At 40.2% G+C, this 69,988-nt stretch overlaps 5 protein-coding genes, 1 long non-coding RNA gene and 1 other non-coding gene across 12 annotated transcripts; 4 read left to right on the top strand and 3 right to left on the bottom strand.

Moving 5' to 3' along the window:
• The first annotated feature begins 11,068 nt into the window (after positions 1 to 11,068).
• On the top strand, positions 11,069 to 12,901 carry LOC115680740 (membrane metalloprotease ARASP, chloroplastic). The gene has a single exon (XM_030604574.2). The coding sequence runs from the start codon at positions 11,228 to 11,230 to the stop codon at positions 12,590 to 12,592; it is 1,365 nt and encodes a 454-aa protein (XP_030460434.1). The 5' UTR covers positions 11,069 to 11,227; the 3' UTR covers positions 12,593 to 12,901.
• A 4,369-nt stretch (positions 12,902 to 17,270) lies between these two features.
• On the top strand, positions 17,271 to 20,256 carry LOC115680621 (transcription factor MYB101). The gene is made up of 3 exons (XM_030604440.2): positions 17,271 to 17,714; positions 18,207 to 19,008; positions 19,773 to 20,256. Exons 1-3 carry the CDS (start codon positions 17,346 to 17,348, stop codon positions 20,033 to 20,035), a joined length of 1,434 nt encoding a protein of 477 aa, XP_030460300.1. The 5' UTR covers positions 17,271 to 17,345; the 3' UTR covers positions 20,036 to 20,256.
• Positions 20,257 to 21,989: 1,733 nt separating this feature from the next.
• TRNAN-GUU (transfer RNA asparagine (anticodon GUU)) lies at positions 21,990 to 22,063 on the bottom strand. The gene has a single exon. It is a non-coding gene; the product is annotated as a tRNA-Asn (tRNA).
• A 6,825-nt stretch (positions 22,064 to 28,888) lies between these two features.
• Positions 28,889 to 30,550, top strand: LOC130134726 (uncharacterized). The gene is made up of 2 exons (XR_008814258.1): positions 28,889 to 29,550; positions 30,226 to 30,550. It is a non-coding gene; the product is annotated as an uncharacterized LOC130134726 (long non-coding RNA).
• Positions 30,551 to 31,273: 723 nt separating this feature from the next.
• Positions 31,274 to 35,993, bottom strand: LOC115680738 (probable beta-1,3-galactosyltransferase 2). 4 transcript variants are annotated; one of them, XR_008814297.1, is made up of 12 exons: positions 35,836 to 35,993; positions 34,595 to 34,688; positions 34,362 to 34,435; positions 34,040 to 34,251; positions 33,878 to 33,941; positions 33,082 to 33,154; positions 32,853 to 32,973; positions 32,543 to 32,630; positions 32,319 to 32,444; positions 32,073 to 32,182; positions 31,579 to 31,789; positions 31,274 to 31,501 (listed from the first exon to the last, which is right to left on the bottom strand). XR_008814297.1 is itself a non-coding variant. In XM_030604572.2 (11 exons), the coding sequence occupies exons 1-11, from the start codon at positions 35,943 to 35,945 to the stop codon at positions 31,638 to 31,640; spliced, it is 1,224 nt and encodes a 407-aa protein (XP_030460432.1). In that variant the 5' UTR covers positions 35,946 to 35,993; the 3' UTR covers positions 31,274 to 31,637. The 4 variants fall into 4 exon arrangements, 2 of the variants coding, with proteins under 2 accessions (XP_030460432.1, XP_056158469.1); XR_008814298.1 differs by having other exon boundaries at positions 31,274 to 31,418; XM_030604572.2 differs by having other exon boundaries at positions 31,274 to 31,789.
• Positions 35,994 to 49,147: 13,154 nt separating this feature from the next.
• LOC115680707 (protein RRP6-like 3) lies at positions 49,148 to 57,409 on the top strand. Of its 2 annotated transcripts, none has more exons than XM_030604533.2 (12): positions 49,148 to 49,460; positions 50,090 to 50,334; positions 50,442 to 50,540; positions 50,872 to 50,955; positions 51,140 to 51,226; positions 51,639 to 51,759; positions 52,074 to 52,252; positions 52,330 to 52,374; positions 54,254 to 54,759; positions 54,841 to 55,339; positions 55,784 to 56,370; positions 56,876 to 57,409. In XM_030604533.2, the coding sequence occupies exons 1-12, from the start codon at positions 49,223 to 49,225 to the stop codon at positions 56,946 to 56,948; spliced, it is 2,763 nt and encodes a 920-aa protein (XP_030460393.1). In that variant the 5' UTR covers positions 49,148 to 49,222; the 3' UTR covers positions 56,949 to 57,409. The 2 variants fall into 2 exon arrangements, with proteins under 2 accessions (XP_030460393.1, XP_056158277.1); XM_056302302.1 differs by having other exon boundaries at positions 52,330 to 52,404.
• A 2,637-nt stretch (positions 57,410 to 60,046) lies between these two features.
• LOC115680708 (NEDD8-activating enzyme E1 regulatory subunit AXR1-like) lies at positions 60,047 to 68,528 on the bottom strand. 2 transcript variants are annotated; one of them, XM_030604536.2, is made up of 16 exons: positions 68,375 to 68,528; positions 68,055 to 68,235; positions 67,318 to 67,490; positions 67,060 to 67,223; positions 66,783 to 66,893; positions 66,511 to 66,590; positions 66,145 to 66,295; positions 65,963 to 66,056; positions 64,804 to 64,892; positions 62,348 to 62,421; positions 62,090 to 62,252; positions 61,652 to 61,737; positions 60,876 to 60,959; positions 60,603 to 60,783; positions 60,353 to 60,455; positions 60,047 to 60,248 (listed from the first exon to the last, which is right to left on the bottom strand). In XM_030604536.2, the coding sequence occupies exons 2-15, from the start codon at positions 68,090 to 68,092 to the stop codon at positions 60,372 to 60,374; spliced, it is 1,572 nt and encodes a 523-aa protein (XP_030460396.1). In that variant the 5' UTR covers positions 68,093 to 68,235; positions 68,375 to 68,528; the 3' UTR covers positions 60,047 to 60,248; positions 60,353 to 60,371. The 2 variants fall into 2 exon arrangements, with proteins under 2 accessions (XP_030460396.1, XP_056158295.1); XM_056302320.1 differs by having other exon boundaries at positions 60,047 to 60,281; positions 60,362 to 60,455.
• Between the last annotated feature and the right edge of the window lie 1,460 nt (positions 68,529 to 69,988).

Here is a 69,988-nt window from a genome sequence, read left to right as displayed (position 1 = left end):
AAAAGTGTCATTATGTGACTAGCAAGTTTTTGTTGGGTGGCCATTAATTTATTTTATCAACATTTTTTTATACTTATCAATTTTTTCAGAAATATACCAATACAGAAAAAAAAAACACTTCTTTTAGAACGGAATTGTAGAATCATCCCACGATTGAAATCGAGAAATGTTAATTAGATGGTATCCTCAGGGCGTCGCATTTGTTAGGACTCATTACCATGCACTTATGTTGCAATCTTATAATTTTTAGTTAGCTTAACGAACGTCTTCATAATATATTTATAAGTTACCCATTGTAGTAACACTTTTGTAATACTAGTACTAGGAATGGATGCTCTGGTGAAGAGACACAGCTTTATAAAGGGTTTCGTTGAAAGAGATAGATAACACTTAAACAAATGTTGAAGTAAGAAAAAATGACATAAATGGTCCTTGAATTTTGGTCTAATGTGCGATGTGATCCTTAGACTTTTAATTTGTTCAATATGATCAATCAAGTATTGGTAAATATTTAATGCAGTCTTTCCGTTTACTTAAACGACAAATTAGACGTTATTTGATGACATGGATTATAATATCATGATTTTATATGAATATTTTATATGGATAATCTATGTGTAACTCTTTTTTTGTCCACCTTTCAAATTTAACAGATTAGAAGTCACATCCACGGATTCCATTAACTTAAATTAATGGAAGGACGATAATAAATATTTTCAAATATTTTAATATAATTTATGGACTATATTGAATATTTACCTATAGTTCAGAGACCGCATTGACAAATTAAAAGTTCAGAAACGACATCGCATATTAAATCTTAATTTAAGGATCATTAAACCACGGAAAGGATTTGTGAATGTTTGGAGATTAATGAAGAGACTTTGATACTATACTAGGGTTTAAGACATACAAATGATTTAGGTGGCCAATATATCTACTCACGGAGAAAAAGTCTTTTGAGTCTTTGATTGTTCCATTTATATCCTACTTGGCGCTGAGGTGAGAGTAGCGTCATCCCTTCGTCACCCGATGGTCCATCTCAACGAAATCATCTTCTCTTTAAGCAGGTTTCGATGTGAATAGATTTCCATGTACTTTTGTCATTTTGCCTTGATTAAATTCCACTCGTTGCCCCCCAGTTCTTGTCTTGATACCCAAGATCGTGATAAGGTCAAGATCAGGAGGCCCACCCTACTGATATGCTCGGATTTGGAAAATCTTGGCTTCCTTCGTTGTTTCTTCTACTGACTCTGTTTACTTCCCCGATGTTGAGATCTTTTCAACAGCACCCGAGCACGACGATACACTTACCATCGAGGTCGTTGGCCTGATTAATTAGGGTTTAGGGCACGAAACGCCTTCTCTGTCTTCGGTGTTCATGAGTTAGAATCTGCCTGAGATGGTACTCATCATGAAACCATATGCCTTTGCAAGACAGTTCTATCCCGTTGGTAATTTGTTGGCGCTTGGACGACGAACTCTTCCTTAGCTGAGGTATGATCGAATTGAATGTATCATAATGAGTATAGAGTTCACATTATTAACACTCAACAATGTGGTCGACACTAATCATCCAATTCCCCCATCCTTTGTTAAGAAAAAGACAAGGGCACATTTGTTTCCAGGACAAAAACTATTGTTCAAGCCGCAACTTTTTCCTAGAATAACCTGAGGGTTGGCGCAATTGATTAGGACGATACGAGATTTCCAGGGATAAGGACACTAGGAGTGTCTTAACTTTCGTACGGCACTCACTTGAGTGCTATAACTTTTTTTTGGCTCACTTAAGTGCCATTTCCGGTAAAAACAAATCACTTAAGTGCCATCTGCCATTTGGCAGCCGGAAAATCCAACGTGGATTTGCCAGAGCTGACGTGGCTTCGCCGGAGCTGACGTAGACAATTTTTTTAATATTTTTTGAATTTTTTAATATATTTTTTTTGCAATTTTATTTTTCAATGCCAGCGAGGGTTATCGGTTTCCCTTGTCGGTTGGGAAGGCCTCGCCAGATCTGGCAAGGCCGCGTCGCCCGCGGCCGTGAAAGCCCGTGGCGAGGCCATCGCCGCCTTGCCTACGGCCGCGAAAGCCCTTGGCGAGGCCATTGCGGCCTCGCCGGCCACGGGTAAGGTGGCGAAGTCTCTCACTAGATCTGGCGAGGCCACCTTGCCCATGGCCGCGAAAGCCCTAGGCGAGACCATCGCGGCCTCGCTAGATCCGGCGAGGCCGCCTCGCCCTTGTCGGTTGGGAAGGCCTCGCCAGATCTGGCAAGGCCGCGTCGCCCGCGGCTGTGAAAGCCCGTGGCGAGGCCATCGCCGCCTTGCCTATGGCCGCGAAAGCCCTTGGCGAGGCCATTGCGGCCTCGCCGGCCACGGGTAAGGTGGCGAAGTCTCTCACTAGATCTGGCGAGGCCACCTCGCCCATGGCCGCGAAAGCCCTAGGCGAGACCATCGCGACCTCGCTGGCGACGGGCGAGGTCGTGAAGGCCGTCGCTAGATCTGGCGAGAGCCTTCGTCGCCTCGCTTGCGGCCGGCGAGGCAGCTATGGCCTCGCCAAGGGTCTTCGCGGCCATACCGGCGGATGGCGAGGCGGCCCTCGCCCAGTTTGGCCAAGGGCGAGGCCTCCGGCGAGGGTCACCGGTGACCCTCGCCGGGCTTGAAAAGAAAAGCGAAATATAGGAAAGAAAAAGAAAAAGAAAAATACAATAAAATCAATAAAATCAAAAATATAAAATAAAATAACATTAAAAAAAATCCACATCGGATGGGAAATTAATTAAAAAAGCCACGTAGGATGATTAGCCGGAAGTGGCACTCAAGTGATCTTTTTTTGCTGGAAGTGGCACTCAAGTGATTTTTTTTGCCGGAATTGGCACTTAAGTGATCGAAAAAAAAGTTATGGCACTCAAGCGAGCGCCGTATGAAAGTTACGGCACTTCCAGTGTCCTTATACTGAGATTGCCAGCTTAAGAATTAGAGATCACATGTTCGAACCATACTAACTGCGTGCAAGTTACTCTGAATCAGGGTCATGTGCCTAAACTTAATCAATTCATGAGATTTGCAGGGTGTTTCATAACACTCTAGATAACCAGATCTCCACACTATTCTCTTAGATTACTCAAAAAATTCTTTTTCTTATGATGGGTCTATTTGGTTCGGCTTTTGGGAAAAACCTTTAGGAAAATGCAAAGGCCTTTAGAGGAAAGGGGTCCGGTGAAATGTAAATACTGTTTGGTAAATTATAATTGAAAAGTACTTTGGAATGCAACTTTGGGGGAAATGTTGTTGGTAAACATTGTATATTTGGAAAGTCCTTTGCTATGCCAATTTAAGTTTTTTTTAACTTTAATTAGTTTAAAATTTAAAAATTAATGACCGTAACTTTTACATTTTCGCGTTGAGATTAATGTAAAAGAGATATATTAACAAATTTATAAATAAAAAAATCACATGAAAGTGGATCTTTCTCGATTAAAAAGAGAGTAATTTCATTATAATAAACATGATCACATATTTCCTGATGAAAGAAATAAGTTATCCATAAAAATTACAAAGCTCCTCAACTATTACATAAACTTAAGGCTATTTCATCACGTAAATATGCCATGTCAAAAGATGTATTATCATTTGAAGTACTCGCCTCCTCATTTATAGCGTTATGATCAACTGAATATCCATACTCGGGATCCAAAGTTACTATTTCAAAATCCTTATCAGTCACGGCATTTCTTCGTATATAATTGTGCAAAACCATTGTCGCTATAACAATTTGCATTTGCTTTTCATATGGATAACTTGGCATGGCAGTTAGAATCTTCCACTTCATTTTTAATACGCCAAATGCTCACTCAATTTCTGAGTGTAGCGAGAAATGGGCACGGTTGAATACTTCTCGTTAACCTGTAGGTGCAGGACCTTGCCGAAACTCTGGCAAATGATATCTAACTTCTCTATATGGCCCCAAATAATCCGTGAGATTTGGATATTCAGCATCTACTAAATAATATTTACCTACACAAATATAATGTAAATTTAATTATTGCCACATAGATACATATAGATGTACATAAACCATTAATTAACGAACCTGTAGGAGGATGAGGGAATTGTGCATCACGTCTTCCAATGGCATCATAAAAGATATAGGTATCATGAGCTTGTCCCTCCCAACCGGCATAAACATAGACAAATTCCATGTTAAAATTACATACGGCCAACATATTTTGAGTCGCCTTTACTTTTCGACCAATAAAACAAATTTGATCGTACATAGGTATCACCGCTAGGATATGTGTACCATTCATAGCTCCAATGCAATCCTAACACAAACAATACAGATATTACTTGATTTGCATTTCATTTTTCGTTTTTATCGTACAATCGTAACTTACCTTAAAATATGGATAAAATCGTCGATCTTTCTTAATTTTCTCTGGAACTTCCTTATATTGGCAATCAGTTGATTGAATCAAATCTTTTCCCATGTCATGCACTTTATCTAAAACTAAGCTAAAGTGCCTACTTATGGTTTCCCCGGAGCGCTGAAAACGCTCTTGTGCTAACCTGTTATCTATACCACGTCCCAACATATAAAGAAACATTCCAACCATTTTTGCAACATCAATAAAATCAAGAATCATGAAAAGTCCAAATCAGTGAAAAGAATCAATTGTATGAACAAAATCGTACCCCAAAACCGCATCAAGCAAAATCATCAACACCCAATTCACCAAACCGAATCAAAAGGACACCAATCCACCCCCATCAACATGCCAAACCACTAAAACCAAGAAACACGAACCAAAACCAAATCATCGCATCCAATTTGCACATTACCTCATCACACCCTTAGCAAATCAACCCGTAACCGACATAATTCCTTAAAAGAGCCAATCCTACACTCGAATTCCCCCCAAGCACCCGCTAGCCCCCACAATACGTAAATTGACGAAATCGCGAGGCGATACATGGACACTCACCTCATGGAGGACCTTGCTCATCTAGGACTTGTCGACGCTCTTCACGGCGAAGCACACGATCGTCTTCTTCTTCCTCCCCTTGTAGACGGTCTACAGAAGAACCGGCGAGTTAATTAGACCTGGATTCTAGTGCGCGGAATTAGAGCAAAGGGGAAGGTGGTGGGGGGAGGGAGGGAGGGAGCTTACCGAGTGCTTAGGAAGAGAGGCGACCGCGGCGTGAGGGAAGAGCATGAGGGAAGAGAGCTCGAGGGCGGGCGTGAGGGAAGAGAGCTCGAAGCGTGAGGGAAGTGAGCTCGAGCGCAACAATCTTCAGCGAAGAGGAGAGGGCAGAGCGAAGCCTGAGCGAGTCTTTAGCGAAGAGAAGAGGGCAGAGCGATTTAGCGTTTTGTTTAAGAAGGGGCAAAAATGGAATTACGGTGATAAATGAGGGTAAAATTGGAAGTTTCAAATTTTCATTAAACCACCCAATTGCATCTCGAAAATGCAACTTCCCAAGGCACCTCATGAATTCCATTCAGCCAAAGGCCCTTTCCAAGCTTGCCAAAAAATTTGCCAAACAACTTTGCATTTGTTCAAGAGACTTTAGAGCCCTAAAGCAACATTTAAATGCTGAACCAGACATTCCTGATATATTTGAAAAAAACATTTGTTGACAATCTTCATGTAGTTTTTCTGAGGTTCTTTAGTAGGGTTGTGTTTTCTTCAAAACAGACATCTATATCGCAAGATATAAATATAGATATTATTTACATGCAAACTTTGCTATAGCCAAATATAGACGGTATGCATGTTCATAACTCGTTAAAAGTAGACGAGTGGTTCCTGAGAAGGTTGCTCTACAAATAAAACGTCAATGAATCTGCTGTAGGGGGTGTTTGGTTCAGTTTTGGGAAGGGGCTTTGAGCCCCGAAAGCCCCTTCCCAAAATGCTGGAGTGTTTGGTTCAGCATTTGGCCTAGCATTGGCCAAATGCTAGCATTCCACGAATGCTACTGTTCACCAATATTTTTTTTTTTTGTTTGAAGCTGTTCTTCACCAGGCAGCCGACGAGGACGGCCGGCGAGGGTGGCCGGCGAGGGAGAAGGGCCGGCGAGGTCGGGCGACCACCAGCGAGCCAGATCTGCCGCCGCCGCCGGTCGCGCCGAGGCCAGGCGACCCTCGGCGGGGGTCGCGCGACCCAGCGGCCGTCGCGGTCGCCTAGCCTCCAACCGCCGACGGCGGCAGATCTGGCTCGCTAGTGGTCGCCCGACCTCGGGCGACGGCCGCCGGCGCCAGATCTATCTTGCCGGCGGCCGTAGGCCCTCGCCGGCAGCCTGCTCCGGCGATGGTAGGTTTTGTTTTTTTTTTTTTAATAAATAAAATAATTTTTAAAATCCATTTGCAAAAAAAATTTACCAAACACTATATTTTGGCCAAAGTAGCTTTACAAAATATTTTTACCGAACACCATTTGCATTTCCCCAAAGGTATTTGCATTCTCCCAAGTAGTATTTTCAAAGTTGAACCAAACAGGCCCGTAGTCTTCTGGTGGTTATGTTGGGAGCTAATCTAGCTGGTGAAAAGATGTGCTGACGAGGAACTGACAATTGCATAAAAGTAACTTGAAAGTTTCAAAGAGGTTGCGATCATGATATATCACTAACATGTCGAGGCTTGTGTGTCCTAGTTGCCAGATTTTACAAGTCGTCGTTAGTGCTCGTGTCATGAAAATTCGAATATGTTTACTTTGTCGGACCTATCAGATATCTTTCTTAAGAGACACCACTTGCTAATGTCGATGCATAAAAGCAAACATCTGTAAACATAAGGGAAGCTTTTGCGGCACCAATTTGCCCAAAGTGCCCCCACGAAGGTTGATTATTAACCCATTTTCGAGAATAAAGTAAGCTTGGGATCGACAATGACAAGCCAAGACATAAGAAAGTACTTTTGTCCATTTTTGTTGTCGTTTTGTTTTTGGACATTCATTGCACTTGACTTTTTTTATTTTGGTCGAGGGCCTTGAAAAAGTCACTTCTAACTCAAACTTGGAGCCAAGTCAGGAAAAAAAGAAGAAGAAAAGAGGGAAATGACCCGGAGGCTTTTGTAGGTTTTTAAAAGGGTTAATACCACGAAAAATCTTGAACTGATATATTTGTGACAGATTTACCTCAAATTATTTTTTTGACCATAAAAAACCCCAAACTGGTACATCTGTGATAATTTTACCCCGAATTATTTTTTTGACCACCAAAAACCCCAAACTGGTACACCTGTGACAATTTTACCCCGAACTATTTTTTTGACCACCAAAAATCCCAAACTGGTACACCCGTGACAATTTTACCCCGAACTAATTTTTTAATATTATTTTTTTATTTTTCGAATTTTTTTTAGTTTTTCTTTTCTTTTCTTTTTCCTTTCCTTTTCTTTTTTTTTCCTTCATCTTCATTGGACCAACAATGGATTGTTATATTGTAATTGATACCACAATAACGTGACACGTAACATAAATGCTACATTTTGACCCAAAAAAAAAACATAAACGCTAAATGAAAGACTTTCTTTTATATGCATGAATTTTCATGCCAACCACTTTTTTCTACATTTAAATGTCTCGCGAAAAAGGCATTATATTGTTGTCGTGTCTTTCTTATTTTTGGGTGCAAGTGGATAGGCAAACTGATGGGGTCCAACGTAGGCTTGTTACCTAAGATTGGAGTACAGCTAATCAACAATTTCTATACGTCTTGCTTGCCAATTTAATTTAATAGATTAATTTACAAAATTAGTATATTTTATATATAAGATGAGAGATATTATATGTGCATGGCGATTCATAAATCAATATGATCACTTGAAATATATAATAAATAAAACGTGAGACATTTAAATGTAGAAAAAAGTGGTTGTCATGAAAATTCATGCATATAAAAGAAAGTTTTTCATTTAGCGTTTATGCTTTTTTTTGGGTCAAAATGTAGCATTTATGTTACGTGTCACGTTATTGTGGTATCAATTACAATATAACAATCCATTGTTGGTCCAATGAAGATGAAGGAAAAAAAAAAGAAAAGGAAAGGAAAAGGAAAAGAAAAGAAAAACTAAAATAATTAGAAAAATAAAAAAAATAATATTAAAAAATTAGTTCGGGGTAAAATTGTCACAGGTGTACCAGTTTGGGGTTTTTGGTGGTCAAAAAAATAGTTCGGGGTAAAATTGTCACAGGTGTACAAGTTTGGGGTTTTTTATGGTCAAAAAAATAGTTTGGGGTAAATCTGTCACAATTGTACCAGTTTAGAGTTTTTCGTGGTATTAACCCTTTTTAAAAAGAATATGTCCTAACATGTTGGGCTTCGACTGGGTCCAGAGATGTTGGGCTCCAGGTTCGTTATAAACACATTACTTAAGGTGCTCTTTTCCCAAAGATCGTTGACTCGAGGTGCATTTGCTCAAAGCAAATACCTTTGGTTAAGTGACTTTTAGTGTATGTTTTTGCAAAGGAACTTTTAAGTTAAAACGATAAAAGATAAACAGAGGGCATGGCTACTGTTCAATGTCCCCGTCGTGGAAGCAAATCTAGCGAAGCAAATCAATCAATTTGCCCCAATATCAGATTGTGGTTAGGCATTGAAGAATGAATCTCAGGATATGAATAACTTCTACACCCACTCAGCTAGCGATTCAGAGTCGACACTCAACTGCAAGCTCAGAGTACCCAAACTTCAATTTCTTCATCTTCTAATAAAGGGGAAGTTTAAAAAAAAAAAAAAAACCTAAACTATGTCCACTGTAACATATTTGTCATAAACTTTTTGTAACATCAAAAATCCCAAACTATATCCATTATGAACCATTTATTCTAAAATTTTTCTTGTGACATAAAAAATTCCCAAACGTGTACCTAAGTATCACATTTTGCCCTTCATCAATGTTCTGTTAGATAATTTTTCAGCTAGAACGTTGTTTTTAGTTCACTTAAACCACATAGACATCATGTCAACACTGTTTTCTTTTTTACATCTATGTAGGAAAATTTTTAACGATTCTCATTGACAAAACTTTGACGAAAGGTAATGTGTCATATAGGTACAAATTTGGGATTTTTTGAAACCAAACCTACGCAAACCTAGATCCTTGGCGACCTAGGCTCGCGATTGTCGACCTAGACGCGTGAACCAAGACCTTTGGCAACCCTTAGCGAGCTGATCTTGACTGTTGGCGGGGCATCAGACTAGCTAGCGATTCAGTCTAGATGTACCCACGATCGTCAACCCAGACGCGTGAACCCACACCCTCAGCAAACCTCAAAGTTTGGTTCAACGAGGGAGAATATTAATAGTAATTTTGAGGGAAAAAATCGAAATGTGGAAATATTAGCAAGGACAAAGTTGGAAGAAAAAATTCATTAACCCTGAAAGCAGTATTCCGAAAACTGTTAGATGCCAATGCAAGTGCATTGGGTTAGGGGTCTTTGGACATGGTAGTTTTGATTGAAAGGCCTTTGCAATTTTGTTGCCAAACACCTTAACATTTTGCCAAAGGCCTTTACGGGCTCAAAGTCTTTTGGCAATGTTGTGTCAAATGCTTAGTGTCAAGAGAAAACATATATATTTTGCGATCCTAATTAAGGCTGTAACATAATTCATAATTATTTATTCATTAATTATGTTTTTAGAATAATTTTATAACCTTATTATGAGGATTATATTGTGCTAGGATAGATTGTAATTTTATATAGATGACAATATATCATACTTTTTTTATTCCATTCATTCTCACAATTGTTTTATAACAACTACATAAAATAATTTTCATTCCATTTCGCTCCCACAAAATACTAGCAAATTTTGGAATCCTCGTTCTATTTTATTGCATATCATTTTATACCGCCGTACCAAACATATCAATAAAGTGTCAATTTGGCCAAGACAAAAGTATAAAGAGTACTAGATGGCATGCGTCTTTGGCACAACGGTAAAGGCCCGTTTACAAGCAGCCTTTAATCAAAATAAAGGAATAGTTTAAAGCTATAAAATCATGAATAGTGTGCATGAATGCAAATGACCTCAATTGTCTATGTAAAACAGATTTTTAAAATTCGATTTGTTCATTATTAAATGAAATTCACATGTTAACTATTAAAAAATTAAAGTAACGCCACTTTATAAACAGCCTTCCTTATTTGGGGGAAAGTCAAATTTTGCGGAGAGTGATAAAATTGATGGACTCCATTCTGTAAATAAATTTCGTAAAGTAATCTTAATAAGTTTATCAGTTCTAACCACGGGATTTACCCCAGTGGCCACTCATCCTATTTGGAAAGGGGGAAATGGGGAGTTCGATTCATCACCTTCTCAAGGGGGCTAGGGGTGGTGACGTTTAATTTCAGATGTGGATTTCGACTCATAATCCGGTTCCCCTTCCCGGTTCCAAATGGGGAACCGAATTACCCGGACCGGATCGATACTTTTTTATGAGCAAGTTAATGATATTTAATCATATTTTATCACACCTTTAGCATCTTTCCAACGAAATTTTCATTGATTAAATATCCAATACGATAAAGAATGAGAGTTTAGATTATACAACAATACTTGTGATCTGGCAGGGAATAGTTAAAAAAAAGGATGTCACTGCCGGTTCCTAGACCCACCTTGTCCGATCTACTTATAAGACTAGGTGGGCTGATGCCCGATTCCATAAGTTGAGAATCAACCCTTCTGGTCTGGTTCTCGATCATGCAACAACACTTGCGATCTTGCAGGGAATAGGAGAAAAAAGAAAAGAAAAGGATATCGCCGCCTATTCCTAGACCCACCCAGGGCTTGTCCGGTCCGGTTCGGTTCCAGGACCGGCGGGCCGATGGCCGATTTCACAAATTGAGAATCGACCCTTCTAGTCCGGTTCCCGATTTCAAGATGGGAACCGACCCACCCCGAAACCAACGACTCCTAATTCGGCAGCTGACATTTGCGGTTACAGAGCATCGAGTTCGGCGGTCACCTCCAGACAAAGTCACAAGCCGTAGCTCGAACTCGCGGTTCTTGGACGCAGGATCCACACAGACACACAAAAAGCCCAGTCCGAGTAAAGAGAGCAAAATAAGAGGGGGGACACTTCGGCTGCTTCCCATCCACACACAACCCAAAAGTCACGTATTATCCAATCATCATCCATCCCTCATCATCTTCATGTCTTCCCTCCTCCCGCTAACCCAACCTTTTCCCACTTAATCCTTTACCCAGCAGAAAAAATTCAAGAAGCCATGCTTATAAACCTCTCAGCATGCCCGCCATCTTCTTCCTATTCCTTCACCAGGTTGGTCAATCCCAAGTCCCTCCTCTCGGTATACCCCCTGAAACCCAGAACCCACGTCTCAAAATCTCTTCTTGCTGCGCCTTTCCCTCTCTGCTCTCTGCCTTCGGCTCAGCCTAATTTCGACGGCAGGAATCGGTTCTCCTTCGGGAGGAGCGGGTTCTCGCGCGGGAAGAGGCTCGATTTGAGGGCGTTTGCCGCTTCCGGGTTCGATTTGGGCAACTTCGAGTCGGTCCTGGAGGCTGCTGGAGTTCTCACCGCCATTATCGTGGTTCATGAGAGCGGTCATTTCTTGGCTGCTTGCCTTCAGGGCATTCATGTAAGTAAATTCGCTATCGGGTTCGGCCCGGTTTTAGCTAAGTTTGATGCGAACAATGTAGAGTACTCTGTTAGAGCTTTCCCTTTAGGTGGATTCGTAGGATTTCCAGACAATGATCCTGAGTCTGACATTCCGGTGGATGATGTGAATTTGCTCAAGAATAGGCCGATATTGGACAGGGTACTAGTTGTTTCGGCCGGCGTGATCGCCAATCTAGTGTTTGCGTATGTTATAATCTTTGTTCAAGTGTTATCTGTTGGATTACCTGTGCAAGAGGCTTTCCCCGGGGTGCTCGTGCCTGAGGTCCGGGCCTTTTCAGCAGCCTCTCGAGACGGGTTGCTTCCTGGCGATGTGATTCTTGCTGTTAACGGAAATCAATTATCGAGACAAGGGCCCACCGCAGTTTCCGAGCTCGTAGATGCAATTAAGAATAGTCCAAGGAGGAATGTGTTGCTTAAGATTGAGAGAGGGAAGGAGGACTTTGACATTGGCGTGACCCCGGATAAAAACTTTGATGGGACTGGTAAAATCGGAGTGCAATTATCACCGAACATTAGAATATCGAAGGCTATACCAAACGATATTTTTGAAGCCTTTAACTTTGCTGGCAAGGAATTTTGGGGTCTATCAGCCAATGTACTCGACAGCTTAAGACAAACTTTTGTGAACTTCTCGCAATCAGCTAGCAAAGTTTCTGGTCCTGTAGCAATCATCGCTGTAGGTGCAGAAGTTGCTAGATCAAATATCGATGGACTTTACCAATTTGCAGCTGTGTTAAATATAAATCTGGCGGTCATAAATCTTCTTCCATTGCCTGCCTTGGATGGGGGCACGTTAGCCTTAATTCTCATAGAGGCGGTGAGGGGTGGAAGGAAGCTTCCTCTGGAAGTGGAACAGCGTATCATGTCCTCAGGAATCGTGCTTGTCATATTTGTCGGGCTATTTCTCATTGTTCGTGACACCCTCAACCTTGACTTCATCAAAGACATGTTGTGAGTGCCTAGTGGACCATTTTGCTGGGAAAAGATTCCACATGGATCTCAGCACATTGTTGAGCTTCAGTTGATGATGATACCAGGCGGAATGGGGAATTTGATGTGAGTTGACATATCTAGTTTTTTCCCCTCGAGGAGTAGCAGGACAGATGATATTTGGCTTCATTCCTTTTTTTAAGTTTGTGCATCTGCTGCTGTTCTTGGTCATAGATCCAGAAGGTGTAATTCTTGTGGAATTATATTACAAATACTTGCTTGATTGCATACTCAACATCCTGTCCATGTTATCTATACCTCATTTTAATGGTCCCGTCTGATTTGGCTCTTTTGAGACTTATATTTGCTTAAGGTGGTTATTTACTTTTGATAGTTTGACTCCATCTTCAAGTTTTCCATCATAAATTTCATAGTTAAGTGGTTTTGGGATTTCGTAGAGCCTTCTTAAGACTTTGTTGGCTGATGTGGGATCGCATAGCAGACGCAACCCTTTGTAAACTCATTACAAAGTTATATATTCCTGGTATCTGAATTGGGGGCTTTTGCTATTTCGATGATCCTCCGTTTAATTCATCTGTTTTGTCGTAGAAGAGCTTTTGTTGATGCAAAAAATAGGTTGTGTAGTAGGTGAGAATACTTCAATTAGTACTGCTTCGCTTAGGATCATTATGGAACATCTGAACAATTACGATGCTGATCATGGACGTTATATCATACTCTGTCGCGATAATTTTGGAATTTATACTGTAAACTGTTGTTGCTCAGCAGCCAATCAGCAACCTTTCCTATTTAAGCCCTGTAACAAGACTTAAAATTCCCTCATCAGGGAAAAATGCAGGACAACATACAGGGGTAGATTGGCCTGATTTTACGATTTTTTTTTTGTTGCGGTTGCATCTAAAACCAGGGTACATTTACATAAAACAGTTGAACCACTTTGCACAGGGAAGTGACCTAAAAGAGGGGATAACTGGAGATGATGCCCTTCATGTGTACCTTCAATCTGTATGAAGACCTGTTATGTTAAGCGCTCTTGAAGATCCCTGAGGGAGGTCGATAGGAACAAAAGAAACAATCTACATTAGGTGGTTGCAATGTTTCTCCATCATTGCGTGACCTTTAGCATCAGTCCCGGATCAAAAACTAAGGTGTATTGGATTCATATGAGCCCAGTACACCACAACCCTCGATTTTGATGGATTTCACGTGAGGTTTACATGTTCGACAGTAAGGTAACCGATGATAGTTTGTCCGAGACCGTGGACAGTTATGAGTTTGGCATCGGTAGAGTTGCAAGATAAGGTAATCTTCTCCGGAGTCAATGCTGACTTTTGGGTGGTGAGTGAGCATTTGAGCCGCTTCGTCTATGGGGAGAGAGAGAGAGAGAGAGAGAGAGAGAGGAGAGGAGGAAGGAGTCAAACTCATTTCTCAGTTTGGGTTGAAAGTGGGTTTGTTAGGGTGTATTTGATAACTTATCAAATAGTGATTGATTCTATTATTTTGTTTCCGGGAACAAAAAAAGAACAGAAATCTGTTTAGTAAATTTTTTATTCCCGAGCACAAATTTGTTCCCAGAATCAGTTTTGAAACAGAATCAAGAATCAACTGAACAAGAATAAAAAATATAAGAGAAATTTTTTTTTCTTTTTCTTCTTTCCTTCCTGGTTGTGGCCGGTTCTTCTTCTTCCTAGCCTGTGGCAAGTGGCCGGCGACCAGCCACAGGCCAGGGCCGGCGACAGCGTTGCGGCCCTTGCCAGATCCGGCGAGGGCGGCCCTCGTCCAGGCCGCGAGGGTCCAGCCTTCGCCCTCACCTGTGGTTGGCGAGGGCCCCGACGCCCTTGTTGGCCCTGGCTTGTGGCCAGTCGCTGGCCATGGCCAAGCAGGAGAAGAAGAAAAAAGAAAAAGAAAAAAAAAGAGAAAGAAATATTAAAAATATTAAAATATTATTGATAAAAATAAATTTTGTGCGGGTACCAAACACATTTCTGTTCTTTTTTTATTTTAGGAATATAAATTTTGGGCAGTTACCAAACGCTTTTAAATGCTTAGAAATTATTTTCGGGAACAGAATAAAAAAAATCATTTATGAGCAAAAATCGTTTCCAGGAACAGAATGGTTACCAAACGCACCCTTACTTAATCCACTACAAACTATCTTTTTTGTCTTTTTCTTTAGAATCCAATTCGGCCATATTTTAAGTTTAAGCAGATCCATTTATGATCCACTTTTATAAATATGAGTTAAGATATGGATTTGTGCAATATTTTCATGCTATATAATATACACATATAAAAAAAACTTCCCGTTTATATTTATTGAAGTATTTTATGAGAACTCTTTAAAAGCTAAAAAGTTTTTGAGGATTTTCATGCATAGAAATGCTGCAATGAAATCGAGAACGAATTGTTTATTTCTTCTTTCGAATTGAATAAGTACACATTTAGAGTTTCTACTGACATATAATTTAGAAATATACCACCTATCATCAGAGGGGATTAAAGTACAAAAAATTCAATAATTAGTCAAACGAAATGCGAAAATAGTAAAAGTGGTGTATTAACCAAACCAATAAAGAAAATAGCGAAAAAGGAAGGGGCAAATGACCCAAATCCATCAAGATACTATAAGCGAATTGCGTTTCATACCGTAAATCACGACCCAAAAAATCTCAACAAAAGACGGTGAGTACAGTCGGAATCATATTCTGTTGCCCAATGTAACAGGTAATTATTTCATGAGTAAGAACAGATGGAGATTAATGAGAAGCGTCCAAATGATAAAAGCGAGGAAAATAATAAGGAAAGTGACATCGAAATAATAAAAAAGTACGTAAACAGCAACGCGAAATATGCATTCACACTAAAAGCGTGAGCTGAGTGCTGGAACGACAATACTATAAAGGTAAAAGACATAAATGGCTCCCGAACTTTGACTCAATATATAATATGGTCTTTGAATTTTTAATTTGTTCAATATAACTCCTGAGCTGTACCCTTATGTGCAATGTGGTTTCTGAATTATATGAAAATGTTCAATATTGTTTCTGAACTTGAATTAATTGAATGACAACATTGAACATATTCATATAGTTAAAGGACTATGTTGAACATGTAACAAAAGTTCAAGAATCACATTGAACCAATTAACAGTTCAGGGACCAGAGATTGCACATTGGGCTAAAGTTCATGGACCATATCGAATAAAGGGATAAGTGCACTAGAAGTCCTAAGACTTGCCACGAAAGTAAAATTGAGTCCTAAAACTTTCAAAAAGTGCAATCAAGTCCCGAAAATTTTCACAAAGTGCAATTGAGTTTAAAAACTTTCAAAAAGCGCAATCAAATAATAAAACTTGTTAAGCTGGTGCCATCAAATTCTAAAATTTGGTAGTATTTTCCATTTGTCAAGTTAAACAGAATTAACAAAAAAGACTTAAATGCACTAACTAAATAAGTTTTATGACTTGATTGCAGCTTTTAGAAAATTTTAGATTTCAATTGCACTTTTATGACAAATTTAACCACTCGATTGCACTTTTTGAAAGTTTTAGAATTCAATTGCACTTTCATGACAAGTTTTAGGACTTTTGGTACGCTTATCCCTTGAATAAATTAAAAGTTCATATACCATGTTGCACATTGGATCAAAGTCTAAAAACCACATGTCATTATCCCTACTACAAAAGGTCTCTTGTGCAGGATTAATCTGTATTATTAACAAGCAGGAACAAAATCGCGGTTTCCCTAGCCCGTTAAGCATGGAAATCAGTCTTAAATTTGGAAAAAGAGCTCTTTCCAGGGGCCTCAAACAAACTCACGACAGTTTTGGTGGCCCCAAAATGAAAAATCACCACTCTTGATTCAAGAGACTAGATAAGATGGTGAGGCATTATTTCAAGATTTCTTTCATGAATAATTAGCGAGAGTACGACCGAATTATGCTCCACACATCAAGTCAAAACAATTAACAGTCAACGACTTGTTCAACATGGGGATGGTTGACGGTTTTACGGTCGATCGCATGCACGCATAGGCGCTCGTGCTTATCTACCACGAGGGAAACAAGGAGTGCGTTCTTCACTGATTAGAAACTGCTCATTTTCACAAATAGAATCCTGTTATTTTCATGCGATTATCAATCATCACTTTCTAACCAGAACGGTCGGACACGTAGCCTCGCATTTCGCGAACCAAGAATGCCGGGGCATGTCAACGCAGAAATCGGGTTGAAAGGAGAAGGAAAACGCGTAGAAGCGAAGCGCCCGCCCACGTAAGCTTTGCGAGGCTGACCGAAATGGAAGCTCGCGCCTTTAAAAACTCCTCTCCTCAGTTTCTCACTCTGTGATCTCTCCACCACCCACCCTCTCTCCTCCCTCAAACTCTAGGCCCAAGAAAGAAGCACCTGATCTGTCTGTCTGTCTGTCTGTCTCTGTCCCTCTCTCCTCTGCCTCTCTCCTCTGCGTCGAATTCTCTTAGTTAACCTTGGAGGGGAGGGGAGGAGAGATGAGTTCCTCGTCCAAATTAGCAAAAACCCATCTCTTGCCTTGAAGGTTTTTCCTTCTTCTTTTTTTTTGATTTCTTTCTTCCTTTTTGGTCCTTGATCTTTCCAAAACCAGAAACGTTCTGTAGAAACACCTAGGCTTCTTCTGTTTGTCGTGTCTTTTCTTGTTTTTCTTTATTATTGATACGCATACATAAAAAGAAAATAAAAAAAAACACCCCAGAAACATCCCGTTGCATTTGACACGAGCACCCAAAATGGTGACGAACACAAGCTTTGATGGGGCGGAGAAAGCCGTTTCGGAGCCTAATAGGGACGGCGATGACCGCACGAGCGGCGGCGGCAGCGGTGAAGGGCAAGGACAAGGGGCAGCGTTGAAGAAGGGGCCGTGGTCGGCGGGGGAGGATGCGGTGCTGATCGAATACGTGAAGGCGCACGGTGAGGGTAACTGGAATGCCATCAGGAGGAAGACCGGGTTGATGCGGTGTGGGAAGAGCTGCAGGCTGAGATGGGCAAACCACCTGAGGCCGAACCTCAAGAAAGGTGCCTTCTCGCCCGATGAAGAGGCCAAGATCATCCAGCTTCATGCTCGGCTCGGCAACAAGTGGGCTCGCATGGCCGCTCAGGTAAAAACCATACATATTTCGTTATCGTAGCAAGAAATACATTTGTTTTGTTTGAACGTTATCATCTCTTTAATATGTGCTTTGTGTATTTGGCTGTGTGGGGTTGTTGCAAGGAGAGGGTCTTGAGGTTGATTTATTCTATCATTCCTGTGAGTGGATTCATATGTGTTTCCATTGTGCCCTAATCTTGCAATAGGCCTCTCTCTCTCTCTCTCTCTCTCTCTCTCTCTCTCTCTCTCTCTCTCTCTCTCTCTCTCTCTCTCTCTCTCTCTGGAAGCCTCCTTCCGTTTTTCTCTGACCAACCCTCTTCTCATAGAAATTGATCTGCATGATTTTATGCCAATACTAACACGTAAAGAAAAGTCGCATGAACGTCATATTAACTTCGATAAAAGCAAATAAATGAAATACACATTGACTTTATCTGGCACGTCTGTAATGACAAGCGAATAAGCCGGTGCGCGAATAAATTTCCTCTCTCTTGAGATGCAGTTGCCCGGAAGGACCGACAATGAGATCAAAAACTTCTGGAACACAAGAATGAAGAGACGTCAGAGAGCAAATGAACCTCTCTATCCTCAGCAAGTTCCTCAGCAAGTTCAACCGGAAGCGACCGTCGCCTATGATATTAATCTCCAGCCGCACCCCGTCGCTACTTCCTCCCTGCAATCTCTACTTGCCCCACCACAACAACAACCGACTCTCTCTCCTAATGTTTATCACTCACTTGATCCTCTCTCATACCCCAAACCCTATCATCACCCGGAGAACATCATCAACGGCATCTTCACCGCGCCCTCGGTCGTTCCTCCTCATTCTTTATTGTCGCCGCCCCCATTCCTATTCGACATGGGGGCTTCCGATCTGAACCTCATCCTTGACGCATTCAACATTGGAGTCACTCCAGTTGAGCTCAAGCCCATCATCACCGACAGGCTGAGAGAGAACAGCATGGCGGCGGCAGCAGCAACGACGGGGGTGACGGCCATGAGCAACTCTTCTATGATGGGTGGCGATTACATGATGGGAGCTTCTGCTGCTGGTGCCGCCTCCAGTTGCTGCTCGAACAATTTCGAGGCTACACCAACGTCAGCGGTGTCGTCGATGACAGCACCAAACAACAGTGGTTTACTAGACGCCTTCTTCGAGGAAGCTAGAGCTGCGTCGGCGCAGAAAGTGAAGGGAAGTATGGTGGGTGGAGTGAATGTGGGAAGAGCTGAGAGGGGAAGCCATCAGGGCATGGAGGCCAACCAGCGGTGGGAGAATTTTTGCTCCGCTCCTTCATCTCTCAATGGTAAGCGATCTGAGCATGTTTAATACTTCTCCCTGTTCCTTCATTTCTTTATTTCTGCTTTTGTTGGTTTAGCATGAATATCCGGAGGTAGTTCGAGCATCCAATTGGAGTCTTTTAATTTTTGTTAGTTGAACCGCACATTTCAAGAAAATTTGGGAGCTATCTACCCTTTTGTGTAACTTCTTTGAGGACCTCAGGATTGATCATTACATATTAATTAATATGATAGTAAAGTTCGTAATTCTAATTTCGAAAGAACATGCACGTATAATACCTCCTAAAGAGCATGCAGAATTAAAGTGTTTTTAAGGTTGCAAACGACATGACAGTCAGTTACATTAAACATTAAATTCTTCACATAAATTTATAAAACTTTCCTTTACGGTAGCCTGTGACGTCTACTGGAATTTGACCATTTGTTATCAGATGGCAATCCATGTAGATTTATCTGTTATTACATCAACTAACAATTATAACAATATGGTATAATAGCACTAAAAAAGTGACGCAATTTGTGTTCCAACGTACTATTAATCCATAGTTTTGGTTGTTGTTAATTTTAAATATTGAACGCCCCAAAGTTAATTTCATGGTTGCTGACACTTTGATATTGCTAATCACTTAGGAAGTCTTTTGCATCACCAAACGAGGATGCTAAAACTATATTAAGCTGAGACACCGCGTGAAATCCAACTTCGTGTTTGAATCGAAACATTTACGCAACTAATAGCATATTATATTAATCTCATCGGTGTTTTGCACAGGAATGACAAGACCTTTGGAAGAGGTCGATGACGATCTCTCAAGTCTTCTCATGAACTTCCCCTCATCTGCAATCTCGGAGCCTGAATGGTTCCGGAGCGCCTACTCAACCCCGCAGCCATCCGGCTTGGACAATGGTTGTGTCCTGATCGACGACCCCAGAGGCCTGCCGCCATTGCCCACTCCGGTTTCGGCTATGGCAGCCACTGAACTGGAATTGAACTTGTGCACACCACGGTGGAACAACATGCCCGGCATCTGTTGACAGCCAAGGTGGACTCGGAAGCAATCAAATCTAATATTTACTATAGTATTCTAGTGCTCCATGGAGGGCCTGATAGGGGTTGACACGTGGCCCATTTGGTGTCCGCCACCTCACTTCCCTTAGCCTTTTTTTTTCCTATTAATTATTAAGAAATGACTTATTATCAATAAAACATAATTATCTATAATGGGGATGCCACTTCACCTCATGTTATTTTACCTTTTCTATTTCTTTATTTCCTCTTTGAATGTAAAAAAACATTTATTTATTTGCCATAAAGTTATATTGGTTATAATAAAATAAGAAAAATATCTAGATATCATCAAAATGACCACCATGCATGGAAATGTTCAAAACAACACACGAATATGTTGTCCGTTTTCCCTTTTCCTTTTATCATTTTATATTGAGTTGTTGAATTAAAACCCATTAAAGAAACTTAATTAATCAGATAAAATAATGTATATGATACGTAACGTGATAATCTCTTATCCTATAACCGGAGATATATAGACATACTTTTCCGCATTAATATGATCTCATTAGAACAGAACTTGTTAAGATAAGACTAGAAAGACTATCAAATAATCTTGAAAATATACATAGAAAATATATTTCGAGTCAGTTCAACTATAGCTTCAGAAATGATAGATCATATTCTACAAAACTTCTCTAATTTATCTAATTCCAAAATAATTTCTTTTACTTCATGTACATCTTCTCATACCAAATTCGTTTTACATTATATGATATTAATTACATTTACTTCTTTTTAATTTATCCATCTCTAAAATGATTTCGTTTTGGTTTAGCTAAATCATGTGATATAAAAATATGCTATGTACCATAATATGAGAATTTGATTTTCTCCCGTGCATACCCGGGCCATAAGTCTTAGTTTATTAAGTAGCTCGGCAGCAAACTTAGGTGTTTTCGTTGTCTTTAGTACCGAGTTATGGAAGTGTTGTCCTAATTAACATTACAAGGGTTAGATATAATTATGATTAGCTTTTGAATTTCCACTCTAAAATATAGATTCAGCATCTCTCTGAAATGTAACATAACGTGTAGCCGCTGTTATGCGTTCCGTCGTTGGTTTGTTGTCCTCTAATTAGCTAGTTCATCGGACAATTAGAAGAAAGCAACCGATATGCAAATTTGATTGCTTAGAGTGGTTGATGTCAGCTATACATTGGCATGATTATAGGGTATAATGCAATTATTGGGAAAAGGAAAATTGGAGCCTTGGCGTATCAAATATGCATAGTCGGTGCAAGTGTCTAATGGGTTAGGATTTTGGAATATTGGAATTTGTAACATACTCTTGAAATTTAAAATTTTTCACTAGCGTGAGTACGACGAAAACCATTGTATATTATGACTTCTGTTCGATTGCCAAAGAAATGAATCATGATTTGTCACAATTGATATTCACTTATTTCACATTTTAATTAGAAGATATATTCAAATGAAAAGAAATGTGCATTCAAGAAAACAAGCACGTGATTATATAGAAGTTGGACACGACCCCATCCCCGATATTAACATCTCATCATTTACCTATTACCGCTTGATCACCAAGTTGGTCCACCTAGAAATGCCTTGAGCTCTCACAATACACCAGACGAAGAAAGCCAACAACACCTTTTAACACCAGACACATCAGAAACGAGCTCTTGAACCCTTCTTTTTGAAAATATTGGATCCGCCATTCCTCTGCTCGAGAGGCATGGATATTCATATTCTAACTACCTTATCGGAGACGGTGTTTCGTGACGTAATTTAAAACAAGAAATTGAGTTTTAATTTTCTTTTCGACTTTTAGGATCGTTTTAGTTTCTATATTTGAGTGCAAGAAGCCCTGCCATTGGTAGAATTTATACTAATAGAAATCAAATGTAGTTTACTATAGAAAACAAGAAAGAAAATAAACGAAGAAAAAGTTCAAAAGGATCGCTAGAAGGAGGGCTTGAACCTCCGACCTTGTGGTTAACAGCCACACGCTCTAACCAACTGAGCTATTCCAGCTTCGACCCCTACGCTGTTGCATATAATTTATAAACTTTAGACATTCTAGAAAGAATCTTTCTGGACTCTTTCGTGAGAGTAGAGCTTGATTAGATAAAACGACCGTATCCAATCAGCTAGTGATCTTCTGTTTGTAAAGTTATATATATATATATTTTTTTTTTTGGTCAAATGTTCGTAAAGATATATAAAAGGAGGGTTTTGACAAGGATATATGTGTGTGTGTCTCTCTCTCTCTTAAACCCTCCTTCTAATGTTCTTTTTTCACTTTTTGTTCACCTAGAGTCGGCAAAATGGGTCCATTATCCTTTTTTTTTTTTTTACTTAAATCGAACGAGCTGCGTCATATATGGGTAGTTTGAAAATTTATAAACAGACTAAAGCGGGTTTACAATAGTTTGAAAATTTATAAACAGATTAAAGCGGGTTTACAATATCAAAACCCAATTGGCTGTGGATTTCAGTTGGTCTGAAAACAAACCCATTTAAACCTAAAAAGAATAATAGATGAAGAAAACTTAAAATTAAAAAAAGAAAGAAAAGGAATAGAGAACAGTCGATGTCACAGAAAAGAGGGAGAAAGGGCAAAGAGCTCCACTACCGGCGATGATGCCCTTCGCCGCCGATATTTATACATCTTTGTAAAATTTATGATTACGAAAATCATCAATCACGCTTAGGAAATCGAAAGTCATGAATTTAAGCCTAACAAATAAAATGGCAGTTATACAGAAAGAGTGTCATGAAAGAGATCTAACCCTGTCTCAAATCTAATGCGGATAGTCAAACCTAAAACTCTAAAATCTCACGCGTATATATCGGTAGTCTTCATTTCAACTAAGGTGATTATGTAGATTTCCCCCGAAACCTAGGGTTAAGTTTCCAATCGATTTAAGATAACAAAGAGCGATGGTACATATGAATCGGTCGTGAGAAAACTTGAACCGTGGCAAAGATTCTAAAGAATAAGATAATGTAGTCAATATTTTAGTCACTTATATTTTGTCATGTTACATGAATGACAACACAATTTATTCATATTGAGGCTAGCATGCATAAAAGCTAAGTGTCTGTGTTTGGACTCTTTCGTCACGGTGCTGGCCCCCCAAATCATTTTCTAATGGACTATCCAGTGGACCAGTCGGGAAGGAAAAACATTTTTAGAACATAAAATAATTCAAGAAGAAAAGCTATACAAGCAACATTGTTTGGCAATTTAAATTTGGAAATTAATAGCCCCCTTACTATACATGCATAGCTTTGGTTAATCATTGCAAAATGCCATAAAGAAAAGTTTCCAGCGGGCTCGTGAAAGAAAAGATCGGATGCGAAAAGTATTCATTTATTTATACATATATTACAAAAAAATGATAACATGATTAGTATTATAACAATTTTGTTATTTAGTAACTTATTCATTGTCCTAAAAACATGGACCGAAAGAAGTGCACTATAAGCACTCTCGATACAAAAATTCATTATTTAGGATGCGTTTGTTCCAGAAAAGCTCAAGATTTGGAGAACATTCTCCGTTTAGAAAAATTAATCAAAGGAAGACATTTTCACGATCGAAGACAATTACATCTGATTATTTTCGTGAATGATGAAATTCATTCATTCATTCATTTTTTGTTGGCGATAAATGCGATCGTTTTTGGAAATATGTATTCGGAATCTCAGAATTTCCATGAAATAAACATGTCCAAATAGCAATAATTTTCTCGACGACATCATTATATGTAATTCTTTCTACAATTTGTCCATTTCTTATTTCCTCCCTTTCTGATATGCCGATTTGGCGAGAGCGACAAAGGCCGCGTGCCTAATGGCAGAGACCTCCGGGAGAGAGAGAGAGAGAGAGAGAGAGAGAGAGAGAGAGAGAGAGAGAGAGAGAGAGAGAGAGAGAGAGAGAGAGAGAGAGAGAGAGAGAGAGGCGAAGCAGAAGAGACATGTTCCCTTCAATGTGCCGCCAGATGAGTGTTGAATCAATCTACAAAGGCAATAAGGGTCGGTTTAGTAACGTTTCTGTTCCAGAAACAATTTCTGTTCAAAAATAGTGTTTTCTATTTCTATTCTCTAGATGAGTTTCTGAACAAAAAAACATATTTAGTAACAGCACAAAATTTCTATTCCCAGAGTAGAAAAAGAACAAAAATGCGTTTGGTAGGACACTAAAAATTTTTACTCCCAATTTTTTCATTTAACTATAAAATTGTCGGTGGAGACTTAACAATTCATATTTGGATAAAATTGGACTAAAAATAGAATAAGAATATATTATGATATAGAATTGGATGACCTTAATACGAACATAAAGAAAATTACTCCTTGTAGACAAAGCAAATATCGTGCGGTGGTCAAGGAAATTGCAATTTAGGGGACTTAACAATTCATGTTTTGATAAAATTGGACTAAAAATAGAATTTTGGGGTTTTAGGGTTTAGGGTTTCGTGTTTGGAGTTTTGGGGTTTTGGGTTTGTGTTTTGGGTTTTAGGTTTGGGATTTTAGGGTTTAGAATGTTTAAAGTTTGGGTTTAGGGATTTGAGTTTTGGGGTTTTAGGGTTTAGGGTTTCGAGTATTTTAGTTTAGTGCTATGGGATTTAGGGTTTAGGTTTTGAGGTTTAAGGTTTTGGGTTTGAAGGTTAAGGTTTAGGATTTAAGATTTGGGGTTTGGGGTTTAGTATGAGAATATCTGATGAAAGAGATAGAGCTGATCTTGTTTCTCTTTTTGTTCCGGAAACAGAAAAGTATATTTTTTTTACTTGTTATTTCTGTTCCAAATCTATTCCCTAACCACTTTTCTGTTCCGGGGAACAAAAAAACTAACTGATATTACTAAACAGATTTCTGTTCTTTTTCTGTTTCGGGGAACAAAAGAGCAAAAAACGAAAAAACAGATCGTTACTAAACAGACTCTATCTGTACTTAGATTTTTTCTGAAGTCTATTTTTCCTCTTTTAACTGCCCGTGTAAATTTAAACTTTTTTGGACCCTATCTTCTTTATCTTGAGTAGTTTTTCTCTATGTGACGGTTCACTAAAATAAAGGCACTTTTCGTTAGTTAGGAAAATATATTCTAAATTATCCATTTTCTGTGAAACAGGCTCCGTTAATGTCGCGTAAAATTTGACTTTTTTAAGAAACATTTTCCAAAGAAGTCATTTTCTAGAAAAAAAGGCAATATTTATTTATGTTTGGCTGAAATTTGAAAATGAATTGATAATTATTTTATGTAGTTTGGAAATGAAAAATTGGTTTTATTTTTCCAAAAAAACATGCACTATTTGCTTGATATAAGGGATAACTAGTCCTTGGGATCTTGGTCGCGGGAATCGAGATTTCTAGGTCCTAGCCACTAGGAATCCGAGCATGGACACCAGGGACCCGAGGCCGACCTTGATGGACTCGAGCTCGAGTGTTGATGATTTGGACACAAGAGCCATATACTGGGGCATGTTCCCTGGGTACCGGGGCACAAGTACTGGGTCTTGGGCCTGGCCTCGAGGGGCCTAAGCCCAGCCTTTGTGGACTTGGGCTTTGTTGTCGAGGAACCGAGTCCGAGAGCCAACAACTTGGGCAAGGGAGCTGGGTACTTGGGCTTAGCCGCCAAAGACCCCATCACTGCCACTCTGGTCTCGGGTTTGGCTTTCGTGGACCTAAGCACGGGCACCGGGGTCTTGGGCATGACCTCCATAGGCATCGGTGACTTGGGCTCAAGAGCCGGGTACCTAAGCATGGTCATCGAAGACCCAAGCACGAGCACCAGGTCCCAAGCCTGACCCCTATGGACCTAGGGCAAGTGCTCATGACTGGGGCACGTAAGTCGAGAACCAAGATCTTCGTAGGCGTCGGTGACTCGGGCTCAAGAGCTAGGTACCCAAGCATGTTGTTGAGGACTCGAGCATGCGTACCAAGGTCCCAAGCCTGACCTCTGTGGACCTGGGGTCGAGTGCTAGTGACTTGGGTGCGAAAGTCGAAAACCAGGGTATGATTATTGGGTACCTAGACATGGTCGTCGAGAATCCTAGCACGGGCATGGGCATTAGGGTCCTAAGCCCTACCTTTTTGGACCTGGGTTCGGGCACCGATGACTTGGACCTAGTTTTCGGGCATAACCATCGAGGACCTAGGCATGGGCACCGGGGTCCCGAACTCGATTTTTGTGGACCCAAGCTCACCTCAATGGACCCGGGGATGAGCATCGCGATTCCCATGCCCAAGCGCTGATGTGTTTAGTCCAAGTGATGTTGTCTAGTCATGATATGGAAAATGATTTCATATTTCTTGAGGTCCAAACGATGTTGTCTAGTCATATATATGGAATTTTCTTTTTAATTTATAAAAGAGGAAATAATTTTCCTGAATTTAAACATTGGTTTTCCGTTGACTTTGAAAAGATTTTCCGTTAACTCATTTTTCTAAGCGATCCAAACGTTTGGAAATGATAAAAATATTTTTCCGATATAAAATTTTTCATGAAACAAACGGAGTCTAAACATATCTCTATTTTCTTGTGACCAGTACAAGTCGAACTTTGACTGCCATTAAAATGAAAAGGAAAGAAAAGATAAAGTTTAACCAAATAATAACTAATGTTTTATTTCAAATGTATCTTCGGAGAGGGAAAAAAAAAAAGAACTAACAAAGGAATTTATATAGACTATCACACTCTTTACCCGAATTTTCTCTTGACAAATAAATCAAAGCACATTGATGGAGGTCATCATATAGTCTAGTCTCTATCCATGTCGGTTGGAAACGACCCAAAAGTTCCTGAGGGTTCTGGTTTGGATTTGACTAATCTTTTCATACTTGCTTCTTGCATTGCATTTTCATTTAAGGAATAAGAAAACGAAAGAACAAAAGGTGGGGAATTCATAGAGTTCTCTTCCACACCTTCATGTGGGATCGGTCAAGAAAGAGCCTGTCGGGTAAACGTGGACAGTCCACGAAGGAAGACTCCACTTGGAAGCAAGATATCTAGCGAAGAGTCCACAGACACGTTTAGGCAAATTCTTACACAAACTAGTTGTGTTTGTGTAAACTTTAATGACAATTTGAGCAAGCCAAATGTTGGGCTCGCTGACGTCCAGTCAATTATCGGATCTCGACCCGTCATTCCTGGCCCATCATGGCCCACCAGGAGAGGCCCAGTGGGCCCTCATCCCGTCTGTGCTCACACCATGCCTCGCATGACCTTGGCCCTCCTGTTATTTCCCCATCAAACATGAGCAGAGAGGCGGTACGTTTCAATGAGTTTGGCTGACGAAAATCCCACTTGCTTTCGGTTCTCTGGACATCTCTCATTTTCTAGAATCTCCCGGCTCATTATATAAGCGATCCGCATGATCCGTGAGAACTCACAGTACAGGGTTTTTTTTTATCAAAATAAGGGGCGAGCAGAGAAATGAGTCGGTACGGGGCTCGGCCATTGACGAAGTGGAGTTCGATCTTCACTAGGAGGTGCATGGCCGTTGTGAAAGAGCAGAGGACGAGGTTGTACATACTCAGGAAGTGTGTGCTCATGTTGTTGTGTTGGGACAAGTATGGAGAGCAATAGGAGAGATGATTTTATAGGTAAATGCATAACTCTGTTCATAAGGTTTGTACTCTCTTAGACTGTGACAGACAAAAGTAGGCCAAAGAATGGCGCTTCGAAGAAGGTGAAGGATTAAACTTAGGGTTTTGCCTTTTTTATCGATGAAGATTTCCGTGTTTCATCGCAAGAAAAGGGATGGATCCATGTACTTTTAAGTTGGTTATGTATTTAGCTCGACATGTATTGATACGATTCGAAGGATCGATCATGGTGATCGAAGTCCAGACTTAAAACAGGAAAAGTGGTGAGGCATGCATACGGTTGTTTTTGGCACCGGTTAGCCATAAGTACGCAATATGCTATTTGCTCTTGCATTGATGGAGACTGTTGCTTGTATTACGTTCTGAGCTGACAGGAGCTTTTCTACATTTCAGAAGGCAAAGCCAAGCCACATGCTTAAGACAAAGTCTCTTTTGAAGGCGAAAAACACAGAGCCGTGTACTCAAAGCACGGATGGAAACGCCTGATAGGTAAATTGCGTGCACCCATCATTAATGGCAAGCCTGTGGAAATTATCTAAACCAAGCCAATGTCATTACATTAACACTTAAAGAGAAAGTACCTAGCCACACAGTTGCTCGTGTAGCGTATCTATAGCTCATTGATTTATCTTAAAATGGGCGATATCAAGATCGCCGAGGATTTTCGTTCCGGTTGCAGCTCGTGTCTGGTTTGGCCAGAATCAGATTCTCCCGGACCGTCGAAACGCATGCGGATGCATCGCTAAATTATTCGAGGCTCGCGCATGCGACCAAGGCTTATGCTCTCTTCGATTGAAATTCCGGAAGTGCTCACGAGAATTTGTTCTGCTACGCATATCCTCGTTCCATGCTCGAACAGATTGGCCACATTGCGCGTGTGTTATGCTCGTTTAAGCACCCTGTCATGGCAATGGCATTGCATAAAGCATGAAGAAGGTGTAATAAATTGGCCTGTGAAACGTGAACCATCAAGCGCTTTGACAAGAGGAGCTAAGCTAGGATTGCGAACCCCGAAGAGACGTGAAAAGCTCAGAAGAAACAAAGGAAAAAAGCATGAATTGTCACAGAGCCTCTCTCTCTCTCTCTCTCTCTCTCTCTCTCTCTCTCTCTCTCTCTCTCTCTGAGTCTTCTATTCAATTAAATTCTGAGGCTGAACAGAGGACCGACATCCCCCCATCACCCCACCATAAATGCAAATTAAAAGCTCCAGATTTGTCTCTGCGAGGTTCCCCCGTTCACGATTCTTGTACCTTGTCGAGTTAATGTTCCAACTCCCTTTCTCGTTAGGTGGTTGAAGGAATTCAATGCCCAAGAACTATGTTCAAAATGCCTTTGTCTATAACAACAACAACAACATGTCAATCGACACCCCCACCATGTGTCTCTCTGCTCTCTGCTCTCTCATGGCCCTTCTTTCTTTAAAAGAGGCAGAGTCGCCTCCTTCATTCCTCACTTGCTCTTCACTAGAACAAACCCAGGATCGTAACTTGCTTTTTTGAATTGGTCTGTCAGCTTCATTCATTAATAACGTCCAGCTTTGTCTACTTCGTTTTTTTCCTAGAAAGTACTATGTTGTTGTGCACTGCAAGAACCCCGAGCGAATGAAGATGACTCATTCTCTCTGACTTACAAGACTAATGATTCGGGTTTCGGATCGACTAATGCTTCTTCGTTTTCTTCGTATTAAGTTTGTCATTTTAGATTGGTGAGTGTATCAGATATCTGTCCAAGCTAGCGCATATGGTCGATACCGGGCAGATCAGGAGGACGGGGTATTGGTGCGGTTCAATAAGAAAGCCGCGTTTTTAAGTGTCTAAAACCCTGCTTTTTGATTGAGCCGTGCCAATATCGCGTGCCCATTGTCACTCCAGTTTCGGCTCCTCCGGTCCATCGCAAGAATCGCCGAGGTACTTTCTGCTCTTTTCCCCTCTTAGCCTCAGGGGTCAGGCTAGGATCATGTTTAACGTTTCGAAAGCACGAATCGCTTCGTTTACCGAGTGCTTTCCGTTAAGGCAATAGATTGTGCACTCTTCAACATAGTATTGTACTCTCTTCTCATTACCGAAATCTCGAAAACTGAACCATCAGATCTGCTTTTATGTTCTACTCGATAGAGCTGAGTGTTTAATATCTTGTTTAGATGGCATTTTGAAGCCGTACTAAGTTAAAAAATCTCGTACAATCTAGTAATGTTATCTCGATACATTATCTGAATCGGGTTTGCGTAAGTTTAGTGCTACACTTTCACGAGGGACTCGTCTCTTAGCTGATGCCTATACAGCGCAAGAAACTTCTTGCTTAGCACTCCAAAAAGGTGAGCTTTTTCGAACGATTTTACACCTACACTTTCGTTTTGCTGTCTGTACGTGTCTTTTCTCAAGTTCATTTGCTTGATCCCATGAATACAGTTTTCCTTGGGCAAAACGTTCCGAAATTTTTAACGGTGGTGTGGCCCTTATGTAATGAATTTTGGGATTTGGTCTGATTTAGGACTTCTAATTTTGCTTGCTCTAATTGAGGAGTCCAACTAGCTGCCATCCCATGTTATTTTGCCCTAATTTGGGTAACTTTGACTACCAAAGGATGATTGTGACTGATTAAGCCAAAGTTTCCAATGATATAAGAAGCCACGAGAGGCGAAGAAGATGACTACTAGTTTTGTAAAACAGCCCTCGAATGCCGAAGATGGAAATTTGTCGGCAAGGATAACTTGCTAGCTAAAGGCATTCCAACGGCAAAGCAATGTCGCTAGTACAAGGGAAAATCTAGCCTGTATGCGTGATTACCAACAATACTACCTTTTATAGTATTTTTGTTTATACAGCGTGACATACTTTTGTGATGTCACCACAATCAAGATTCTTTGTTCGTTTTATATCGAAGAATACAAATGCACATATCCTAAAATGGAGACTCTTAATTGGTTTGATCATATCATATCAACGCAACAAGCCACATGACAATACCGTTACACGATGCGATGTATTTTCTCATCCTTTCGAGATTTGAACTCCGGATCTCTTATAACATCAAGGGTTTCTTATCACATGACAATACGTGGTATTTGTGGAGCTTGATTAATCGACAGAGAAAACTCAGCGACATCCATGAAGAATTGAAGATGACATCCACACCGTTTAGCTTTCTTTTCAAGCAATCAATTTTGGTACACCGTAGTTGTCCCGCTCTGTTCCTCTGTTGTTTTCAGCAGTCTGATAGAGTATGTTTGGCTATGCATCTTCAATCATGCCATGCAATGACCATAGTGATCGTCTTGTGGCTGCAGCGGTGAGTTATTTTTTACCTTGCAGTAAATTCATAAATTCACAGATCTCGGGTTCAATTTCCACATGTTCTATATCTAATTGAATTAGAGTACAATAAAATGAAGCTAAACCACATAACAACTCGCCCAAGGATGAATAGGCAAGAATGTGTCCAAAACTAACTCGCCCAAGGATGAATAGGCAACAAGATGAAGCAGCATGATTATCTAGTCCTCAAAAATTGACACACGAGGTGGAGGCACATATTGTGTGAAACTGAAGCGTAAGGAAACACACTTCACCGTCACCGTGAGGAAGCGAGCATCAGGATTCTGGAGAGAGTAGAGGACAGAGAACACTTAAGTGAGAGAAGGCAGGCCACAATAGCCACCGCAGAAAGATTTGGTCTTTATTATGAGCTCGAGAACCAGTGGAAATGTAGATTACAAAATGGCCTTCAAGCCATCAAAGAATGAGTAGGGTGGTAATGGCCTCTTGCTTTCTCTTTCCTGCCATTTCGATCGCCACTTCCTTCAATAAAATGGAAGTGATCCACGAAGCGAGGCATCTCTCTCTTTCTCCATCTACTTGTCTGTATAATAGGATTTTTCTGTACTCACGGACAGAAAAAGAAAAGAAAAGATGCACCCTAGAGAAGGACTCGCAAACCTGTGTTTACACCTAGCTCCACATCTTCCTGAGTTGGGAAGACACTCAAGTCGAGCCTCCTACCGAAAAGTAGCACTCCACAAAGCATTTTCACCTTCACCGCACCGCCGATGGACTTCTTTGATCCTCTCAACAGATCTGCAGATTCCGCTGCAGCTCCAGTCAAATGAAGCAACGCATATGTTCCCTGCCTGGGCCTTCCATTCACAATCTGCAGGAACCAGTAGCTTTTAAGGATAGTCGAAAAACTAACTACACTCCGAAATAACTGTGAAGGTTAAATTTCATGCCTGCAAATGGTATAGAGTATGACAGTTGTGGTACACTAGAGGGCAGACTAAAATTTATGGAGATGGTAGTCATGACTCATGATTGCAAAGTATGGTTCAGATTGCTATTTCAGCATTATGTGAGTGCCGTGAAAACCGTTGTCATCCCAGAAGAATAAAACAGATACCATACTGATAACTTCAGTAGAAATTATTTATCTTTACCTGGCGGAGTGCCACAACATAATCTCCTGTCGTCAATGTGCTCCACGTCAAGTCCTATGAACCAAGATCCCAGCGAAACATCCTCGTTCGCATATTTGTGCAGAACATGCCTAAAATATTGAGGTGAAAAAAAATCTTTGATTAGGAGTATTCAGACATGAAATTACTGTCTAGAGGGCAAAGCAGAACTTTCCTATCTATACGATTTGTTCATCTCATATTTTACCCAGTATACATGAATCTTACTGGTTTATGGATATATATGTAGCTAAATCCTTTGAGATAGCATATAACTGTCCGGTAGCATGACGAAAGTACTTGTTTCCTGCCTCGCCAAATTTCCAATGCTCAGGTTCATGGTATCTCACTCCTCTGTACGGTGAGAGCAGAGTTTTAAGTGTCACCAAGGGGGAAAAACACTTCTAAGTAGAATTACAAGAAAGAGTCGATTAAAAAAACAGAGAACTTACTTTTGAGAAAGTACCGGACCAGATTTCATGCAACCAATATATACTCTTCGTTTGGGTCGGTGTCTAACTAGAGTTTCCCCAAGTGTTGCTACAACAGAATAAAGAGAAGACTTTAACAGTAGCATAATATAGGAAGCAAACTATCATATGCTCAGAATTATGATACAATTATGTTCTGCTCCTTCCTCTATCAACCATAATTTCGAGTGAACGATTCTCTTCCCTCATTTTCTTGACATGAAGACTAAATAGATGTTCTGCCTATCCTTAATTCTTGAACCTCTCAGACGCTAACGATTAAACTATCTACCTATATTCACATGAACGTCATCATCAACTTTGACGTAAAAATCTGCATCCCATGAAGCAACAGCTGTGGCAAAATATATCTTTGTCTTGGCGGACAACTCGAGATATCCTTCGACATGTTCCTGACAAAAAGGAAACGAAGTAACATGAATTTTGTCCCCAATCAGAACTATGAAATTTTTAGATGAACAAGTCTAAGTGTAATGAACCAACAGAAGATCAATATTTACCAGTCTCAAAAAATCTCCATGTTTTCTGTCCTCTGCTTCAACAGCTCGGTCTAGGATACCCCCTGGTGTAGCACTAGATGGGAAAAAAATTATATTAAGAATTATTTACTGCATGTTCGTTTGTAATGTCACCATAATAGTACATTTCACCAAAGCAATATTTATGAGTGTTCCTAAACGGAAACCTACCATTCATAGTATTAGGTATTCCTATGCTAACATCTTACATAAGCTCATGTCAATATGATGAACCGGCAACACTTTTATGCATGAAAACAAAGGAGTCATTGGCAATTTACTTTTACAGTTCATTAACTTTATAAATTCAATAATGGCTTAAAAGCAGTGCCTCTGAAAACTGTATCCAACTTATGTTGGTGAGTGTGTAGAGAGTAGAGACCTTTTGATAGTTGGCAAAACCAAATATTTGATATCTGAATTTGAAGTATCTGAGTTTCATAAGGCTAAACCATGCATAGAATTAGTTTTCTTTCAAATGTTATCTGATTATATCACAATTTTTGCAAGAAAAGTGCCAGAACACACACACACACACAAAAGTTCCCCGTGGAGCTCTAATCCTGTGTGCATAAGTAATTGAATTTGTTAACTATATGCTTCTGTGGATTGCAGATGGAAAAACCAACTGCTTTCTTAGTATCAACTATAGATACAATAATAGCATCCAGACAAGTCTACATGTACAAGCTTGCACTCGTCAACCAAAAGCTCAAAAGTAGACATCATTGAGCCTGCTTATCTAGATTATGAGTGCCAAATGAAGACAATTTCCAACCTGTGCCCAATGACAAAGCGCACAATGATTCCCTTCTCTTCTTCCAGCTTTTTCCTTTTCTCACCTGCGATCCCAGGTTTCACAGAAGTATTCAGTCAATGGAAACATCCAATAACGGTCATGAAGATTAGCTGAGCATGAATAGATAGGAAATGTACCGACCTTGAGGCATCCATGTAGCGCGAATTGAATCTCTTCTCTTCCTGCTGCTAAATGCAGTATTCACTCCTATAACCATAAGATACTTTCTCCTATGGGTAGGTTCGTCTGTTTTTATGTCTTCTGATGAAGGAGCCCCGCTGACAATAGACTCATGTACAGCCCTTGCAGCTGCTAATTCCATCTCCAGATTAGAAATGGTCTTGTCCAAAGTGCTAAACACACGAAACAAAACATTGTCAAAATAAAAGACATTAGGACGGCCTACGATCCCATCAAATATCAATTACCGATGGCACCAATAAAAAAAGTAGGCGGGCCTTACTGTATGGCATTGTGAGTTCTAAAAACCTCCCCAATAATGTCCTTTGAGTCACGCTTCACTTCCTTCTGATGCAGCTAAAGAAAATATACCGGAATATCAGGAAAATAATAAAAAGATAAAAGACCAGAAGAGAGAGATAAAAAAAAAAACGTTTTAATTGGAGAACTAGAATCTCTGGCCAAAATGTGAAAATGGTGAACCATGATCTGCTGGTCCAAGTTGTGGACACTCACAATTTTGGGGTTACAACCTTCGGAAACCAGTTTCAATTTTTCGGCTTCCACAGCAGTGGTCCGCGCAATGCCTTTAGATTCAGGTACTGTCCACCTGTTATCAATTTACATTTGTCTTCAGAATGTAAAATCCTGAGTCGGCATGACTTCCATTCACAAATTCTATTGAAACGTTGCAAACTATTCTAAAGGCAAAATGAATCAGGGTAAAAAAAAATTGACAAGACAATTACTTGCTCAAATCAGGTCTCTTCAGCAATGCGAAACAAACATCCAGTAATGGGTCTTCCTAGAACTTTTCCTTCTTTTTTGTTAATGCCATCTGTTTTATTTTACCGACAACTTAGTATTCAAACATCAATTTTAAGGTGTCCAAGATTAACCATTCAAGCTATGGTGTGAAGAGAAAATGAAAGGGGATCAGAAAAGGTGATAAAGTTTCACCTAACAGTTGCACTTCCAACTACCAGAGATACGATAATGAGCATTAAGTTATATCAGATGCGGGAGTTCCTTCCGCTCATTAAATGGGGATGGGGGCAAATTCAGAAGGCGGTGAAAGCTTGGGTGGGCCAGAGATCTAAATCACCAACTAAACAGCAATTATCAATGAATTTGAAAGGCAAATAGCAATTATGCCAAAACTGAGGAGACAATTAAGCAATCAGTGGAACAATGAACAACGTCCAAATCATCAGACTTTAGCCGTTAAAACATCCCCAAGATTGAGAGAGATGTTACTGGGGTGAATTCTAAGTTGGATCTAGCTCACCCTGTCAATTACGAAGAAGTTACCAGGTCAATTGAAGCAACAAAAAACCCAAAAAAGGAAAAAAAAAAAAATCCTGCCGGCAAATTCCGAGTCCAACAGTGAAAACTGCAGAGAACCCAATTAAAATTTGCGCAACCTCAAAACGATTCCGAAAGAACCTCACATCAAGAAACGCATTGAACTTGCTTGTCTTCATCACTTCTTAGAAAAGGAAAACGCAAGAATCAGCCGAGAATGAATCTTCCAGCGATTGCAAAATCGTTCAAGCGAGCCTTGCTCAGTTGAAACCAAACCAAAAAATTGGCTCAAAACCCCACTAGGAGTAAACCCACAAATGGACCCGTGATCATTAGCCACGAAAAACTGAGCTACCGAAAGAAAGAAAAGGAAAAAAAAAAAAAGAAGAAGAAACGCAACCGGACGCATCTGAAGACGAAGCAGAATTGGGAAACTGGAAGCAAAGAATCACCTGCTCGTGAAGAGCATCCCAGCGCAGAAGCAACCCACGCAAAGCAAGAGCGTCCATTTCTTGGATACGACGGTTTTAGGAGCTTGCTCTCCTCTGATCTTCAGCGACATCTTCCGTCTCCCCTCCAATCCCTCCTCTGTTTTTCCAGCTCCCCCCCCACCCCCACCACGGAGCCCCTCCTCAATGCTCACGGCACAACATACCCATTCGCAGGCCCCAGAGAAAGAGAGAAAGAATCGAATAAAACACGGGACCGATGCAGGAGGAGAAGACCCGGGGAAGGGCTTTGGGAATCGGCAGAAGAATGGTATCGTTCGGAGGGAGAGAATGCGTTTTCGCAGAGAGGCGTACTCTGTTTTTAAATTCGGGCTTCCCGTCGTTTTTTTTCTCTCTCCTCTGCCTCTCTCTCTCTCTTTCTATGTAAGTCTCTCTGCTTTGCAGGCAAGGGACGTTGAACAGAAGTGAGAAGACCCAGTAACTGCTCTGCTCGCGGGAGCAGAATTTACCAAACCGTCCCTGTCGGACCAAACCTTATTCAATGTACTTCCACGCCAACCTTTTTTTTTTTTTTTTTAGGTTATCGCACCCCCGTCGTTTTTCTCGTATTCTTCTTTGCCCGAAAATGATTCCTCGTCCAATTTATTGGGATAATGACACAAACAGTTCCTGAACTTTGGCTCAATATATAATTTAATCCCTGAACTTTTAATTTGTTCAATATAATCCCTGAATTTTAACCCAATATTCAATGTGGTCCATGAACTTTCAATTTGTTCAACTTGATCCCTGAACTTTTAGTAAATGTTCAATTTAGTCCCTGAACTATATGAAAATATACAATATAGTCCCTGAACTTGAATTAATGGAAGGACTACATTGAACATTGTTATAAAGTTCAGGGACTATATTGAACATGTACCAAAAGTTTAGGGATCACATTGAACAAATCGAAAGTTCATGGACCATATTGAACATTGGGTTAAAGTTTATGGACTACATTGAATAAATTAAAAGTTCAGGGATCAAATTACACATTGAATCAAAGTTCAGGGACTGTTTGTGTCATTTTTCCCAATTTATTTGTTTCCTTCGTCAAAGCTTTGTCATACTAATGCTTTTTTTTTTATTTCCATCCAAGCTACGCTTTTTCTTAATTAAGAGGTAACGATTTTTCGACACGACCGAGCCCCCGGTACAAATTTAATGTGAAAAACACAAACACAGCATGACAGAATAAGGGACGACGAATCAACATGATTGATACGTTTTCAATATGTATTTTAATCGGGTTAAGATATCGACATGCTAAAAAAAAACAAGAAAATGACAAAGACATTAATTAGATACCATATATACACACGTATATATGTATTGAAATCAATTGCGAATGGAGCAACTTTGGAGCTTTGATTCTAGTTTGGTAAAGATATCCCAACATGCAGCATCTTTTCTTCTTCTTTTTCTTTTCTTTTTTTCTCTTTTTGAACTTGTCTAAGGCTAGATCGGACAACCAAACAGCCCTATCGCTAGACCTTCCGTTAAGTGTTCTTGGGCTTTGCCCTTGCCGATTCTGGAACCCCAGCGTCGGCTTAGATGTTTTGTAATGTAGCTGCGATGACAGCATACAACTTTTGTTCTCTGAAAAATAAAAAAAAGTCGTCTACGAATTTGCAATGTTATTATTTCTCACATGAAGCCTTAATACCTTGGTCGTTATACGATGTTGCGTATTCAAGTGAGCTCAAATTCATTCATCATATCTTTCGGATTTCTATCGTCTTGATTTCCAATTGGGATAATGACACCAATAGTCCCTGAACTTTGACTTAATGTGCAATTTGGTCCCTGAACTTTTAATTTGTTCAATGTAGTCCCTGAACTTTAACATAATGTTCAATTTGGTCCCTGAACTTTTAATTTGTTCAATGTGGTCCCTGAACTTTTAATATGTGTTCAATTTAGTCCCTGAACTATATGAAAATGTTCAATATAGTCCCTGCACTTGAATTAATGGAAGGACTATATTGAACATTTTCAAATAGTTCAAGGACTAAATTGAACACATATTAAAAGTTCAGGGACCACATTGAACAAATTAAAAGTTCAGGGACCAAATTGAACATTAGGTTAAAGTTCAGGGACTATATTGAACAAATTAAAAGTTCAGGGACCAAATTACACATTGGGTCAAAGTTCAGGGACTATTTGTGTCATTTTCCCTTTCCAATTCTATGGGAAACTTGGAAAGAGCATTAGGCAACGACAATTTCTGATCGCAACGGTGTCCATCTAGTAACTATGACCCCGATCCATGATATGGCAACTCATTAGACAGTGCATTTCCTTGACTGTTATATTTTATTTGGTACGCCACGTTTACGCGTAGTTTGGGAGGAGGGATCAGAACAGAAAGGGAAAGGGTTCTGAGAATGCAATCTTATTCGGGCAGAGAGAGGAAGGGTCAAGAGGGATTGAAAGAAATTACAAGGCATTGGTAAAATCATCTTTATGTACATCTTAAATCCCCTTAAATCGGTCCAAATATGGAGAAATTAGGAGGAATATGTGCATCGATAAATCCACATTTCCTTCTTTTTCTACTCATACCCTTTTCTCTATCTATTTCTAAGTATAAAAAGGCGGATTCATGTCATGATTCGCAATTTTCCTTTTCTTTTCCCTCGGCAAGGATCCAAACAACACTAGAACTCAATCCGCTCATGTCATTTCTCCTCTTTTCTCTCGTGATTACTCAAATCCCTTACTTTTCAGTCACTTCTCAGCGAAATCCTTTTAAATCATTCCTCTTCTTTCTGCTCGTGATTATTTGAAATTCCCCATTTTTCTATTTAATCGCCCCTACCAAACATGCAGTCGATCTTTAATGAAATCTTTTAATGCTGGCAGAACATGTCCTTAGATTGATTAGCACATGAACCTCATGTGGCAAGGGGATTAGCCCCAACATTTACCTCTCTCCATGATCACATGACATTGATTTAAATTAAGGGTGTTCTCTGCTGGAACATGCACTACACTTAAGTAGCACCCCAAAAGGGGTTGACATACAAGCACTGTGCATGTGCAAAGTGTCCAAAAGAAGAACTACTGGCTATCAAATTAGGGCATGTTTAGTAAGGTTTCTGTTTTTCTGTTCCTTTGTTTTTCGAAATAGAAAAAGAACAGAAATCCATTTTGTAACGTCTGTTAGTTTTTTTGTTCCCCTGAACAGAAAAGTGATCAAGGAATAGATTTGGAACAGAAATAAGAAGTAAAAAATATCTACTTTTCTATTTCTGAAATAAATAGAGAAACAATATCAGCTCTCTCTCTTTCACAAGATATTCTCATACTAAGCCTTAAACCCCAAATCCTAAACCCTAAACCCCTAAATCTTAACCCTCAAACCTAAAACCCCAAAACCTTAACCCTCGATACGCAAACTCTAAAACCCATAACACTAAAATCAAAAACCCTAAACCCTAAACCTCAAACCCCAAACCCAAATCCCTAAAACCCTAAACCTCAAATCCTAAACCCAAAACCCCAAAACTCCAAACCCGAAACCCTAAAACCTAAACTCGAAAATCGTAATTCCAAACCCGAAACCCTAAAACCTAAACTCGAAAATCGTAATTCCAAACCCTAAATCCTAAAACGCAAAACCCTGAACCCTAATGTGACATCCGGAAATTTCGTAATAATATGTTTGTGAAGTTAGAAATTTTCTATGTTTGAAAATGATACTTAGATATAACGCTAAGTATTATTTAAGTTAGTATTCGTGCGAACGCGTAGAAATTTTTATTGGATCGTATTTCGCAAAGCGCGGATTCGGAAACGTAATTGTACCTAGTTCGACGTGTTTAATATTTAGACGTTGTCGTGTAAGTTAATCGTAGTGCGGTATTAATTAAATTACCGTTGTCTTGGTAACTAATGGGTATTATTATTATTGATTAATCTGGTTAAGTAATGTTAGCTATTTTATTTTTTAAATTGCCGTTAAGGGAAAGGGGAAAGATATCCTCTCAAAATATCCCCCTGGACTCTTCTTCTCTCACGTGACTATTGAAGGAAAAGTTGACCGAATGCCATTTGTCCCCTTGAGCTAGACACCTAAGCCTCGGGTAATCATTTTCCTCAGCCAATACTCCTACGATTAAGCCACTGATTTCTTCCACCTGGCCATGATGAAGAGATAAGGTGCCACATGTGAATACAATGAATTTACCCACTCCTTCGTATACTTCTCAGTTTTCATCTTCGTCTGGGTAATTACCGAAGACAATTTCATCCAAACCGACACTCTCTCCTTCATTTTCTACTCTCACCACCACCGATCCAAAAATCTATGGAAGAGTTTTAACCTTTGGGGTGTTCAGATTCTATACAATGTAAGTGAAAACTCCAGGTTTAAGCTAAGTAAATCTACTTGGCACTTTTAACTTGGTTGCTTGAGAAAGGTTATTTTGATATGCAATAGTGAGGTTGTAATGATGGTTGAATCTGTTTTGCTAGTTATGTGCATGTTTAAATGGATGTGATTTGTTTCTTTAAAATTATAGTGAAAATCTACAAGTGGAATGTTTAAACTTGAACATGTAAGTGTTATCCTTGAGGTAATCGTTGAACTCTTCTTATTGGTTTATGTATGTTTAAACATAATAGAAAATCGTTTTACTCAAAGTGATGATTATGTTTATTTTTTAAACTGGGCAGATTTTTAATCTCAAAATTTTGGTTCTAAATACCTTTGAAAAATGTTTGGGCTTTACTTTTAAAATTGATTCAGACTTTTCTGCTCAGACCTTATTTTCTGAATTTGAACTTTCTTCTGAGTCTGAACTTGCTTCTGATGACTCGAATTTTCTTCTGATGATCAATCCAATTTTGCTTCTGATGATCCGAACTTACCTCTGATGACCGAATTTGCTTCTGAACTCGAATTTGCTTATGAGCTGAGTTTGCTTCTGAGATTGAAATGTATTGCTTCATATTTAATTGCTCGGATGATGCATTTCATGATTTTAAAGTACAAAACCGTGATGGCTCGGTATGGGACGGGCCAAAGCGAACTTTTGCACGTAAATACTTGGTTGTCATGACTTACATGAGAATAATAATAATAACGTCACCCATTTAGTGGTGTGTGACGATGCCCTGCGTGTCGGGATGCCCCGTAGGTCGGGATGCCCCGGGGAGTGTTTCGGGATGCCTCGGAGTTGAGATGCCCCGTTGGTCGGGATGCCCCGGGAGTGTTCGGGAGGATGAAGTAATGAACCTAATCGTACGAGCATAAATGTTTTACATCATGCTTGCGTTTGAGTGAAAATATTATGATATGTTGCATTACTCAAATTTTGCGGCACACCCAAACGGAAAAGGTAAAACTTGCATGCAAGTTCTAAGCATATCGTTTGTTATGCATGCGAGTGTGTTTATGCCAGGTGAAGTGATAAGCTGATTTTCCTAACTTAAAACTAGAGATTTTATTTACTGGGCTTTGGCTCATTCCATTATTTTTCCGACATGTAGGATGGATGTTTCACAGCCCCTACGTTTTAGAGTTCCCGTTTATCATGACGCTGTTTATGAGGATGTGTTTGTGCCGGAGTCTGACGCCGTATATACTAAGTGTAGCTCTACGATATGGGTTGATGTGGGGCTTCCGAAATGGGTTCCTTATCTTTTTGTTGCTTGGTATTTCAACTTGGAGGGCGAGTTGATTGGCCCGTTGAGGGGCTTCGACCTAGATGATGATGGTTCCGCAATGGAGGGAGAAGTGATCGACTCGTGACAGCTTCGGACCTTAGGCAGACTTTTGGATGTAGGATCTAGCTGGAGATAGACAACCCTGACCTATCCAGATTTTGTTTTTTTGTACTTGTATGATGGTTTGTCTGGGTTGTAAATCTGACAAGGGTTTGTTAATAGGAAGAAAAAGTATTTTGACTAAATTTGTGTGATATTCATGTTTAGTCTTTGTCTTCCACTGGCCATATTAAAGATAATGCTAAGGGATTTATGTCACGCGTGACGTTCTGGGGTGTCACACCTAAACCATAAATCATAAACCCTATACCCTAAATCCCAAATCCTAATACCCAAAACCCAAATCTCTAAAACCCTAAACCCAAACCATATAACCCCAAACCCAAAACTCTAAAACCTAAACCCTAAAAGCCAAAACCCCAAATCCTAAACCTCAAAACCGAAATCATTAGACCCTAACCCCTAACTCCAAATCCTAAAATCCTACACCCTAAATTGCAATTTTCTCGACCACCATCCGGTATTTGCTTTGTCTATGAGGAGTAATTTTCTTTATGATTGCATTAAGGTCATCCAATTTTATATCAATATATTATTATTCTATTTCTAGTCCAATTTTATCCAAACATGAATTGTTAAATCCCGTAAACTGCAATTTTCTCGACCATCACACGGTATTTGCTTTGTCTATAAGAAGTAATTTTCTTTATGATTGCATTAAGGTCATCCAATTCTATATCATAATATATTCTTATTCTATTTATAGTCCAATTTTATTCAAACATGAATCGTTAAGTCTTCACCTGCAATTTTATAATTAAATAAAAAAATTAGGAGTAGAAATTTTCAGTGTCCTATCAAACGCATTTTTGTTCTTGTTCTACTTCGGGAATAGAAATTTTGTGTAGTTACTAAACGCATTTTTTTGCTCAGAAACTCGCCTAGGGAATAGAAATAGAAAAAACTATTTCAGAACAGAAATTATTTCTGAAAATAGAAACGTTACTAAACAGAACCATCCAGAAAAAGAAAAAATAATCACTAAATGAGTAAAGGGATAAGTGCATTGAAAGTTCTAACACTTATCACTAAAGTGCAAACGAATCTTAAAACTTATCAAATTGATGCAATCGGGTCCTTCCGTAACTCCATCCAACTTTGTTGATGGAAAATGATGATGTGGCTTTTTTCTGATATTTTTTCTCTCCTATGTAAAGATGACTCGGCTAAAATATGAAATATAAGACTAAAACGACGTCAGTTTGGTCCAATCTGAATTTTGATGCAAATTTTATTTAAATTTTGAAAAAAAAAATTGAGAACCGGCAGTGAGGGATGGCGAGGGCTGCAGCCCTTGCCCTTGCCACCCCACCATCGCTGAGAAGGGCTGGCGATGGTTGCAGCCCTCGCCACTCGGTTCTCACCTTCTTCTTATTTATTTATTTATTTAAATTTAGCTTATTTTTTAATTTAAGTTAAATAATATTTGTATTAAAATTTAGATATGGACCAAAACGACACCATTGTAGCCACGTCGGCATTTTTCAGCGAACTCCGTCCAACTCTGTTAACCAAGTCGAACAAAATTAACGAAAGGATTCGATTGCACTAATTTGACAAGTTTAGGACATTATTGCACCTTTTATAAATTTTATGAATCAATTGCACTTTCATAATAAGTTTTATGATTTTGAATACATTTATGCTATAACTAAAAAGTACAAGAGAAAAAATGATGTGGAGTCAACTGTCTAGAAGGTCTACTGTCAAACGTTGGTTTCCGACGCCTCTAAGCATGGAGGGATGTCATCTGGCCAAGGGCTTTACGGTGGTCAACCATTGGAAAATCCCGTGATGCTTTCGAAATTCCAAATCAAATTTCGTAATTGGTGTTGGGACATAGACCGATAACAGATACTTACACAACATAATTTAATGGTGATTTGTCAACGTACCAAAAAGTCTACCAACGGAAAGCTACTCACATCTTTAAAATGAAGATAAGAAAATGTCATATCTGACAAATGTGGATTTCGGTCTACGTCCAATCACTTCTCTCGTGTGTTTACAAATGGGTTTGACATCCTTATTAACTCGTTGGAAGAACGCTCAACAATCTGCAATGCAGCAACACGGAGACAAACTGAAGAACACTCTAGAGATGCTTCAACTTCTCGATTATCCCGGTGATTAAACACCTTTTCTCTCCTTCGAGGAGCGTATAGATCTTGATTGCAAACGAATTTTTCACCAAAACAGCCTATGATTCTTTTTATATCAACATCAAGGGGTGTGTTAAATCCGAGAAAAATTTTATGATAAAATAAAATACTTTCCATAGAATTATTTTTCAAGAAATTTCATTTTCCCATTTTCAAGTTAGGGAATTCTGTTTCTAATTTTAAGCATGGATGTTTTCTTCGATCGTAAATCCATAGATTAATTATTTTCGGCAAATCAAATGCGTGAAAATCTAAAAAGCTAATTTGCGAAAAATCCTTTCATTCGAAGAAGCATTCCCTAGTATAACGAACTCAATTGAATTCAGTAAACACTCAAATAAGTTTGGTCATCATCAAAATCCTTTTAGGATATTATCCAACAGAATTTATTAGATTTTTGAAAAAAAAAAAACACTTCCAAATTTCGAGAAGAGTTCCTCGTTGTCTAACTAAAATATTAATATTTATTCCTAGTTTTTCCCCCCGCTGAACACTATTTGCTTAATCCATGTTTAGTAGCATTAAGCAAGGAGCTAGGCTTTCGAATTCCCGGAAAGTAGTAAGAAACTAGAAATGAGGGGAGGCACGTGATCAGATCCAACAGCCTCGACACGCGGCGCGCTCCCATTCGTCGACCTCCTCGGTAGACCCCCAGCCTGTCCACTGATCACGTGACAGATCGCGCACCGGCCCACGTGCACGCACTGCCACAACCTGCAGTCCCCCCCCCCGCGGGGCCCACGTCACGAGCCTTCCCGACACGTGGCGCGATCTCGTGGAACTGCAGCAAGTTCATCTTGTTCTCTTCCCGTCGATCTTCAGCCACTGAAAACATAGGACTACCACTACGACTACTGACGTCGGCGCCAGGCACGCTGGACATTCCGTATAGTATAGTACCCGGAGGGCAACATCGTCATTCGAGTCCACGAAAAATACTGAGATTAATAATGCCAAGGATAAGGCCGAGGTCCTCGGGAACATGCGCCTCAGATTAACGTCCGATCGATTTTTGAAGTTTAGGGCAGTTATTACTGTGCATGGATAAATGCTAGGAGTAATTATATAAAAAAATTCAGGAAAATAATTGAAAATTTCCGGATCAGGGTCGGCCCTTGGAATCCACGCTGAAACGGGTCGGATGTATCCAGACTTCGGAAGAAGGGAATTGATAATTCGATGTAGGCACACGTAAAGCCAACGCTAGGAACAAAGATGAGTGGATTGCAAGCTTTTCTCTGAAAGAGACGGTGAATCACTTTCTTGAACCAGGAAAAATAGCACAGAAAACGGGAGTGAATTGCAAGCTCTTCGCCCTTTATACAACAATTCTTTGCACTAGAATGTGGCGTTGCAGAAATGTAAAGCTACATGATCAGACTATTCTAATTCCTTCCCAGGCAATTCAGATGATCATACATGATTTTTTGGAATATTTAAATATGTTCAGGAGAGAGAACAAAGTTAAGTTAAGCAAGGAACCAGATTTTATTGGAGTACGGTCAAACTTTTGGATTCCTCCGTCAAACAAAGAGTTGAAATTTAATGTAGATGGTGCGTGGAAAGATAACAGAGGTGCCATAGGGATTATTGCACGATCGTATAGAGGCTCAGTCGTCCAAGCGTGGACAAGACGAGGAAGATGGAACTCGCTAGTGGAAGTGGAAGCTACAGCTCTTCTTCTCGCATGCAAAGCTGCTCAGTCCCTCGGCATCCACAAAGCGATTTTTGAAAGTGATTGTAAGGTGTTAATTGATGCTATTCAACAAAAGGGTATTTGTCCTTGGTATATTCATCCTTTCGTCTCGGACTCTCGCTTACTACTTAACAACAACCCATAATGGAGTTTGAAGTGGATCAGCAGATCTAGTAATGTTGTTGCTCATGAGCTTGCAAAATGAGCTTTTTATCAGTTAGGAACTGCATCATTTTTCTTTTTTAATGATCTCTCATCCAGAGTAAAAAACTTAGTGTTAGCGGAGTCTTCTTTAATTTATCATGTTGATGTAGGCTCTAGTTTTTCTGTGTAATATTTGAATTTCTCTGATGCAATGGAAGGTTTGCTTTAGCAAAAAGAAAAAAAAGGAGCAAAGATGAGTGGGAATTATAAAGGGTTGATGCTGATCAGGGAGCCCAGGTACCAACATTGCAGCTTGAGATCTGATGCTCCCCTTACCTGCATCTCAACGCAAATGCTGAGTGCGCGACAAATGCTGAGTGGAGCATAGCAGAGATTGTAAGAAGATGTTTTACTTACGGTGCCCTTCGTGGGTTTTAGAAAGCGGGGATGCAAATCGATCCGAGAACACAAGAAAAGAGAATTTGAGGACGGGTTTCGAAATTTTCCTGGAAATTTCTTCGATGTAACTAAGTGAAGTGGTCATGTGTGCAACGTACGTGTGTTGCGAGATGGCGTGCGTGTGCGGGTGTGGGGGTGCGGTGGATGCATGCATTCGAGTGTGGTGCGGGGTGATTGGAAATTTGGTCGAGAGATGCGTTGCTTGCAAAAGTCTCGCTTGCAAAAGTCGTCCCCGTCGCTTTACTGCACAAGGGAACTTGTCGTCTGTCCAAGCAAGCGCTCACCGCCCCTCCCCTTCCGCAAAAGCTGCCATCGCACACCACTCCCTCTCATGGAGTCACCTGCTGCTGTTGCAGTTGCAGGTGCACCTTCCTTTTCAGGCAATTCAAGAATCATGTGAGAAACCCCCCCAAGAAAATCGTGAAAATCAAATTAGGTGAGGAAATTCTTAACCCCCTTTCGTTGTGGAGAAGCCGGAGGGTGTTTTCGTAGCTGCATGTGAGGGTGAGCAATCAGGCTCGCCGGTCGGTTCGAGGCCGGTTCGCAAGAGGACTGGTCAGGTTCCCGGTTCCACAAAAGCTGGAAGTCGATCTTGGTCGGTTCAGTTTCATGTTCTATATATTGAACCGGCCGATTGTACTAGAGAATTTGGAATGGGGACCGGTTTACCCATAACCTTCTAATCAAGTTCTTTTTTTTTTTTTTGATGACCCAGGGACCCCCGCACGACCGACAGCCGGGAGGTAAACCCTGGGGGCGACACGTGCTAGCCACCACACACGTGCACCGATTAAGTCACCCTGCGGCACCCGGGATTCGAACACTCAACCTTTTGCGAGAGGAATAGTGCGCGCTCCAGCAGCGCCACCCAGGCGGGTGATTTTTAATCAAGTTCTTTTGCTCTTTTTTTAAAAAAAAAAACAGAAAATATCTATGGAAATTAAATATGTTTGACATATCATCCTCAAGTAGAAAACTGTACTCATATCTGACACTTGCATATTGTATGTATAATAAAATGAAACAAAAAAAAAGTCCCGGCCAGTTCCCGGGTATAGAACCAACTAGTTCGGCTCCAAGTCGATTACAGGGTCAACGGAGTCTATTCCCAGTTCCAAAAACTAGGAGCCGATCGTAACAAGGGTAAGTTCCAAGTTTGAGGTCAGGGACATATCCATCTTGAAACCGATCATCCCTAATCGCATGCTATTTTGACTGGGAAACAAATATTACATAAAAATAGACTCGGTTTATGAAGACCAATATGAGTAATGGTCAGCCCATACGCGAGCCTCGCAACGTGACCCGCGTCGATGGACATAGCGACGTCGGTAATGCATAGACCGAATGCATTCGGTAACTTCTCCATTGGTCGGCAAACGTAACCTCGTCCTTGCACCTAAGAAAGAGAGAAAAAAAAGGAACGTTTCTCCTCTTCTATGATATGGCATCTTCCGACATCTACAGGTCTTCGTCTCCGCCTTTTGCTTCCGGGTCTATACGAGCGTGATGGTGGGGGCTGTGTGGGTTTCCCTCCCCCCCATTTTTGTCGAATGGTTCTGTTTCACATGGCGTGGGGCCTTCGGGGACTCTGTTTCTACTTCGTTCACACGAACCAAACGCACAAAAAAAATTAAAAATTAAAAAAAGGAAGGAAGAAAGAAGAAAGAAGAAAAGAGAGAGAAAGAGGGGTGGAAAAGCGATGCTCGTTTGAACGTTCAACTATCATCCTCCGAGATTTTATTAGGTGATCCTAAAGCGGCCCAGCTACTTCTTCAAGACTCCAAAGTGCTTGGGACGCCCCCCCCCCCCCCCCATACTTTGGATGAAAGGGGGGCAGATGTGGGACCCACTGCAGCCACTTAGCAGCTTCCTTCCTTCCTTCTTTTTTTTTTTTTTTTGGGTCATTAAGTGCGTAACGTTCTGGATTAATATCACGAAAAATCACAAACTGGTACATGAGTGACAAACGAAGGGTAAAACTCCAAATTGATACACTCTTCGGCTGCCACGTGTTATCCAATTCGACAATTTGATGGTAAAATTTAAAGGAAATTAAAGGAAGATAAATTCGTCGCAGGTATACCAGTTTAGGATTTTTTATGATCAAAAAATTGGTTTTGGGTAAATTTATCACATGTGTACCGGTTTGGGATTCTTCGTGATAGTAGCCTTAAAAAAAAAAGCAATTCAATTACTCAATTGACTTCCGACCCTTACAATGAAAAAAAAAATGAAAATCAGCAGTCAATAAGGAATCAAAAGAAATATCACCCCAAAAAATCATCGGAGCGATGAGAAATGACGCTCCGTAAGTTTTATCCTCTCAAAATTCTTGCAATAGGACAAATAACAAGAGACACGTTGCAACAGCTCGATTCCTCTCGAAAAGTTATGCTTTTGATTTCCCAAATTTCCAGGGATAATTCCATTTATGAATTGCCTCCTCAATTTCGGCTCATTTGTTTTACTTGAGCCCTGCGCGGTATTTCATTGATCCCCCGAACTTATCTGCTTCAGGTGGATTCTCTCTTCAACGCTGCAGAGAGCGAAAACGCAAAGGGAGCATCGATCATCAATGTTGTTTTTCTTCGTGACATTTGAATTTAATATTGTAGAAACCGAATCATTTTCTATCGGTCAAGCTTCAGGTTCGCTCAGCATTCATGAGGGCGGAATCATTTTTCGAAACACAACGATATTTTTTTTTTATTTGCCGAATTTTTTATTTTGTGGGAGTAATTTAATCATATATCTAGCCACGAACGCATAAATTTTATTTTAGAGACGAAAAGAGAAATTGCAATACCCAGCTCGATAAGGGGCTGTGCATATTGAAATTTCATTGATCACAGTATCTATCCGATGAAAAATTGCACCAATCACCAAATGGCCCGATGAGGTGACGGCCCATTAGTCTCGGAGATTCAGGCCCATCCTAAACTGGGCCGAAGCCCACGAACTCCCCCTCTCCCTCTCTCCCTCATTAACTCAGCAACGTAGCAAATTGACCGACCGAACCTGCGGAGAACAACGACGAAGAAGAACTCGGAAGAAGAAAGCTAAGAGCGAAGGAAAAACCAGAAGGAAGATGGAGAGGAATCGGAAGTTGGGAATGGCGATCGCCTTCGCTTCCGTCGCGGCGGCGCTCACCGTGCTCTTCGCCCTGCATTACCGGAGACGGAGGGAGCAGGGGAGCCGCCGCCGCCGCCGCCGCCCCGCGTGTTACTTGGGCGCCGACTCGAAGCCGCAGCACGGCTTCAGGCGAGCCCTGGCGGATAACTCCTACTCTCCTTTCAAGCATCTGAAGCTCGGGGGCTCCGATGGCGGTACGTTTCTCCGGAAACTGAGCTCGAACCATTTCGTCTTTTGCTTCTGTTTTGCTGCTGCGCCGGTCGGTTGGCGGTGGGGAGAGGGAGGGGGGGGGATTGCGCTTTGGAGTTTCGAGGTAGCGATGATTCAGAAGTTTCAAACTGTGCAGATGCCAGAAAATTTGGAATAGTTCGAGTCAGATACGTCTTTATGATGAAACTGAGGTGATCAGGTTGTTGTATTTGTTCAATGAGAGAACTTATGAACTGTCCTTTCGGTTCGTGCCCGTGGTTATTGAGACGTGCGGTATCTGGTCCTTTGTCAATGGAAGGCGTTTGTATAAAAATCGAACTTTTGACCTGCGTTAAGAAGAGAAAGCTTTGTCTTTGTCGCATTATATGTTGTTTCCGTCTGTTGGGATTCCAGCGGCGAATCGCACATGAGGTATTGACATGTCATCAACTTAAATGATGGAAGGGTTTCTGTGTTGGTGTTTATTTGATTTCGTCGGGGATAGAAAAGCCGACTAATGATGTAACATCCAAGTGTTGGTCGTTTTTTTTTGGAAGCATTTCTTCGCGTATTTTTTCTGATACCTTCGTGGAAAGATCTATGAAGCGTGGCTTAATATGCTGAAATTTGACAGGGAATTCTTCTTCACACTCGCATCCATATGAGGCGGAGATTACTGCTCTGTTGGATAGACCTCAACTGGAGTTCACGTTTTATCCTGGTGATAAGATTCCGATGACTAGCGATGCCTATACTTGGGTGGAAACTGAGCAACAACTGGAGGAACTAGCCAATGTATTGATCAAGGAGAGAGTCTTTGCTGTTGATACGGAACAGCACAGTTTACGTTCATTTTTAGGTTTTACCGCCCTAATGCAGGTGAGTAGACATTTATCACCGGAATGTGCTATTCAATATGTGGTAAGTGCAGCTTGCTAAAGCTTCTGTCTTTTGCCTCCTTCTTTCGTGCTTCCAAAATTCGATAGATCTCCACACAGCATGAGGACTATTTGATTGACACAATAAAGCTTCATGATGCTATGGGAATTCTTCGTCCAGTTTTCAGTGAGCCTAGTATTTGCAAGGTACTTTTTCTATCAGACTGTCACGTTGCTGGCCCCTTTATTTGGATTAATTTGAATCCTGTTTGCCTGTATCTGTTTGTGCTCTTGCACTACAAATGATTGACATGCATCTACATACATGTCTGGGAGCATATACCCATCATGTTCCTGGAGTGTTAACTTGCTGGCTGATGAAGTTTATGATAATTAAAAACTAGACTTAAATGACAGCTCAAGTTTCATTTTTCATAAACTTCCTTTAAAATTACCCATTATTCTTCTTCTTTTTGATCCAAAGTTTCCTTATAGTGAATAGCTGCATTACATTAATACCAATTCGGTCTTTATGTAGGTGTTTCACGGAGCTGATAATGATGTTCTCTGGCTGCAAAGAGACTTCCACATTTACGTTGTCAATCTATTTGATACTGCAAAGGTGAGCTTGTCTCTATTGAATGCCTTCTTCATGAACTGTATACATAAGAACATTTCTTATTCTCTTTTTTCTTTTCTGCATTTGTTGAGAAGAGAAGAGGAGGGGGGGGGGGGGGGGGGTGTCGAGTGGTTGGGTGATGAAAACAATTTTGATGAATATTTATTATCATGTCATCCAACTGCAGGCCTGCGACATTCTGTCAAAGCCGCAGAGATCACTGGCATACTTACTTGAAACTTATTGCGGTGTTGCCACCAATAAATCGCTACAGGTTTGCACTGGGCTCTTTTTTATGTATGTGTTACATGTATGTCTTCTCTTTCTGTTCGTCCCATTTTGCATTACTATAGGAGCATCTATAAGCCTCGTTTAATTTTTCCTGAGGCGTTATAGGAACCTGCAATGTCTGTTCACTTGCTAGCTCTATTGTTGCTATGACTCGAGAGAATATTATCTGAGTGTTCAGTTTTCATGGTCCAGATAGAGATATTTTTGCTGAGAAGCAGGTCATAACCCTCAGACAAGGCACTAAAATGGTTGCCTTTAGGCGAACTTCTTACCAGCATTGTAGAACATATAATCTGTAAAGCCATGCATGGAGCTTCTCAGTAGATTCTTCTCTTATATTATCTTTCACTTAAGCGACATGTCTGTCCTTACAGTTTTGATGAAAAAAAATGCAGCGTGAAGACTGGAGACTACGTCCATTGCCACAAGAAATGGTGCAATATGCCAGGACAGATGCATGCTATCTGCTATATGTTGCCCGCTGTTTGGTTGGAGAGCTAAAACAAAAGAATAATGGTATGATTTTTTATTGCATTGATTTTGATCAAAATAGTTCATTTCTTTCTTGCTTCCTTTCTCGGGGAGAATTCTGGCCAAATAAGGAAGTCCATCATGATTGGTCAGAGTATTCCTTTGAAACATAAGTTCAATTGGATAGAGGGCTGGGCAGCATGAACATTTAACTCTAGCATATAGTTGTCTGCAATGTGGTTTTGGTATTAGAGATCAAAGGTGATGAATGTATGTTTTGAATTGAGCCAACATATCTCTTTGAAACCTCTTATCTGTATTTCTTGTTTTATGAAACTTTCTGAAAAATATTGCACCAGAATCTTGTTTCGATGATGAATTGCATTTTGTCCTGGAGGCATGTCGCCGTTCAAATATGATTTGCTTGCAACGATACACGAAAGATATTGAAGCTGCACCAGGGGAGTCTGCTGCATCATCAATAATTTCCCGACATTCAAATGGTCAAGGAGGCGAATCAGATGCCTGCAAAGCCCAGGTACACTGCCTTCCATGTATCTGTATCCTTTAGCTTCTTTTTATTGCAGTATATTCTGATGCCATTCCAATAATCAGTTTCAGGATATCGTGAGAAGACTGTGCGCTTGGAGGGAGTTGATGGTTAGTGTAAATTTTACAGCAACCTGTTTGGTAATGAAAGTTCATCTGTTTTAATTGGAGTGCATCAAATAGTTAGATGAAAAATTCTGGATAGTCTTATTAGTTGTAATTCTTCCTAGATAATGATAAGTGTGGCAACTTCGCCTATTTCCTTACAAGGAATGCTTGCAGACTTTTCTGTCTGTTCATAAGGTACCTTTCTCACCTGGGAAGGGACAAATTAAATTGCGAAGGATCAGAGTAATTTGATTTAACTTCTCTATGTCTGTTCTTAGCCTGTTTTCTTACAAGGAATGCTTGCAGGCATCTCAATGGATCAGTTGAATTGTCCTTTTGCTATCTGCAATGGTATTTAAAGTATAGGGTCTTTTTGTATTTTTCTTGTTTGCCTTTGTTAGGCCACGGTCTTCTTGTCTGCTCTAGGTAAAAATGTGTGCCAGCTCATAAAAACGTACAGTTTTACGAGCCTAAAGTGGAGGATCCCGTCAAGTCGCGGCAAAAATGTTAATCAGGTGAAATCATTTTAGGATAGCATGTTGACACGTGAACCCACTTGGAATCGCCTTTCAGATCATTGCTGGATCACAAGCTTCATAGGAGCTTCTTTCAAGATAAGTTGGCTTTAAAGAAGCCTGTGATATAATGAAATGATAACCAGCCCATTTGGCATAGGGAAAATATGACTGAAAGAATTGGAAAAAGAAAAGAAAACAAATAAAATAAACCTCAAGGATCAACGATAAAATGGGAACAGATTTGGCACAGCACTACGAAAATATCATTAAAAAGGAACAAGAAATAAATAGCAATCTGAAAATTCAAAAGACATTACTTCTACAACCTCATGTACGATGGGAAAGCTTCATTGAGGAGGATTTGACATATAAAATTAGCCAGAAATATTTCTTTCGTTATTGTTTCCAGATTCTATGAAGTTTCTTTCCTCTGTTAGTAGACATAATGATTCTATAGGGCCAATTATTTTCGCGCTTATCGACTACAAAGTGAAGACTGTTTAAAAACTTGATATAATGAGTTTCTATGCAATTCATATTGTCATATATTTACAATTAGATATTCCATGCTTTTGTTATTTGGCAAGTTGAAACTATGGTTTACTAGTTGCGAATCTGTAATCAAACTTACTGTCTTATTAAAAAAAATGACCTTGTTTTTGTTTATTTTTAGTTATAGTAGCCTGGTTGTATTAGTGTAGACATTGAACATTAATGTGTATGAAGGTCATAATCTTTTTAGAGTTATTTTTCAACATTTGAAGATTTTGCAATTAGATCTTACAGTCCAATTTCATGGCAAACTCGCCGATCCTAGATGAAAATGTGATTTTGACTACCTTATTCTTGTTGTCTCTGCAATAATCTTTACTTGATAATGTTGTTTCGGATAGGAGGGGTGATCGGATAGTTCTGCACCAAATTTTTATTTTTATGGATTTAGTCGCCAAATTTGGAGCTAAACATAGCAAATTGATGTCATTGTCATGTGGGTGGAACAGGTTCAACTATTGAGCCAGCTGTTGTATTGTCATTCAGCTATATTGTGCGAACATCGCTAAATTTCATCTAAGCTAAACTGCATGAACTGAGTACTATGGTCACTTGCCTCGTCAAACAAGGGAAACTGGTCAAGGTTTAGAATTTGCCTTCTTATGTCTCCTTTTCCACTTGTATGGCTTCCTGGTGATTCATTGAAGAAACCAAGGCAAAATTCTGATCTTTACTGGGCAATTTGCAATTTCTACATGTGATACTGTATCGTCCTTTATTACATTTGCCTTTCATTCTTTGCTTTTGTTTGGGTTGATTGCCTGCTACTTTATTACTATATCTACTTACCGCGGCTTGTGTACTTCTTTAAGGCCCGTGTGCATGATGAAAGCTTAAGATTTGTATTGTCAGATCAAGCTATTGTTGCTCTTGCAAGCAAAGTTCCAACTACTCCAACAGATATATTTGACACCATAAGGCAGGCTGATTTTAATACGGATTCCCTGAGTTCTTCCACGCCATCTCCATCACCCGTTGTTTGCAGTCACATGGACAGTTACTGTGATCTATTAGAGGAGAGGATAGACAACCTCGATGAATTCTCTCTGGTAGTTCTTCAAAACTGCCTTGGTCAAGATGGAACTTGTCCATTATCTGTCTTTAATTATTCTATATTGGTTAATTTTACTATGAGATCAACTAACAAGGTAGTCTCCAGACAAAATGGTACTAAAAGTTTGAAACAAGTTTCTCGAAAGGCTTCTCGAGAGCTATTTGTTAAAAAGTTCTCTTGCAAATCTCCAGTGTACCATAATTGTAGGATCTACGCAAATGATGGACGCTTGCTTTGTTACTGCGACCGTAGAAAGCTTGAATGGTTCGGAGCTTTCTCAATCAGTTTCCTTTTCTTATTTCCCATGTTTATGTAACTGGTGTGATGAATGTTCACTTGTGACAGGTATCTTCGCCGTGATCTCGCAAAGCTGGTTGACGATGATCCTCCTGCTATTATGCTTCTTTTTGAGCCTAAAGGCCGTCCGGAAGATGAAGATAATGAATTTTACATTCAGAGAAAGAAAAATATTTGTGTTGGCTGTGGTGAAGGTAATCATTACTTGCGTTACCGGGTTATTCCTTCGTGCTACAGAATGCACTTCCCTGAGCATTTGAAAAGTCATCGTTCTCATGATATAGTCCTGCTTTGCGTGGACTGTCATGAGGTTGCTCATGCTGCGGCTGAGAAGTACAAAAGGAAAATTGCGGAGGAATTTGGTATTCCACTTTTTGTTCGAAATATTGTTGACCTGAGAGATGATCAAGTTGCATCAGAAACATGTGCAATGGTGATAAATTTTGAACAAGCTGGTATATCTCCTCTAGAATTACGAACGGCTGCAATGGCTCTAATACGCCATGGACAAAGAATGCCACAGAAGCGCCGTGAAGAATTGACACAGGTCTTGAAATCTTGTATCTCTAACTCCAGTGTTTTGACTCACAATTGAAGCGGCACATTGTTTTGCTTTTTCGTCTTTATATTCGCTGTTATCTTGGATCCAACCAAAACTAATTCTATAGATTCAGTTATAACTCATGCTGGAGCTTCAGCTGCTTCAAGTCAGAAGGCTAGTTTGATCTTTTCGGATTTTTGAAATTTCATTTTGATCTTCCAGTATCCATACATGCACAAGATTCATAGGACAATTTTCTTCATCTTTTTGACATGGAAAAACTATATGTGTGCTCTGAATAAGAAGACGCTAATGGGGACCCTCAGTTTGTATACTCTTTATCTTTCTACCACGCAGCTTTGTGTTGGGTATTCACTTTTTTCATCTGCTTTGACCTCCTACCTCCTTTTAAAGGTTTTTGCTATTAATTCGTTTGTCATGAATTTGCAGATTGTGATGAAGTTTTATGGAGGAAGAGATATATCTAATGCGGATCTGGAAAGAGCCTTGTTAGTTGGAATGAGTTCTCATGAGAGAAGACGGCTTGAGAAGAAGAGAAGGAAGTCTTTAAAACATTCCAAAAGTGGCGTTATTCCAGAGAAAGAGCAGATTGGAAGTACTGAGAAAAGGCTGATATCAAGTACAGTGAATCGATCAGAAGTTGAAACAGTTGATTTTTCATTCTCTGAAGAAGATCAGCAATATGCCAACCAAGAGATCACAGACCAAGTGGAGATAGAGGCAATCAATTCAGGGATGGAACCAGAAGCTCCTGCTCATGATAGCAACAACCAAAATGAAAACCTACAAAATGAAGGGTTAGACCTTGGTGATTCTAGAAATGATGAAACCCAGCCTATGCACAACTCCAAATTATCGCTGTTAGGACATGGACCCCATGGGAAACAAGTTGTCGATCATATACTGAAGGAATATGGGGAGGATGGCATTAGTGTCTTTTGTCAAAGATGGAGACAAGTATTTGTTGAAGCTATTAACCCTCGTTTCCTTCCTGCTGGATGGGATATAAAGCACAGGTATTCCGCCAGGCACACAGGCTATATAGATATTGTTCTTTCTTTGCAAATGGATAATCTGCTATATATCAACGATTTGATTTTCTTGGTTCTTAGATGCCTCACCCACTTTAAAGTAATGTTAGAACAAGTATTTAATAATGATTTTGTGACACATTTGATGATTACTGAATATGCTTGCATTGATCACTCTGACTCGACATGTGATTGTGGCTCCTGAAACGATTCGCGGGTCAAATACATTATTAGCCAATCAGGATTAGCTGTTTCCCTTTGGCATTGCAAGGACATGATACTGCATGTTAGATCATCTCTCTCTCTCTCTCTCTCTCTCTGTGTTTGTGTGTGAGGCTGTTTCATGGGTCTAGTTGGGCAAACTGATCTTCCCTTCGGCATTGCAAGAGCATGATATTGCGTTTTATCCATCCTCTCTCTCTCTCTTGTGCGTGTGTGTGCGTGCGTGTGGCTGTTCCATGGGTCTGACTTGGTGCACTGCTTTTGCCAGTGGTCGGAGGGACTTCGGGGAATTTAGCGTGTACAATCCAATCAAGAAGGCATTGGCAGATGCTAAGAGTTGATATCTGCTGTGGCAATGCTTTTGCCAGTGGTTGGAGGAACTTCGGTAAGAACTCTTGTCGAAGAGTGCTTGTTTCGCGGAAAATGAAAGATTTGAAAATTATTTTTATAAAAATGATCGCTTGTATTGCTTACAAAAATGAATGAATAAAAAATATTTTTATCGTTTGGGAAAATAATTAGATAAAAATTGTTGTCGATGATAAAAATATTTTTTTATTGACTAATTATTTCGAACAATACAAGCGATTATTTTTAGTAAAATATTTTCTAAATTATTTATTTTTCGCGAAACAAACGGAGCGTCAAATGTCTGTGACAGCCATAGCGGTCCTCCAAATTTTGATTAGGTCAGAAATGTTGTTTACATTATTGCACACTTTGGGGTTTTGATGAAAGACTGATATTTATTGGATCAGCTCCGGTTTACATTCAACAGCAATGTGACGGTTGCTGTAGCGCATAGTAAAATTGCAACTAGGAAGTAGCGGAGAGCATCGCTCTTTCGTTTCATAACCTCCGAAGCCTTGATAGTTTGCTCATATGGTGTTCACTCAGCTAACTGCAGAGAGGCTATGTGAGATTAATCAGAAAAGGGGAAATTACATTAATTTCAGCATATTTTATAAAATACGAAATCAATAAATAAAGTGTTTTTTTTTGGTTAAATCAATAAATAAAGTGTTTGTTAATACTAGGAACCAAAATTTAAAGTACGACTGGGATAACATTGAGATGAACACCGAACACTAGGGTACCGGCTTAACATAATTCTGTAATAATAATGTAAAGGAGAAATTATACGCAGATCTGATGCATAACTCCTTGTATTTGCCATCGATAGCCGATTCCTCGTTCATAGAACGGACTCGGTACATAGACGTATGACTACACAGACAAAAGTGTGATTTGCGGTATATCTGGTCATTCCCATCGTGACCCTTGTGCCATCAGTTGGTAAGTGGTCTTTTTTTTTCTTTTTTGGTTTCCCGGAGTAGGCTTAGGGTGCGTTTGTTTTATGAAAAACTTAATGATAAAGGAAAATGTTTTTCGGAAAATCACTTTCCAAGAGTACGCTTAGTTTTCTTTTGTTTGGTGATGCATGGTGGAAATCGTTTTTTGATGTTTGGATTTCATTGGAAAATTATTTCAATTTCATGACTTTATTTTAGGCAAAAAAAAAATTGTATCTTTTAATTTTTTTAAAATCGAATTTTTAGTTTTTTTTATTTCTATTTTTTCTTTTATTTTTTTGAAAAAAATTGATTTTTTTTAATTATTTTTCAAATTTCGTTTTTTCCTTTTTCTTTTTCTTTTCTCTTTTCTTTCCTTTTCTTTCTCCTCCTTACTCCTCCGCGAATGGCCGACGACGGCCATAGGCGAGCTCGAGCTCGCCTGCGTAGGGCGAGCCGCAACCTCGTCAGCCTCGGCCGAGCCTGGATCTAGCGAGCCGCGACCTCATCGGGATCGGCCGAGCCCAAGCTCGCCTGTATCTAGCGAGCCGCGAGCTCGCTGGCTTCGGTCGAGCCTCGAGCCTGCCGACCTCGGCGGAGCTCGGGCTCGCCTAGATCTAGTGAGCCGCGAGCTCGCCGGTCCGAGCCCGGGCTTGCCTGGATCTGGCGAGCCGCAACCTCCCCTGGATCTAGTGAGCTGTGAGCTCGCCGGTCCAAGCCCGAGCTTGCCTGGATCATTCGAGCCTTGAGCTCGCCGGTCGGCCTAGGTCTTGGTTGGTCGCTGGGTTGCCGGCCGTCGCTGAGCACGCGGCCGGCGGAGGAAGGAGGAGGGAGGAAAAGAAAGAAAAGTGAAAGAAAAAAAGAAAAAGAAAGAAGTAAAAAGAAAAGAAAAAGAAAGAAAAGAGAAGAAAATATTAAAAAAAATTCTATTTTTTAAAAATAATTAAAATTTTGATTTTTTAAAAATATTTTATAAGAATAATTTCATTAATCAAGAAAAAAAAGAAAGAAAATAAAATATAAAATATTAAAAAATTTAAGATGAATAATTTCGAAAAGTGTTTTCACCTTCTTAGATTAGAGAATTCATTAACCTAATTTTATACATGAATTTTTCCTTGACCGGAAAGTGTTTTCGGGTTGACTTATCATTTTCGGCCAATCAAACGGGTGAAAGTCCGGAAAACGGATTCTCGAAAAACACTTTTCCTCAAACAAACGGACCCTTAGGCTAAATATCTCCTCGTAACGATTCCATTGGCATCTTCCTAGTACCAGGTTACAAATTATTCTGAGTCAAGGCAGTTACTTCTGTTTTTTTGGTCGACCTGTAATCAGCAATATTGGAGAAAAATCCAAACGAAAGAAAAATAAAAAAGAGCAAGACACGAAGGGCTCAATTCCCTTAAAAAGTATCAAAAGCTCGGGTTTCAATGCTAGTCCAAAATTTTTTTTTCTCACAAAAAATAGAAAATGAGGTAAATAGTCCCTACATTTTGACTCAATGTTCAATGTCGTTCCTGAACTTATAATTTGTTCAATGCGATACCTGAACTTTTTGTACATATTTGATTTAGTCCTTATACTATATAAAATGTTCAATATTATTATTTCGTTATTTCAAGTTTAGGGATAATATTGACGATTTTCATATAATCCAGAGACTAAATTTAACATGTAAAAAAAATTTAAAGATTACAATGAACAAATTAAAAATTCAAGGACACCATTACATATTAAGTCAAACTTCAAGAACCATTGGTACAATTATTCTTATAGAAACACAAAATTTAACTTGGGTCCCGATTTTGGCCTAAAAATGTTCATTCGGTACTCAAATCTGGCGCGGTCACGCTTTTGTCCAAACTTTAATTGTGAATTGTCGAGTACACGAAGAATGGCACCTCGCATCTTTGACAGGCATTATCGAACGTAATCTTCACTGGGGCCAAATTTGGGTACTGGCTGAAATATATGCTTTTTCTTAGACAAACATTTTGGGCAAAAATTAGGAGCCGAGCCGAGCCAAAATCGGTGCCTTTTAAGGGAATTAGACCGACACAAACATATGTAAGTTCGGCAGAATAAATTAATTCAACAAAACCGGCAGTGATTATTGGGATTACAAATTCATTTGAGGGGGAGTAGGCATCTCTCTCTTTGTTGCTGTAATTCGGTTTCGTACTATCGTACATCTTTTGATACCATGAGCTCCACAACGAAACTAAAGAATCCTCTCGCAACAGTTCCCTCTAATAATCCCATAAGGGCTTTCACACGAAACTTCTTCCTTGGCAGGATGTTGCCCCACCTGACATTTCCGCCATGCACTTCTCAAGAAGCGAGGATCTGCAACAACCCAAACGGAGGAAATTGAGTCCCCTCTAGAAACTGTCAATTGTGCGAAAAGGAAAACGGAGGCGAGTGCGGCTATATAGAGCATCAGAAATTACCAGTTCGACGTTGTAGTTGCTATAGGGACAACAATTGAGACTTCTGGTCAATGCCGTTGAAGATGAACGTCCCAGACATGGGAACAAATTGTTTCGTTATGAGCTGCAACAAACAGAGAATGTAGCTTTAAAGTAAAATATAGCATAATATGACCAAAAGAAGAGGTGAATAACAGCCCCAGCTATTTGGAGCACTTGACATTGATGAATTAACCAACGATGCTAGGGTGAACAGAGATGATGATGCAACCTTGATCACTTCCTGAGACGCGACTCCTCCAATGAAAGCAGCAACAGCGTGGAGCTCTGCAGCGCCAAACCGGCACATTTCACTAATAAGATCCTCAGTCAAGGTTTGGCCATTGCAGCCCAAGTCGCTGAGAAGACCGACTGCTGTTGTCTTCAACCGAGATATATCCTCATCCATCTCGCTGCAGTGTATTCACCACACAGAGAAATGCAGAGATCAGGTAACGATTTTTGAAAAGCTTGCTGGAGGAAATTCAATATCGGCAAAACTTACCCTTCAAATTCTCCAGGAAAGCTGTTATAATTAGCAGCAAACCGGTCAACAGCTCGGAGCAGTATAGAGAACCCCACAGCAACACTGATCGACAAGAACCACAGATTGTCAGATGCTAGTCAGCTTGAAAAAATTAGTGGAAGATTGAAACAAGCCATGTGGTTGAGCCAAGACTAACATGGATCATTCAACCTGCACTAGCCAAGTCCAAGTTGATCCAGAAGATACATGACTTTTGACTTAAGCAAGTGCCCGCAAAAAGAAAAATTTAAGGCCTAATAATGGGAAAGAAAATGTATCACCCAGGGCTAAGCACAGCCCATGCTGTCAAGGATTAGTTCCAAAAGAATAAATGCCATTCCATGTGATTATTACCAGCTTCACCAATGCACTTTTCTAAACACACTGACCATTCCATGCCATAACGAAGCATCCACCACATCCCCACAAAGAAACTATAAAAACGTATTAAAGGGCAAAGCTGTAATCATGGAAAAAGATCAAGTTATTGAGCATAATTTTATGATGAATATCTTTAAAATTTCTGGTAAGAACGGCTGGACTCTTGAATTTATCTTTCAAGGACGAGGTCCATGACCGATTGATGAGCACCCCAAAAGAGTGCTTAGAAGACCTTGAACAAATTGTGAACTTCTCATTCTTTGTTGGAGGGAGGGGCTCAAGGTCTCACGATCTAGCCATGCATATGTAGCATTTGCATCTGCATATTTCGGCAGGTAAGTAATTTAAGGCATATAAGCTAAACCCTATCTTACATGTATTCTTCATCTGCTAAATACTTCTGAAGTTCTGATAGGACTGGAGAATTAAATTCATCCTCGACAAGGCGATACCTGCATACCTACAGCTGAAAAATGTTATTTCTTCTTCTTTTTCAGGAAAAAAGAGCAGAGATTTAGGAGAAGTGAAACAAAAATGAAAAAAATGGATTCTAATGATGTTACATAATTGAATCCAGGGGGGAAAATATCTGTACTAGGCAAGCAATTTTAGCTTAGATGTAGAAACTTACAACAGGAGTCAACAGAAAAACGGTTAAGGAGCACACAAGCAAACTCAGCAGCATCACTTATCTCAATGGACACCGAAGCGACTTTGATAAGCTTAACCTTACACCATTCTACTCTTAATTTGTCATTTAATGCAGTATGCCAATTTTAAGAATGAATTATATCATGTAAAAAAGAACTCACTTTGAGTTTTCGCGCACTTCTACAAAAGCTTCGAATAGTTTGTTTTGAAATCGCATTCGTCTCTCTGCCAATTTTCTTCAAATGATTCCTCACTCGTTGCTCCATAACAAGAAAGTCAGCCTCTGCCTTAGCTTGGTAGATCTTCTGCAGGTTTATATAATGTCTGCAAAAGAGAAACGATACAAAAGATATGTCACCAATTATTCTCACACAATGGTGGAGAACATAAACAGCATCATTCATTCCTAAGTCACTAACTCTGTTGAAGATGTCATATCTGGTATCGAACCCTCAAGGGGTGCCTCTCCAGCACCTTCATTTGCAATAAATTCCTGCAAAGATGAAGCAACATGATGCGTGAATCCAACTTAAGAATAAAATGTATCTTGCTGGAAAGTCAACAGTTGGCTAGAAGTTCTATGAACAGATCAGTATAAAGAGCAATTGAATTTTTTCACAAACGAGGGTAGTAGGAAATGGAACCAAATTATGAATCTGAAACTAATTCCATGGTATTCTAAACATTGTGCTTCTAATTTATGGGGTTCTATTAGGCTTCTAGCTTGTAGATCTCAAATCGTAACAACTCAAAGAGACCTGGAAAAGGAAAATATCTTTTCAGTGTCTACCCACTGAGAGATGATGCAGCATTCTCCTGGAAATGGAAGAAAGACATGCACAGGCTTAAATGAACAAATTCCTGGGTTTAAATCAAACCCTTTTCACTTCCTGTGAAATGCACTCGCAGTATACTTGTCGTTTACACAATTCAAAGACATGTCAAGTAAGATACAACAAGAGGTCCATGCAAATTACCAGTTCAGTAAAAATCTTATTCCCCCTCCCCAACCTCAATTCCCTAGCGGAATCAATGGAAAAACAAAGCAACAATGAAGGGACTGACCATCTCATTTCATTAGTGGGCAAAAAGAATAGGACCTTGGAAAATTTATGTCATTTACCAAATATAATGAGTCATTTTGAAAGAGAAAATTACTCAAATCAATTCCAAACCTATTGATGCTAATTCAATTCTAAACTTTCCAATTTTGCCAATGTAGTCCTAAACCATTTTAGAAAATTCTAATCTAATCCTTCCGGTCACTTTTTGCCCGAAATTGCTGACGTGGCATTTGGTCATCGTGGCACGGCTGGCGATATGACATGTAGACAAACTACGCCATTTTGCTTGATCTTTTGAATTTTCTTTTTTCTTTCTTTTTTATTTTTCCTTTCCTTAACTGCTCTTTCCTGGTACTGTTCACCCTCTGTGGATGAACGGTACCACCATCTTCATCTTCCTGTTACTGTTCATCTTCAAAACAAGCCGCCGACCCATCTGGACCTCAGATCGACCCAGATTCAAGGCCGACTAGCCCCCTGAATCGAGCCTTAGACCTCGTCTGTCCCCGGTGCCGCTTGTCCTCATCCTCGCCTGTCCCGTTGCCGCTCAGAGGCCATTGATCTCACCTGTCTCCCGAGACAAGCCTTGGTAGCTGTTACTTGAAGATATCTTGTCAGCAATCCTCTGGAATCCGATTCTTAATAACTTTAATTATTATTGTTTTTTTCCGATTCTGGGTGCAATACAACATGGTGTATCTCAATAGCTCAACTGTTCATTGTCTTCAACCCATGATTTCATCCTCTTCAAGATTCCTTCAAGCTGTGGAATGAAAATTGAAAGTAAATGTAACTTCTCGCTCATTGTCTTCAACTTAAGATTCCTCGTTTTTTGTCTTTTTTCCTTTTGGGGCATTTCAGGGGTTTCCTGTAATCGTGAGGAGCTGATTCAAGAGCTACCCTGAATCAAGAAAAGCATAATAATTCCATTTTGTACCCAATTTTTTCCCCTCTAATTCTACGTAAATGCTTCGCTTCATGATCTCTTTTCTTACCCTCCATGGGATTCAAGGTGGCCGAGCCGCCACGACCTCGATCCGAGGTCAACTTCCATGGCGGCTCAACCTTAGATTTGAGGTCGCTGAGCCACCATGACCTCGAAGTCGTAACCTTGACCAAGGTTGTCATCCATGGCATCTCGACCTTAGATTCGAGGTCGCCGAGCCCTCATGACCTCGATCCAAGATTGTAGAAGCCATGAACTACCTCAACCAAGGTCGTCTAGTCCTCGTCTATGGTGGCTCAACCTTCCCTCGTGAAGCTCGTAGGCTGCAAGTCTCACTCGTGAATATTTCCCTTGTCCTCACCCTTTCAGCTTCACTCATGAAGATTTCCCTTCATTTTCATAAAAGAAACAGAGAAAAGAAGAAGAAGATGAACTATAGCGTGGAAAAGGAAAAAGAAAAAAAAAACAAAAACAAAAAAATTCAGAAAATGAAGGAACACAATGTCGTTTCAATTGAGTTGTGCATGTCAAATCGCTCGCCGTGCCACGTAGGACAGTCAACAATGACTGGACCGCCACGTCAGCAATTTCCAACGGCAATTGACCAGAAAAACTACATTGGACTTTCACATAAAGGTTTAGGGCTACATTGGCAAATTGGAAAGTTTTGGATTGATTGACATCCGTACAATAAGTTTAGGACTGATTAGGTAATTTTCCCTATTGAAAAGCATCACTCCAAAAGACGCCACGACCCATCCACCAGGACCTCCAATCTAGATTGATTGGTACATAGTACTAGCTAAACCATGTCAAAGTCGAACAAACAGCAATAGATGTTACAGACAGCAATCGCGATGACTACCTTCAAAGCTGCCACCATCACCCAAAACTCTGATGAACTATGATGAAGTTCTGCAGCACTATCATCTATAATCTGCTTCAGTTCGTGACCTGGTAAAGAAACAAGGTGGACTAAGTTAGTGTTCACATGCAGCAGCTACAGCTCGATTTTATTACAAGAAAACTGCTGATAAATAATTCATGGAGCAAGCATTACTTTTCCACTCGCAAAGATCCATCCATATCTTAGGTAATGAAGATGCCATGGGAGAGCACTTGAAAATGGGAACAAGAAAGTCAGGCATCGAATAGTTAATATATATGAGGGGCCTACAGGCAAATGCAATATCCATGTGTGGAACAATGAGCTTAAGGATTTAGATGGAAAGTGAAACATATCAAAATTCATTGCGAAATAACAGCTAAGGGAATAGATCAAAGGAATACAATCACATATGCGCCTTTTGGGAGTCAAAAGAGAGCTTGTGGAAAGTTACAAACTCCTTGAAAATGAAAATGAATTTGAACGGCAAAAAGAACGTATGAAAGGTGGCTATGCCAACAGAACAAGAAAGGAGCCCTACTAACAAAAGAGAATGGATGGACGGCAAGAACCTTTTAATGAGAAATGTCGGGGATACTAAGACTGATCCACAAAATTTGTTTACGGAGTATTATGATAAAGTGCAACTATATATCTGAAAAAGTGGACCATATTCAAGAATGGACAATGCCACTTGTAAATTAACTATGTAAATTAATCTTTGTATCTCTAATATTATTGTTAAGAAGTATAGGGGTGGCATATCAACCCAGACAAAATGCATGTATAACCTTGTACGTAGGGTTCAACCGTATGAGGATTCAACAGATATCTTTGTTCAATTTCTTCCATGGATTAAATGTTTTTTAAGGCATCAATTTGCCACCAATAAAATACTAAAGGCAATTGGATCCATTAAGATCAATACAATAAGAAAAATTCTGTTCTTGATTGGATAGAAATAGAACAAAGAACTTCTACCCGGCTCCCCACAGTACCTGCAAGCAAGCCCTATTAGGAAATATTGCTGTACAGGGATATAGCTATGCATGAGGCTGTTTAACCCGTCAACCAAAAAGGTCTCGATGAATGTAACTTCTATCCTCACAATAATAATACGCTTACTTCTACAACTTACTAATTCCTCGAGGCGAAAAGACCTTGAAGGATGCCTCGATAGCTTCCTTGTAGTTGTCTTCGTCAAATGCAATCATCCTGGATTTCAGAAGCTCCTGAAATGCTCAATACCATTAATATCTCCTGTTACAGCTTATCATAAGCAAAGTAATTCGGTATAAAACATCAAAACTGAATATAAACCTTAAATTCTTTCTTCTCTTCTCTAGTTGATGGAAGCCTGCCATTGTGAGAGTCTGTCCATTCATTTGCCATCTTAACAAGAATGACAACATAAGGTATGTGCTTGTGAGCAACAGGATCTGCAGTGGTCAGTTCAATGCCTTCTGCAAACCTGACATGGTAGATTTTAGTCATAAATGACGCGCTTATCTGGATGCACTGCTTGTATGATGTATGGAAGAACAGAATGGACTATCCTTATGACACAACATGAATCAGGGCTCAGTGGAAGAAGATTTTCTAATCATCAGATTCACCAAGTCACTTGATACATTTTGACACTTATGAAACCAAAGAATCATGCATCTTCGGGAAATAAATGCAAACCTCTTCAATTCTGGCCATGGATTATTTAAACGAAGGTCATCCAGGAAATGATCTGGCTTTGACTCAATTATTGTATGCTCCTGCTACAAAAAGGGATGTTAGATTGACCGTATATTTGTAACAGTAAATGCATAGATTTCTGTCTGACTCGATACACATTTCTCAGTTCAACATTATAAAGAAATCTGCAATTCTGATTCAAGCAAATCGCATCACTTGATAACAAACAAGTGTTATCCAAAAGTCAAAAGTTGGTACCACAAGAAGATCACCTTTACACTGATCCGCACAAGCCCCGTAAGTCCGTAGGAACGAGCAAATATCAACATCACATTTGCCTCTCTACAAATTCTATCGAGCTTGATCATAGAGTCTTCTACCAGCTGAAAGAGCAATTACGAGGACTCAATTGTGCACTCAGAAGAATCAATAACAAGTATCTACTGCAAGAATGGTATGGTTCTTTATGCTACAACCAAGCAAAATGGATTTCAAAAATTTACATGAACAACTAAAGAGAACATACAATGGTAGGGTACAACTTCATACCTGAGTAGCCACCACCAAAGTAAACTGAGAGAAGAATGAAGGGCTTGTCTCGATTAGAACCTGAGGATACTCCTCAATAAACTTTGCTTTAACTGCATCATTCAACTCTTGAAGGAAAGAGCACACACACTTTGCCTTGGATTCCCCAATGCTCGACTCATCCACTAAAATTTGCAGAGTCAATGAGAATGTAGGAAAAAAAAGAACAAGAAAAGATCCCAAAAGAAAATGGAAAGATAGCACAATTAAGGCACAAACCCATGAAGTTATTTCCAAGGTCCCCGACTTCAACTTTTGATCCATCAACCACAGTGATGCTCCCAACCCCTCCAAGAACAAGATTTTTTAACGTCTCAGAGCCAGTAGGACCACAATTGAGCAAACATATACTCGCTTTCTCAAGAGCAGCCTGGCCTTGCTCACCCCAGATCCTGAGATATCAATTTATTCACGTGAAAACACAAAGAAACATGACGGAATACTTTACAGCGACCTAGGGATCTACATGTAAGGTAAAGACCATCAACATTGAACAAAAGAATGTTGAAAATGCTCTCCCAAGTTGACCTCCACCTCTGTAAGCGAACTCTGTTGCATTAAGTGGATCTATACCGAAAAACTTAAACCCTAAACCCCGCTTTCAAGAAACACTTCAGCATTCTCAAGCAAATACTAAAGCAATTCCCACATAACGAAGAAATCGATAAAATGTGAATTTCTCTGTATCCTCCAACACCTAAGGCGCAATCGAATGGATGTTTCACCAACATCAGAAGTGTAGCTAAAAACTGTGCGCACAGAATTTTCCATTGAATGCGTTGCCAAGCGCAACCTCGGACTCTCATTAAAACAAAATTAGTTCTGCAAAAGCTCTCTTCCTACTCTCATCAAATCAATTTGCCATATCCTAATTCAAACGAGTCAGGAAACGAAAAACTCAGGAAACAGCGAGCTACAGAAAAGAACTCGACAGACAAAAGCTGCAAACCGAGTACCGGAGTTGGCGATCATATTTGACTTTCGGCTCGGCCATCGCGGTCTTGTCCTCCGGCGACTAACAAGCAGAGAAGCTCCGATCGCCGGCGACGAACCGACGTCGCAGCATTCAGGCAGCGAGTATCCTGCTCAGCTCCGGCACCGCCTCGTTCCGAAACCGTCGGCTGAACCTGAAAGGACCTGCGAGCAGTGCGAAAACTTGAGCGCCGACGAGAAGTGCACGGACATCCGACGCCCTGCAACGCTCGGGCGGGAAGATCTCTCGTCGGAAAACGACCGATCGTCATCGCCGGGAGCCAGAGGAGAAGAGAGAGATTACCCGGGGAAGAAGATCGACGCCTGCGCCTGCGCGCGAGCGAGCTTAGCTCGAAGTGAGGAGGGGGAGTGAGAGAGGCGTTTTCGGCTGCTTACAGCCTAGGCTATGTGTTGGCGGAGCGGAGAGGGAAGGAGTCGAATGCTGGAGAAAGCCGTTCGGGTACGAGAGAGAGAGTCCGAAATACCGTGGACCCGGGTCAAATTGGGCCTCCCTCGGGTCGGGGCACATCTTTTCCGTGTTGGCACGTTGAGGGGCGACCCATTCCTGGTCCGGTATGATCCGATCCCATCTAGGAGCCGTAGACCGGAAAGGACCGGTTCCCGTTCGGTCAGGGCACATTTTTTTTCATATACCCACTTTTAGGGCTAATCCATTCTCGGTCCAGTCTAGTTCGGTCCCATTTAGAAATCGGAGACCAGAAAGGACCGATTCTTGTTTCTGGAACTGGGAACCGGACTGATTGGCCTGAGTGGTCCAATGGAACCGGTCACAATTGAAGAGGGACAGAGTACGAACGATGAAGCTCAAGGACGAGAAGGACGGAAAGATAGAGTGATCGGCAACAAATGTGAGGGGTCAGAGTGCGAGCAAGAAGGAAAGGAAAGACCCGAGAGGGAGGCATGAGAGGGTGGGAAGAGATGGGAAAGAGTGGGAGAGGGCAACTTGAAAGAGAAGGACGGCAGGGGAAAGAGCCGGGAGGGAAGACTGAAGAGAGGGAAAGGCATGGCTGAGGGGAAAGGGAAACTGGAAACTGGAAAGAGAGGGGAAACACCGAAGATAATTAGGGTTTCTTTCTTAAAAGATTTTAAGAAATAAAATAATAATACTAATAACCGGTCCGGTCCAAGCGGTTCAAGTGGGCAATTCCACATTGGAACCGTGAGGTTTTGTTTTGTTTAGCTAGAAAATTAATGATTTGAATAATATTTTTCTAAAAATAATGGCTTGTATTGCTTACAAATATGAATGAATGAAGAATGTTCTTCATCGCCCACGGAAACGTTCAGACGCAGTCGTTATTGGTCACAGACACATTTTTTCATTGGTTAATTATTTCAAGCGATTTTGGGAAAAAAAGTTATTTAAATTATTCATTTTTCACGAAATAAGTGGAAGTTAAGTCGAACAAAATTTCAAATTGCCGGGCTGTTACTTTCGAGCAAACTAAGTCCACTCAAAAGTAGAGGGAAGTGAGATGATGCCAAGCTCATAAGCAAAGATGCACTTGTACACTACAAGATCGCCCATGAAAAGAAGTTCAAAATTGGTCATGAGTAGGACCTTAAAAGAATTAAGGGAAGATAGGAGAATGAATTCTTCGGTATGGTGGAGGTTCTTCCCTGTAAGTTCTCTTAAGAAAAACATCGAGAGAGAACTTACGGGACCTTGGATGGAGAAGGTAAACTCCACATCAGATTCGATTGGTTACCGTTGAGTAGGCATGTATAGTAGCCTTCCGCGTGGGTGACAAGGTGGAACTCTTGGATTCCTACTGGGTTGGCATGTGCTTCACACAGTGTCTAAGTAACCGACTTGCCGGCTCAGTACCTTGATTTAAAATCGAAACAGGAGGTTTTGTTTTGTTTAGCTAGAAAATTAATGTTTTGAATAATATTT

Source organism: Syzygium oleosum, unplaced genomic scaffold (assembly GCF_021117445.2).
Source record: "Syzygium oleosum isolate NSW1041296 unplaced genomic scaffold, Sole_v2.1 Sole_v2.23, whole genome shotgun sequence".
In the NCBI taxonomy this organism is placed as follows: Eukaryota; Viridiplantae; Streptophyta; class Magnoliopsida; order Myrtales; family Myrtaceae; genus Syzygium; species Syzygium oleosum.
The sequence above is the reverse complement of the archived record's forward strand: the minus strand, read 5'-3'. Positions and strand labels throughout refer to the sequence as shown.

Excerpts from the sequence above, each read along its gene's own strand:
- LOC115680740 (XM_030604574.2), top strand. The coding sequence starts at position 11,228 with ATGCTTATAAACCTCTCAGCATGCCCGCCATCTTCTTCCTATTCCTTC.
- LOC115680621 (XM_030604440.2), top strand. The coding sequence starts at position 17,346 with ATGGTGACGAACACAAGCTTTGATGGGGCGGAGAAAGCCGTTTCGGAG. Across the intron at positions 17,715-18,206 it reads GGGCTCGCATGGCCGCTCAG|TTGCCCGGAAGGACCGACAA; the intron begins GTAAAAACCATA and ends CTTGAGATGCAG. Across the intron at positions 19,009-19,772 it reads CGCTCCTTCATCTCTCAATG|GAATGACAAGACCTTTGGAA; the intron begins GTAAGCGATCTG and ends TGTTTTGCACAG.
- LOC115680738 (XM_030604572.2), bottom strand. The coding sequence starts at position 35,945 with ATGTCGCTGAAGATCAGAGGAGAGCAAGCTCCTAAAACCGTCGTATCC. Across the intron at positions 32,974-33,081 it reads ATGGAGATTTTTTGAGACTG|GAACATGTCGAAGGATATCT; the intron begins GTAAATATTGAT and ends CCTTTTTGTCAG. Across the intron at positions 32,183-32,318 it reads ACATATATATCCATAAACCA|GCATGTTCTGCACAAATATG; the intron begins GTAAGATTCATG and ends TCAATATTTTAG.
- LOC115680707 (XM_056302302.1), top strand. The coding sequence starts at position 49,223 with ATGGAGAGGAATCGGAAGTTGGGAATGGCGATCGCCTTCGCTTCCGTC. Across the intron at positions 50,956-51,139 it reads ATCTATTTGATACTGCAAAG|GCCTGCGACATTCTGTCAAA; the intron begins GTGAGCTTGTCT and ends ATCCAACTGCAG. Across the intron at positions 55,340-55,783 it reads GCCGTGAAGAATTGACACAG|ATTGTGATGAAGTTTTATGG; the intron begins GTCTTGAAATCT and ends ATGAATTTGCAG.
- LOC115680708 (XM_030604536.2), bottom strand. The coding sequence starts at position 68,092 with ATGGCCGAGCCGAAAGTCAAATATGATCGCCAACTCCG. Across the intron at positions 67,491-68,054 it reads AAATATGATCGCCAACTCCG|GATCTGGGGTGAGCAAGGCC; the intron begins GTACTCGGTTTG and ends TTGATATCTCAG. Across the intron at positions 66,296-66,510 it reads CCATGGCCAGAATTGAAGAG|GTTTGCAGAAGGCATTGAAC; the intron begins GTTTGCATTTAT and ends CTACCATGTCAG.